The sequence below is a fragment of the Haemaphysalis longicornis genome, unplaced genomic scaffold, assembly GCF_048455015.1.
Source record: "Haemaphysalis longicornis isolate Haplotype H1 unplaced genomic scaffold, Haemaphysalis longicornis Haplotype H1 scaffold_13, whole genome shotgun sequence".
NCBI lineage: Eukaryota > Metazoa > Arthropoda > Arachnida > Ixodida > Ixodidae > Haemaphysalis > Haemaphysalis longicornis.
Window position 1 is genome coordinate 29,002,194 of NW_027526233.1, and position 72,089 is coordinate 29,074,282.

General features: G+C 46.6%; 1 pseudogene; it reads right to left on the minus strand.

Annotated features, from left to right (window-relative positions):
* Positions 1-19,557: 19,557 nt before the first annotated feature.
* Positions 19,558-20,340, minus strand: LOC144164027 (uncharacterized; annotated as a pseudogene).
* Positions 20,341-72,089: the final 51,749 nt, after the last annotated feature.

The window sequence follows — 72,089 nt, forward strand, 5'->3', positions numbered from 1 at the left end:
GCTACAGTTACAGTCACGTTTGCCGGGTAACCAGCCGACCTAAGGTGACGCACTCGCATATGAGAACTTGCATCCATAAGATGCACACTGGTTTACTTAAAACACTGGTGAGACAGCTGCTGGCAATGGCCCGTTTCAGCAGTTTTGTGTGAGCAGACCTGAACGGCAGCAGCGGCTTCCAGCTGCGCGGTCGTACATCTAACGGATATCTTTTCCTCAGAACTCAAGTCTCAAGTCCCAAAATTTGAGACTGCATTGCTTAGAGACCTCGTGCGTTACCTCCAGGGGCTTAAGACAATCTTCCATAATCGCCAACATACGTGCCACATCCATAGAAGGGCCCTTTCGCCACTGCCAACATATACCAAAAATTTGTCAACATATCCAAAGGCTTCTACAATAATATATTTTAGACTGTCAGCAATTAACCTGTGAAGGCATTCAATGACCAGGTTCCTGAAAGCATCCGCAATGCATGAGCCAACACAAACTCTTTACTTTGGGATGTACACCTAAGCATACCACTAGGCGCATGGTGCTTTTAACTAGAGCCAACGTAAATCCAAGAAATCCTGAACAGGAATGCCACATTCATTCTGAAACGGTACTAGACAAAACGCAAAAATGGCATCTTCAACACAGGTTTGCATCAGGTCATGCGGCATGGAATAGTACAAGTCTTTAACGTCGAAAGAAAGCTAATAAACCCCACTACAAAATTCAATCTCAGAAAGTCGACAACCTGCTCCGAATACCCCGAAAGGGTACTAATCTACACTGAACAGATTCTCCACAATAAGTACTTTGATTGCACTAGGGGAGTCACGTGTAAGCTGCTATTGTCGTATCATACGGTTTACAATGGGCAAACAGGACAGCGCCGTAATCAACGCCTCCGTGAACCTTCCGATCTTGCGGAATAAGGCACAGACAGGAACCTGGCTACTAATTGCCAGAATCGCAAGTGTACGCCTCAGTTTAACGAATCTACGGTTGTGTTTCGCCACCTTGATCCGTGAACACGGGAGATTGTGGAGGGGGCTACGATGCATCGTGGGGGCGAGATTCGGCTAGCATGATGTCCGTATCTTCGACAGCGACAGAGCTGGCTTTCCTGGGTGTGCGCACAACATAAGGTACGAATAACGCGTGCACACCTGTACACTGCGCACATACTCTGGTTTAGTACACTGCGCACATACTCCAGTTTTATTTTTGTGTTTTGGTTAGCACTGTTGCCGTTATATAGGTCCTTTTGCAACTTAAAAATCAGTAGGAAATTAGCGTTTGTCTCTGTCCCATTCGTCATCTGTATGAAGGTTTGGGCTTCAAATTCGTAGAATCTCTATTTTGTTTACGGTGTCTACTTTTGGCTCCAAGAGGCGCGGAATACACTGGTTGTGATGAGCGTTATGACATCGCTTTATTCCAAGCCCAAAGCATCTGCCAAACAAAGTGCTACCCCGATGTTGTCTGCAACGAAGAAAGTTGGCCACCTTAACGATAGATATGTAATGGCTTGCGCGAGCCTCAATTTTCTAATTCGGCCTCTTTATCAATATCGTCTGAACCTGCGTTGTGACTACGCCAACATCAGTAAAGATCGCGGCACTGATGGTATCTTTAATCTCGGGAAATTTATTGAAAAACGCCAATCGCTTCAGCGTTTTTACAAGAAATTTACTACTAAAATTGACATTAACGGGTTTCAGCTTCAGTGTATATAGAACCACTTTACATACTTTTTAATGTAAAGTTGGCGTTATGGGCACATTGAGTAAATTGCCCGATGTGTACAAATAAACGACGTTTCATTACTTAGAGTACACTTTAGCTTTTTTTAAGAGCAGAGCACTTTCATGGCCCGCCTGGCCATCGTAGCTCATTCGCTGTCACGGTATCCAGCCATCGCCGTCACGCGGAGTCAGGGAGCCATGCCGAGGCTTCGAAAAGATATACAATTCTTAACATTGAACAGCATACTTGAACAAGCGGTTTATAAAGTCATAACCATAAACTCCTGCTCCGCCTGCACTTGTCATATATGTTCTAATTATTTAGCGCGACGAAAACTGCTGGTACATCTGAGGCAAAATATATGTCATTAACCGGCAGTCCACGTGTTCATTTAATTACGAATGGTCGTTGGGTTGGGTTCTATGATAGTAAGCAAAAAAGGTTGCCGCAGAAGACAAGAAACGAGGCGCTCAATACTTCGCAGTGAGGCTACCGCCCGTGCGTGATGAAAGCAAGTACAATATGAAGAGAACTTCGGCTCGTGTTGGTACATGCAGAAATCCAACGAGCACTGCAGAGGCGGATATTGGAATGACATTGGACGAAACCTATGTTCAATCAGTTAAGAGAGGAGTAAGAAAGGGAGGGGAAGAGCGTGAAGCGTGGTAGAAATAATCGGCCCCACAGCACTTCTGCTGAATCACAGCTCTGCACTTCTGACAGCTTTCAGGTTGAGTGAAATCTCTTTAGTTTTTTTAATGTAAGCTTCCATGTAGAGGTTGACGTTACTCCGCGTGTATTGATTCATCTGTTCTTTGCTATTGGTCAGACTACCGTACTTGGGGCGCTGCGCGTGAACCGTTATACGCAACGGGAATGTCGTCTAATATTTCAATCTATCGTGTTTCTTTTCGACAATTTCAAGCCTAGCTATCTCTATCTGGTGAACAACAATGTTCGAACGTCCAAATTTTGGTACAACACACATTCCGTCGAATTTGACTAATATGCGGACTGCCCGCACTAATATCTTCCCTTTTCGTGCTTGACAGCTTGCATAGGCCGGAGTGCATAAAGCGTTGTTGGACGTGCTGGGAAACATGGTTACGGCATCCACACACAGTTGGGCGTCAGTGTGGCCTTCCGCATGAACAATGATAAATCTGAAAATCTCGAGTTATAGGCATTCATGGTGCCCACTTCAGGAGCACGTTATTGTGGGAACTGTTACGACGGAAGATTTCACATCCGGCTGGATAGAGTGTTTGTCTTGTACTTAAATAAGGGCCTTCACCATATCCTCTCGTTTATTTATAAAGATAGCTTTCTCTACTTATTTGCGGTCATTCTCTTCCCGCAACGACGTACGTGCACGCCCTGCATTTCTTCTTGAGATCGGGGAATGGAAACCAAATAGACAAATATACAACACATTCCCTTCCTTAAAAACAGCTATATGGATTATAATGTAGTAGGTAAGTATGTTAGTACATATGCAAAAATACTATTCAAAAATACAAAATGTACAACGAATATAGCTATATAGTACTACGAAATCACATCACTTAGAAAAGAAATCCACCACACTAGATATGTCCGCTCCATTCGCTTTAGCACAACTTCGCTTGCTACACGTTGTAGCCATAACACTCTGGTAGCAGTCTCTTTCTTGGTGGTTCCACCCTCCGTTGCTCTGTGACTGCTCCTGGAGACTTGGCCGACTGCGTCGCAGCAGGCGACCTGTGCGCCTGCGCAGCCGACGGAGACGTGGGTGCCTGCGCAGCCGAAGGAGCCGTGGGCGCATGCGCAGCCGAAGGAGACGTGAGCGCCTGCGCAGCCGAAGGAGCAGCAGCTGAAGTCGTCGTAGTTATCTCTGGGGTGGGGCCCTCACATGAAGGCAGAGATCCTCTTCCCCTAGCTGTACCATTTCCTCCCCACGTATAAAGGGTGGCAGAGGCTCATGGCACCTTTGAGAACTTCGATACATTCCACGTTTTGCCGTCAGCCAGGCGGAAAGAGGATGGTCCCTTCCTGCTTATCCCTTCTCTTGGGCGGCTGAATTCTAGGTCACCTTTGAATCTAGTAGTGGGTTTCTTCACTCTGACGAAGTCACCAATGTCAACTGTGGTTTCTCTTGCAGCCCTCTGAGCGTCCGTGTATCGTTTGCTGCTCTGTTGCTTTCTTCACCCGCTCACGTAAACGCTGGAGTTCCAAGTGAGGATCATCAAAGAAGGTGACCGACGGATGCCCGACGACATCCAACCGAGTTCTTGGCAGCCGCCCGTGTAGCGGAATAGCTGGAGCCCTTGCCGTTGTCGCATGCGGTGTGCATCGGTAAACACCCAGGTACTCTGTCACCGCCTGGCGCAAGGGTCGCTGCTCAAGAACCGCCACTTGAATTAAGCTTTTTAATACTCTGTTAAAGCGCTCCACTTGGCCGTTCGCTTGTGGATAGTATACTGACGAATGTTTGACCTGGATGCCACGATCTTGAAGAAATGCTTCAAACTCCTGAGATGCAAACTGTGGACCGTTATCGCAAAAAACCTCTTCTGGGTAGCCTTCGCGCGCGAACACGGATACTAATAAGCGTATTACTGTGCTGGTTGTTGTCTCGCTACAGAAATGCACTTCGGGCCATTTGGAATAGTAATCGACAAACCTGATTGCATACCTACAATCGTAGGGCGCCCTCTCAAATGGCCCTACAATATCCATGCCTAGTTTGAGCCACCGCTGCTCTGGAAAGGGGACCGGTTTCAAGGGTGTAGCTCGCACCTTGACGCAATTGTCTGCTTCCTGGCATATGCTACACCTCTGGATAGCTAGCTCGACTTGGCAGTCCATGACCGGCCGCCAATGCTTTTCTCGCAGGCGCGCTATTGTTCTCACCACTCCGGGATGCGACGTATGTGCTGCAGCGATTCCCTGCTGCGCGATTGATGTGGGAACCACAAGCCGTTCGCCACGCAAGATCAGATTGTCTACCACAGAAAGTTGGTCACGTACTTTGAATAACGGCTAAAGCTCGGCCGATAAGGATTTGTGTGCCGGCCACGACGATTGCACATAGATTTTGCTCTGTTGCAGTGTGCTATCTTGCAACTGGGACTGCTCAAACTGTTCTCTGGTAAAGCAGGAAGGAATTTCGAGAACTGATACAACCTCGCCAAACAGCGTTTCTTCTTACTCGAAAGACGACATGGGCAAGCTAGAGAGTGCGTCCGTCACTTGGTTTTGCGGCCCCTTGCGGTACTCGACGGTATAGTTGTACCGTAGTAGGCGTTCTGTCCATCGCGCTACCCGCAAGGGGCGCCTTCCTGTTCCTGGTGTTGAAAGCAATGCCACCAAGGCTTGATGATCAGTGAGCAACGGGAACTCGCGTCCCCACAAGTACACGTGCCACCGCTCGCACGCCCAAACACAGGCCAACGATTCCCGTTCTCCTACCAAATATTTCCTCTCAGCTGGCGAAAGAACTCGAGACGCGAAAGCGAGTGTGTGCAGTTTATCTCCTTCCACCTGCTGTAGGACCGATCCAAGTCCTCACTCTGATGCGTCCATCGACACCAAGACTGGAAGAGATGCATCGAACATTCTCAGTATAGTTCTAGATGCCAGCGCGTCTTTGGTCTTTCTGAAACTAGCGTCTATCTCGTCAGACCAAACGAATTGATGCCCCTTTAGTAGCAGGACACGCATTGGTTCAACCATGTCAGCGAAGTTGGGAATAAACCTAGAATAATATTCGACCAATCCCAGAAATAATCGAAGGCTGGCTGGATCAGTCGGCGCTGGAGTGTCTCGGATTGAAGCAACCTTTTCCTTCAACGGCACAATACCATTTGCAGTGATCGTGTGGCCCAAGAACGCAAGCTCCGGCGTATCGATGACGCATTTTGTGTTCAGTTTGAGTCCTGCCTCTGTTATGCGCCTCAGAACTGCGGTAAGATTCGCCATGTGCTCCTCTCTCCCCTTTCCAAACACAATGATGTCATCGATATAGAACAGGACGCCGCTGCAGCCCTGCAGAATTTTTGACATTATACTTTGAAAAGCAGATGGTGCTGACGCAAGCCCAAAAACACGCGCTTAAAACGAAAGAGCCCGTCGTGTGTTATAAAAGCCGTTAAATCGCGGCTCTCGGTGTGAAGCATGACCTGATGGTAAGCTAATGCAAGGTCAAGCTTGGAAAAGTGGGTTGCCCCCACTAGACTATGCAATAGCTCTTCTGTACGAGGGAGCGGAAAACTATCTGCTACGACGGCTTTGTTTACCTGTCGAAGATCTACACAAAAGGTGGATTCCTCAGCCTTTTTTTTCAACCACAACAATGGGGGATACCCCCTCGGATGCCTCTATTCGCTCTATCATGTCCATTTTTTCCAAGCGGCGGAGTTCTTCCGGGACTCCTGGCCGCAGTGAGAGCGGAATGTGCCTGAGTTTTGAAGCCACTGGCTGAACTGTCGACCGTGTTTTGACGCGGTGAACAAAACCCTTTGCAATGAGAAGTCCTGGATCAAAAATAGCCCCAAACTCTTCGACTAATTCTGATGAAACGTGAATGGACTCCTCCGCCTCTGCTTGACTGCGGTGTGCTCCGTTCGAGCGCTAGTACGCACCGCTGTCGTTTCGAGGCACTGTAGTGACGAGCCATCAATCTGCAGACCGAGCGCCCTGATTGCATCAATACCCAAAAGCGAGATGCCTTGTTCAACGACATCAAAAAGAAGAACTGTTGTGCAGTTATTGTACGTGACATCAGCAAAGAAGCAACCACACACTTGAATTGGTTTCTTCGAATAATTCAGTAGTCAAATTCGAGCAGCTGAAAGCTCCTGTCCTTCAAAATGCTGCCTAAATAGGTCATGCGTCAAAATCGAAACCGATGACCCTGCATCCACGAGGAACGTTAACTTCGTTTCAATTAATTCCTACAGCGGGACGAGTGGATGTCGTCATAACCAGAATGCTCAATACTTGTTCAGTTATCGAATTTTTGAAGTCTAGTTCACGAACCGGGGCGGCGTTTCTGTTGCAGACTGAGCGAAAATGACCCATAATACCGCAACCATGACACCGCTTGTTTTTGGCGGGGCAGCGGAATGAAGCAGCGTTGTGCCAGTGTGAACCGCAGCGATAACAATGGGCCTGTTGGCTGCGTGACCGCTTCGAGGGGTCGCCGGAAGAAGGTGCGGGCGGCGGGGTGTTTCCGCGAGCATTTATGCGCTGAACACCTGCAGTCGCAAATTAGTTGCAATCTTTGGTTGCTTGAAAAACTGCGTCGCTGTAAGTACAGCTCGAGCGAACGAAAGAGAAGACCCTTCAAGCAGGAACCGCTCGCGGAAGTTCCGAGATAATACGCCCGCAACGAACTGGTCACGCAAGGCATCTTCCTGAGACGGAAAAGAGCATGTAGCCGAAAGCTCACGTAACGCGGTAACGTACTCATTGATTGCTTCACCGACTTGCTGCACGCACCTACCGAAAGTGTGCCGTTCGACAACATTGGTTGTTATCGTGAAGTGTGCATGCAGCGCTGCGACAGCGGTGTCGTACGATGGCGCTTCGTGCTTTGTCTGAGAAGTGCCCTTGACAGCTCCAGAATCTGTATCAGTAGTTGGCTCACCGGGCTTAGCGTTGGCCGAAGATTGAAGCGGTAGTGTGTAAAATATGCGCTGTCTTTCTACGCCGAGGCTGTGGAGTAGGAGAGCCTTGCGACGGTCCGGCGCACAGTCCGAAGCACCAGATGCGAGCAGAAAATGATGATGATGATGATGATGGTTGGTGTTTCATGGCGCACAGCCAACGAGGGCAAAGAGCGCCAGAAAAGAAGTTATATGATAAAGCGAGGTGATTACCACAAAAAGGTAGGTATAAAATCATGTAAATCGGACATAGTAAAATCAATTAAAAGTAATGGTGATGGCTGGTGTATAGGCCCAGATTTGATTATGCGTGATATGAGATAAGGTTTAAAAACTTAACAGCTGACAAATAATCAAAAACACGTTTCATAGAAACACTGGCATCGTCCCCTAGAAACAGCGATGGATGTAGTGGGATATGTTGTCTGTAGAGTTCTCTGAAGTGTTTGTGTCGTGTTGTGTGAAGTGCCTTGCATGTTATTAGTATGTGGACTACGGATAGGCCCTCCCCGCACCTGCTACACAGAGGTCTAGGAGATCCCGTGAGCAGGTGGGAATGTGTTGCATGCGTGTGGCCTATCCGTAATCGAGCCAGGGTAACTTCGTTGTGCCTGTTGTGAGTATCAGTGGTGTATGCTCCCAAGAGTGGCTTTATAATGTGTAGTTTGTTGTTAGTCTGTTGATTCCAGTGTGCTTGCCATGTTGTGCGAAGGTGTTGTCTGATGTGTGATTTGAGGTCGGTGTAGGGTACTGTTGTTACGTCAACGGTAGTTGTAAGGGCAGCAGCGGCCGCCATTCGGTCTGCGGTCTCATTACCTGGAATTCCAGAGTGCCCTGGCACCCAGCACACGGTCACCTCAAGGTTTAACGCATGCACAGACATAAGAGTACTAATGAGAGCACTGACCACATGGTTTTTAGACTTCTGTGAGGATAATGTACGCACAACACTTAAAGAATCAGTATAAATTACAGATTTCGGAATTCGACTTAGAACAATATGTTGAACTACAAGAAGTATGCCATAGGCCTCTGCCGTAAAGATACTTGTATTTCTATTCATAGTTCTACAGACATTAAAGGTGCCACCATGCGCAGCACAGGAAACAGTTGTGCCAGTTTTTGAAGCATCCGTGTAAAATTCAGCACACTTATATTTGTGCTGCAGGGACAAGAAATGTTGCACGATCGCGCTTCTAGGCACTCTGTTTTTCTCGACACTTATAAAAGATACATCGCAAGATATCGGGCGAAGCTGCCACGGTACTAGAAGTTCAGTAGCGGAGGTTTTGATGGTGTCTGAGAACATGACATCAAGTTGCGACGCTTCTTCTCTTACTCTGAAAGCGAAGGGAGCAGAGACTGATGGACGATTAGTAAGAAGTTGAGATAAGGATGTGTCATAAAAAAACTGATGTAAAAGGATGGTGAGGCATTGATGAGATTTTAAAAGCATAAAGCAAGTCTGTGTAGGTTCGCTGACGTTCTAGGCTCCATTTGTTGCCCTCTACATACAGACTTTCGACTGGACTAGTCCGAAAGGCACCATATGACAAGCGGAGCCCTAGATGAAGCACAGGGTCCAGCATTCTGAGGGATGTTTTAGTGGCTGACCCATAAACAACGCTACCATAGTCCAGTCGTGAGCCTATCAAGCTGGTAAAAACACGTAAAAGAAGTTGTTTGTCAGCACCAAAAGAGATGTGCGACAGAACCTTCAGGATATTCATTGTTTTTAAGCATTTATGTTTTAGTTGTTTTATGTGGGGGTTGAATGTGAGCTTTTCGTCAAAGATTATACCTAAAAACTTGTGTTCCTTTTTGACAGGAATAGAGGCCCCGTGGAGTCGAATGTCTGGATCCGGCCGAATGCCACGCCTCTTAGAAAACAGAACACAAGCGCACTTTCCTGGATTAAATTTAAAACCATTGCTATCTGCCCAGCCGGCTAGCTTGTTCACACCAAGCTGCACTTGGCGCTCGCAGACAGACAAGTTACAAGACTTAAAAGATAATTGTACGTCGTCTACATAAATTTAACATGAAATCGACGGTGGCAATGCCTTCCGAAGAGAATTCATTTTCACAATAAACAAAGTGCAACTTAAAACTCCACCTTGCGGTACACCGTTTTCCTGCACATGAACCCTAGAAAGTGCAGTTCCAACTCGCACACGAAACGTTCTTTCAGACAGGTAACTAACAAGCGTATTCACCATGTTACCCGACATTCCAAAGGACTTCAAATCGCTGAGGATGCCGTACCGCCAAGCAGTATCGTACGCCTTTTCAAGATCAAAGAAGACCGTCATGCAGTACTGCTTGTGGAGGAAAGCATCTTTTATATACGCCTCTAATGCAACGAGTTGATCGTTGGTAGATCGCCCCGCCCTGAAGCCTGCCTGGCAACTCTCGAGAAGACCATTGTACTCTAAGAAGTACACAAGTCTCCTGTTTATCATCTTCTCGAAGAGCTTACACAGGCAGCTTGTCAGGGCAATGGGGCGATAACTGGCAGGAGAGGAAGGGTCCTTCCCTTCCTTTAGGACAGCCACTACAATGGCCTCCCTCCAAGAGCGAGGAATGTGCCCCGAAAGCCATATTTTATTGTATAGGTGTAAGAGTGTTTCGAGAGTGTCTGGGTGTAGGTGTTGTATCATGGTGTATGTGATTTTGTCTGCACCTGGAGCTGACGTCTTACATGTGCTCAGAGCAACCTTCAGCTCATGAATTGAAAAACAAGAATTGTAAGAAGTGTGCGACTTGTTATCACGCAGGGACTTTTTTGCACAGATGTTTTGTGTTTCTTGAAATTGTTTGTGTAGTGTGCTGGACTGGACACGTGTTCGAAGTGTTGTGCAAGTGTGTTAGCCTGGTCTTCCAGTGTGTCCCCTGTTGTACTAACCAGGGGCAGGCTGTGTGTCTGTTGTCCTTTTAGTTTTCGTATTCGTGTCCAGACTTTGTGTGTATCAGTGTATGAATTGATGGAAGTGAGGAAGGTGCGCCAACTCTCCCTTTTCGCCTCACGACGCACTCGCTTCCCAAAAGCCTTTGCCCGTTTAAAAGAAATGAGGTTGTCTGACGTGGGGTACCGGCGAAGGACACCCCACGCCTTGTTCTGGGCCTCTCGCGCCCGCCTGCAGTCCTCGTTCCACCAGGGCCTCCTTGGGCAGCGGGACCCACTGGAGGCCTGGGGAATGGACTTTTCGGCGGCGTCGAGGATGTGCGCCGTGACGAGTTGGGCGGCTTCCTCCACGTGTAGGTGTTTTATGGATGTGTGGTGTAGTTGAGATGTTTGTGTGAATGTGCTCCAGTTTGCTTGTGATTCATTAAACCTTTTATGGGAATATGGACTGCTCGGGCCTATACCTATATACGTTAATGAAGTGGGGAAATGGTCACTACCATATGGGTCTGTGCCCACACCCCAATCAAGACATGGAAAGAGAACTGCGGAACCAATAGCCAAGTCAAGATGCGAGTATGTATTGTGTCCTAAGTTATGGTATGTAGGCTGTTTTTTGTTGAAAAGGCATGCTCCGGAGGATGTAAGGAACTTCTCTATCAGGCGACCTCGGGCATCCGTTCTGGTGGAGCCCCAAAGAGAGTTGTGCGCATTAAGGTCGCCTGTTAGTAAGTATGGTTCGGGCAGCTGGTCAACCAGTGCCTCGAAATCAGAGCTCAGAAGTGCAAAATCAGGAGAGATGTAAATAGAGCATACCGTTATCAACCTATTAAATATTATGGTACGGATCGCTACAGCCTCGAGGACAGTATTTAAAGTGACAGGGTGGCATGCTAATGATTTCCGGGCGGTAATGGCCACACCTCCTGAAGAGTGGGTGCAGCCAACCCTGTCCTTTCTGAATACCATGTACCTATTTAAGAAATTTGTTTGTTTAGAGTTGAGGTGGGTTTCCTGGAGACACATAATACTTGGCTGACTGGCATGCAGAATCTCATACACATCGTCAAGATTTTTAAGGAGGCCTCTGCAGTTCCATTGGATGATATTTTCTGTTCCCATTATTTAAATTTAAGAATGACTGGAATGTGTGTGTTCATGTGTCGTCTTTCGGGGCTGTTACTCTTGGATTGGGCTTTTTGGGCCTTTCTGCAGGCTTGGAAGTCGGTGGCCGCTCCTTGCGCTGCGTTGCAGGCAGGAACGGCCCAACATCCATCTCGTCGTCGGATGTCCGAGGGGTGCCCGACGGACCGGGCCCCCCGGACTTGGCCCCCCTTCGGGAGCCCTTCGTTTGAGCCGCCACCGTCGGGGGCGCCAGAGGTGGCACAGGCGGTGCGGTGGCGGTGGGAGCCGGTGCGGGGCCCGTGGTGTCCATCACCTCGGTACCCTCCAACGCACTGGAGGACGGGGAGACAGAGGCGGGAGCGGCACCGGTCCCGACAGGAGTGGTTTGCGCCACAACCGCTGCTGCCTCAGCAAGCGGCGTGGTGCCGGATTGGGCTGCGTGAGTCAACCCAGCGGGGGGCGGGGGCGGGACCAGGTCAGACTCGCTGAACTGGGTCCCTGTGGACACCAGACGCCGCTCCGCCCCCCGGCGAGCCGCGTCAGCGTACCTCCCCAGAGGGAAAGAGGCGAACCTCTTTCTCGCCTCCGGGAAGGTGATGTTCTCGGTTACCTTGATGTTGATTATCTTTTTTTCGAGTTGGAACTTTTCGCACTTGCGGGAGTACGCTGCATGTGGTCCCCCGCAGTTTACACAAGTGAGGGTATCGGATTGGCAGTTGTCACTAGGATGATCGTGCGCCGCGCATTTCGCACACGTCGTTCGGCCACGGCAAGAGTTCGTACCGTGCCCGAACCGCTGGCACTTAAAACAGCGCCGCGGGTTCGGGATGTACGGACGTATTGAGCACCGGATAAAACCTGCATATATATGTTGTGGGAGAACTGCGCGGTCAAAGGTCAAGATGATGTGCTTGGTGGGAATCTCCTTGTCGTCTCTACGGATAGTGATGCGTCTCACGGCAGTGACGCCCTGATCCTTCAAGCCGGCAAGGAGATCCGCATCGGTTTCGTTCAGGAGGTCTGTCTCGGATATCACACCCTGCGAGCTGTTGAGGCTCCGATGGGGTGTGACCCGGATGTCAAGATCAGCCAGTCTAGTCTGAGCTAGAAGCTTTGCAGACTGCTGCTTGTCATTTATTTCAATGAGGAGTTCACCAGACCTTTGTTTTTTGCATTTATACGATTTTCCTACTATGGCTTCAAGATACTTGGCGATCAAGAAGACTGACTGAGATGCAAGAGGGTGGGTTGTATTGAGGGATTCCATCACAAGAAATCGAGAAAAATGGTTCGGTTAAGGAAAGGTTAACGACGGCAACGGAGGAAAGGAAACTTCGGTGCGGCCCCTTTTCGGGGGCCGATCACGTTTGGGGGGGGTTTGGAAAATGCCATATGACACATTGGAAAGCAGGGAGACGGGGGTACTTTCTCCTTTGACCTTACCCTGGTAGTCAAAGAGGTCCCGGAGCTCCCTGCCTGGTGAACAGACAGGGAGCCCATCGGCCGGAGCTTGACCAAGGCTCCGACGGCCACCGTTCACGGCTTCTAACCCTCCACCTATAAACACATTGCCACGGTTGGATCCAGCGTATGTTTGGGGGCTCGGGGTCCGCGGTATCGCCAGTACCGTCACCAAGATTCCTCAAGGTGCCCCGTGCGGGGTGCGAGCAGAAAATTCTCGAAGACGCGGATCCATTGCGGCCAGTCAACAGCAGGGCGGCCAGGCGTGGGCAGGAACGGGGGCGGTGGTGCCAGTCCGGAAACACTCATGGCGCGGGAAACAGCCGGCGAAAATGACGAAAATCACGCCCCCTCCTAAACGAGCATCCTTGATAGCGTGTTCCGCCAATGAATGAACGACTAGACCACTTGAGTGCCCATCCGAAAAAAGACCCTTTATTCCATCTTGCGCATGCTTATACACCTAAACAACACTAGCGCCGCCTGCGGCAGTGATCGAGGAACCGAAACCAAATAGACAAATATACAACACAAAGCAGTATTCCATAAAAGCTGGATTCCGTATGCCGCACTTCACGTTTGATCTCTGTAATCAAAAACTTCATTTTCGACGGTTGCAAGTCGCCACACGACGAGAAATTCGCACATGATAAATTCTGTGAGTGTGTGCAGCTGTGTAACATCATTTTTCGGTCGGCTCCGCGTCATATGCCGTCCAACCTGCTCAATGATCTTCATTTTAACCGAAAAGTACACTGTTAGCTCTTTATGAGAAAGGTCATACAGTTGCCACCGCACTGTAACCAAATATTTACAGCGCCAAAAATGAAACGATGGCGACGATGGACGAGTCCATACGACCATATTGTTTCATACGATAATAACTAGAGAGGAAACTGGCGCTAGTGTTAACGGGAACATGGCAGCGGCGCTTACGGTTCAATGGGAATGATGGGTAGTTCTGGAACCGGATTGCGTAGGAACGAAACGGGCCTCTGGCTACGAAAATTATGTTTTTTGACGAAAAAACGTCTATTGCCCGGTTCTCCGTTTTTAAATTACAATGCAAACAAGAAAGTTAGTGACGAAAAATTGGTTTTGTACGAAATAAAACGGCGCGTTTCGAGAAAAAGCAGACGGGGAGTCGAGGAGGTTTGTGGAGCCAGTTTGCCATTTTCCGCCAACTACAGCACGACGTGGACTTCTTTAAAACTACTTGTACAAGCTTCGGCGCTGGTGGTTTGTAATAGGAAGAGGAAAGTTTTGTGCTCATAAAAAAAAGAAACCGATTACATTTGGAGAAGTTATTCCTGCCTGAATTAGTGACATTCATCGAACTGCATTTCTATCTGCCACCGGTACTGCTGGTCTACGCCGTAGGAGACGGCGTTCGCACGGAATATGTGGCTGTTCCAAGCAATTCTCAACCATCGTCAGCTTCGACAATACATTGCTCTACTGAATGAGCAGTGCCGCAAATCCTAATTTGCGGACAACTTCTCAGCACAGAGCACAGTCATTTGTGTTTTCGTGCTCGCTGTGCCGGCAATGAATTGATAACCCGCCCAATTCGCAACTCTGGTTATAAAAGATTCCACTCAGAGCAGCGTCAGTGCGCGCGCAGCATGCACTTTAAGGAGAAACAAACATATTTTTGATAGCTTCTTCCAACACCCCGCGTAGGCAAATGCGTGTATGTAAATCCAAAAACAAAAACAAAACTGCTTGCAATCCATGGTGACTTCCACAAGCCATCGAGCGCCAATCCGAATCAAGAACTACCCATCACGTCCTTTGAGGAGTACGATCGCAGCGCCAGATTCCACTGTAGTTGTTATTGTATGAAACTATACATACGACGTCCGCTCCTTCGGGCTTCATTTTTTTTCAAGCCCTGAAATTTGGTTTTCACTATGTGCTATCGCTGAGCGTACTTTCAAGACGAACGGACGAGATAAGTACAAAACTGCCCTGGAGCAAATGGTTCACCCTTGAGAGCAGCTCGAAGATACAGCATCCAGAAAAAAGCTCGTGGTAAAAGAGCACACGAAACCCAGTGAACACGACTAACACGTATGAGCTTAGTGAAACAACAGCACGACGGCTAAATGGCATTCTGCAATCGCCCAGAACAATGACAGCATAACGGGGACTGTTGTTTTGTCGTACATTCCGTTCATTAGAGTGTATTGTCAACGTCGCACTATCTTCAAGCTAGAGATTTTTTATACAAGGGGACATAGATATGCCCGACTTGGTTAACCTTCGTTATACTCATGTCAATCATCGAAGAACTCTATCAAATAGATTAGCTTCACTCCCACCTGCAGTCCGGGCCATTTTTTCCTCAATTGGCCAGCATAGTCGCAATAACATTTTTATTTTGTATAAAAGCACAGGTTTTCCTAGCGGAAACATCAATAATTTCGCATAACTTTCTACCCTTGAATAAAAAGTCTGGTTTTGGGAATTGTAGCTTCTCGGAAAAAGACTGCAGTCAGAAAGAAATGCTATTTCCTATAATAGAGTTTTAGCGGCTTGTTCTGCCGTCGTCGTTACTTCTTATACTGACGGTACTAAAACACCAGGACAATAGGTTTTCGATGCCTCTCACTTCAACGTAACGCGTACAAAAAAACAAACCGGGGAACTCCTCTGTACGCCTTGCGCTAGAATTCTCTGTGCTTGGAAGACACTAGACTTTTTGCAGGCTTCATACCTCTACCCCCCCCCCCTACTACCCTCCCCCCTCTTTGAACTCTGTGAGCAAAACAGCCGATGTGCGAAGAAAACACTTGTACACTGCAAGCATCGCTTCTTCTCAAGGGTCATGGCAACGGCCGTGTCCGAGGACTTTCTGTTGTTACGGGGAAAATTCGGAACGGAATTTTACTTCTGGAACGGTATCCGTAGTCCACATACTAATAACATGCAAGGCACTTCACACAACACGACACAAACACTTCAGAGAACTCTACAGACAACATATCCCACTACATCCATCGCTGTTTCTAGGGGACGATGCCAGTGTTTCTATGAAACGTGTGTTTGAATATTTGTCAGATGTTAAGTTCTTAAACCTTATCTCATATCACACATAATCAAATCTGGCCCTATACACCAGCCATCACCGTTACTTTTAATTGATTTTACTATGTCCGATTTACATGTTTTTATACCTACCTTTTTGTGGTAATCACCTCGCTTCATTATATAACTTCTTTTGTGGCGCTCTTTGCCCTCGTTGGCCTTGCGCCATGAAACACCAACCACCATCATCATCATCACTTCTGGAACGAAGCAGCTACTACAAAGGAAAATATCTCGATGTGGAACCCGGGTTACGAGAGCGGTTCAGAGAACGTGCATAGACCGTATATGCATAGACTGTATTGTGTTCGCATCTGGCCTAACTAGATGATGTGCTCATTCTGCTTGTAGAGACGTTCGCGGATCCCCTATCTGTAATAGTAATATCACGGGCTGGCGCAATCATGAGTACCGGCGGCACGCTTCAGTATTGCCTAATAATTTCCCTCCTCTGGCTAAGCGAACTTTTCGGACCACACCCACGCCCGCCAGACAGGGGGTGGCCCACCACCCTTTTTATTAAACGAGGTTTCTTCAGGTTCCCTTTCGCCCTCCAGCTCCTCGTTTTCATTCAGATGGAGCGGCTCCACTCTGCACCGCTTCCTCGGTCCTCCTATCCTCCGCTGGCGCCTATTTCACAAGTTTTACTCCGCCCGCCGGCACCGATTCCTCCATTAACAATATCCGAATTCATCTCATAACTTCGCAAGCACCGTTATCAGCTATGCCTTTTAACTATGAGCGGAGCTTTCGTTCCGTTGGAGAAACAACAGGGCTAATTGAAGGAGTGGCAGCCTATACAGAATGGCGTAATGGGCGCGAAAACAGCAAAAATGCGCCAATGCATTGCCCGCATCCTCTGCCGTCCGACCTCGTCGAGTAGCTGCGAATTTCTGCCTTATCAGGGCCAAGCTACTTGAAAGGACAATTAGATCGGCATGACGGGCCAGGGAACGCTGAACGCTAGGGGTCAGGCGGAGGGATGCAAACACAGCCGCATGAATTAGGAAACAGAGTCAGGTGCGCGTCATTGTAGTTTAAATTAGGCGGAGGAAGTGGGAAAAAACTAGTTACGTAACACGGAAGGAAAGCGGGTAAACTATCCGTTTGACAAGTGGCTCACTATAAACCGCATAACACAATAGGCGCCGATCAATGGAGCTATAAGCTCCGAAAATTTGAGGGAAAAATATGGGCTCAGCTATGACTGAATAGGCTTGGCTGGATAATGTTGGGAAAAGCTTTCGACCTGCAGTGGGCACAAAAAGTTTTATTACAATGTTGATGGGGTGATGCTGATGATGAGGACGACGAACGACCAACATACCCGCTTGAACCGCCGACGCGATACGATATTTTCCGTTCAGCTTGAAGGAGTTAGGGAGCGCCATTTAAGGCAGTGGCTTTCACTTACAACAACTGGCACAGAGCCGGTTGCCCGTTTATGCGTGCATGGGGGGGGGGGGGGTGCGCCGGGGTAGCTGGAGTTTGAGATGGTATGCGTACGCGCGACTATTTTATGCTCTCACTTAGGTAATGTCCATTGTGTTGGTGGAATACTTAAATTTAAACGTTGACTTCTCACTGCCCAGTGCTGTCATCATGGTCGAGCATTTCAGTTGGTTCATCACACACCCGGTAAGATAACTACGACGCGAGAGAGGAATGAACGGGCTTGTACGCAATAAAGCTTAATTCCTAAATTTTATTCTGCTGAGTATGCTTAATGGCAAATTGTAAACCAACTTGTGCTCCTGAATGCACTCATGGGACTCCGGAAAGCTTTGTCGGTCCTCATCTTTCGCAGAAGGAATGAACACCGATATGTTTTTCTTTTTTCGGTGACGAATCCCATTTTTTCATTGAACTCACCGCTCGGATCATGTAGCCAACGCCGAAACACACCTCCCCACTGCTGCTTTGTAATCTGCTACACGGGTGTAAACAACGCACGATTAGCAATTACTAGCAACGTACGACTAATGTACAATATCTGTGTGTAGTGAAATCTTTCTAACTGTGAATGACATGAAATTTTTTTTAGCAGAGTTTTCTAATACTACAAAAACACAAAATCCCTTTAGTAGCTACGCGCGAAACAATGTTTTATTCCAAACTACAATTTTCCTTGTGTTTCAGAGTTCTTAGTTTTATCAATCTCTAGCAATGCTGTATTACTAGGTGTATTTCATCCTGTGGGTAACCTTTGATCGTGAATCGAAGACTTTCACTGATAGTCCGTTATACTAAACAAAGAACTAAACCATCGTTCCTATATGTTCGCTGTAATCATGTTTTGTTTTCTTTAAATGTTTATCCATGGGCATGCGTCGGCTGCGCCCACAAATCTACATCATCATTAACGAACCTAAGACTATGGTATATTCACTGTCATTTCTATAACAATATTCTAAGTGTTATCCTATCTTCACTCAGTTACCTCCTTCGCTCACAGGAGTGTCTGCTCTGAATGTCGTTTTATAAACCCACCGCAGCTGACGGATTCCGGAAAGGCGGTCTGTAAATTAAAAAATCAGCTTTACGCTCCATATTGAAACGCGCATGCTGAGAAATGGTTGAGGAAAGCAAAAACGGGGGAGGAAGCGCGCACAGCCATCAAAAGACAGCATCCACCGCAGCCGCAAGCTTCTCGTTCCGCTGTTCCCGTTTGCTGTTGTAGCCCGTTGCATCCCCAAGGTTATACGACAAGCACGTGATTAGCAAGGGGTGCCTTCTACGCCCGGACTCCTGCGCCCGAGCGACGGCGCATGCATGCCACCGGCGCTCGCGTGGTATTTATTTGTTTGCAGATTGGCATGGCAGTGACGCATGTGTTGTGCTGTTCTAAAGACCCCCCACCTCCACGCACACGCTTCTATGAATTGTATGCCGAGGCGCTAGAGTGACGTAAGTGCAAACGAAGGCATTAGATAGTTTTTGTACATCGTTTGTTGCCTTTGCGTACGCTAAACGCTGAATGTTTGCGTCCCGCTAAGGAAACACCGCGAGGAGAGTTTTAGTAGAGCGTCTCATCAGTTTTCGTAGCGACACACTAATGCATACGGCGCCATTTATCAAATGTTTTGCTAAATTATTCGCCGGCTGATCTGCTAGCGGATTGCCGGAGTGCTTGGAAATTTTACGACTATTCAAACAAGTGCAAACAAACGCTTTCCCGTAAGTTTTGAATGCAACACGGCCACAGCACGACATGAATATCATCTTACCTGAGTACTTTCTGTAAAGAAAGCGCTGAAGTCCCGCGGGACGTCTTTCGTGCAATCTCAGAGAACGCTCTGAACCGAATGCCCGGGTTTGACGCATACATTTTATTGAACTTCTCAACTGTCGCGTGGCTGGTGCCGCGCGAGCGTGCGGGAGCACGAGCGGCCCCAGCCCGCAGTAAGAACCGATGCGCACGACAGCTGCTCCGCTGACAAAAGAAGTCCCACACTTTATTCGGGGCAGTATATATACAAAATAAGTGGCACCACACGCTAGTGCAGCCTAACAAAATGGCTGAAGGGTGGCGACCTCTACATCTCCCCCTTGAGGACCAGACGGAAGAGGGAGGACGCCAGACACTGCACATTACAAGTTCAGGCGGTCCGGAGGCACAACACAGCGGCCAGTACGTGTTCGTGTCACACCACCACTGCGGTCATGGTCTGCAGAGGGCAGTCCAAGGGAACCCGGTGGTTGCACTGCGGTAGCACGCCGGAGTTCTGGAAGGGGAAGTGGTCGCTGTGGCTCTTGCTCATCAGGCGGCGGTGGTTCCACCCTTGGCGCAGGAGGATCATAAGGCACTAGGTGATGCCAGTTTCGTTATAGGACGCCACCCTGCTCAGTTTTCACAACATAGCTTCGTGGTCGTCGTGCTGGGCTAAGCACTGTAGACTAGACCTGGTCGGGTCGCCCCCAGGCAAACTGGCCTGTTCGGAGCGATGGTAGATCTCGAGCTCCATGATGCCTGCGAAAGTCAGTGGTCTGTTTTCGCTTGTCGGCTGCGTCTTTGCTCCTCACGTCTTTCCTCTGGGAGTCATGTTTCGGAACTTTGGTTCGGAGTTGTCGTGCCATCAAGAGTCGGGCCGGGCTGAAGCCATCGACTCCAGGGGTGTCCCGCTTGCTGAGTAAGACCAGATGAGAATCTGTTGCTTTGTGGAACAACTCCTTGAATATCCTGACCGTTCGCTCTGCCTCTCCCTTCGATTGTGCATAGTGCAGGCTGCTGATGACGTGGTCAAAGCCGTAAGATGCCGCAAACGCTGCAAACTCGTGCGAAGAGAACGGTGGACCGTTGTCTTATCTGACCTCTCGCAGAATCCTATAGCGGGCAAAGGTGCTTTTGAGGACGTCAGTGACTGCCTGAGCCATTTTGCCCCTCAAGGTTACAACTTCAGGGTACCTGGAGTGGTATTCCACCACAAAGATGAATGTCTGGCTGCGGAGGTGGAACAGGTCCATGCCGACAAGTTCCCAGTGTCGTCCTGGTAAGACCGTTGAGATCAGGGGTTCTGCAAGGTTCACCCGAGTGGAAACACACTGCTCGCAGTTGGTTACCAGAGAGTTAATGTCTGCCGAAACGCCAGGCCACCAAATAGACTCTCGAGCAAGAGCTTTCGTCGTATTGATGCCTTGGTGTCCTTCGTGTAACAGCATCAAGACAGCCGGCCGAAGGGGATGCGGGATGACTATCCTGGCGCCTTTCAGTAGAACACCGTCACAGACAGAGAGCTCACCTGCTGCTGAGGCGTACTGGGAGAGGTGCAGTGGCAGCTTGGACTTCTGTGGCCAACCATTTTGGCAGAAGGAGGTGAGGGCTCTGCACTCGCCATCTGACTCTTGTGCCTGTCGCACTTCATCTGGGCTTAGTGGCAAGGCTTCAGGCATGCCGCTGACTACTTGAGCTGCAAACAATTCCACGGTGTCCAGGGGGAGGGACGCCTTTTGGGTGATGCGTGACAACGTATCTACCATACCTAGCAGCTTTCCTGGCACGTGCAGCATCTGGAACTGGTATCGTATCGTATTTAACCGGAGCCGCTGTATGCGAGGCGGCAGCATGTCCAGCTCCATCTTGCCGAAGAGGGAAACGAGTGGTAGGTGATCTGTGTCGACGTGAAAGGTGATGCCGCGGGCGAATTCGTCAAACTATTGGATAGCCCATGTCGTTGCCAACGCTTCGTCTTCTGTCTGGCTGTCACGCTGCTCTGTCTCGGTCATTGACCTCGAAGCAAACGCAACTGGGCGGCGCTCTCCAGAGGGCTGGGTCTGCGGCAATAACCCGCCGAGTCCAAACGAGATGCGTTAGCCGAAACTGTGGTGGCGTACGACGGATGGTACTAGGCCAAGTGACGGTATGACGTCAGGAGTTCCTTGATTTTCACGAAAGCAGCATTTTGTTCATGCTGCCACACCCAACTCACAGACTCTCTTAGAAGTGCTCTGATGGAACCTGTGACCTCCGAGATGCAAGGCAAAAACCTGGCAAGATGGTTGACCATTCCGAGCAGTCGTCGGACACCTGCGATGTCGGTTGGAGCCTTCATGGCTTTGACTGCTTCGACCTTGTCTGGACTTGGCCTGATGCCTTGTGCTGAAGCGATGACTCCTAGGAAGGAGACTTCGGAGACACCAAAACGACACTTGTCTTGGTTCAATGTGATGCCTGCTTTTGCAAGGCGAGACGTCACCTGGCTCAGTCTAGCGTCCTGCACCTCGCGGCTGCGCCCAAAGACCAGAATGACGTCTATCATGTTGGTGACTCCTTCCTGGCCCTCCAGGATCCTGGCCATTTGTTTTTGGAAGTACTCTGGCACGGAGGTGATGCCAAAGGGGAGCTGGCAGAAGCAGTATCGGCCAAATGGGGTGATGAGTGTTGTGAGCTCTTGGGAGTCTGCAAAGAGTTTAACCTGGGGGAAGGTGGCTGTTGCGTCCAGCTTTGAGAAAACTGTTGCATCGCCAAAGAGGCCAAGGACGGGCTCTACAGTAGGTAGAATGTGGCGTTCACGAAGGACAACCTTGTTCAGCTGAGTCAAGTCATCGCACAGCCGGTAGTAACCATCGGCTTTCCGGACTACAACGAGACCAGAGAACCACGGCATTGGATTGTCGACCTTACGAATCACGCCTCCTTCGCCCAGTTTGTCAAGCTCGTGCCGGATGGCCTCGAGCAGCGCGATTAGAATCCTGCGAGGCGTGCTTAGGGACAAGGGTACGGCATCAGGTCTAAGGAGGATAGGATACTCGTCCTGGAGGGTGCCCAATCCTTGGAAGAGGTCCGCGCGTAATGTTGCTTTTGGAGTCTGCAGTTCGTCAAGAAACTTTACAACTTCAAGGGCTTGAAGCGGCGGCAGTCCCAGAAGAGGTACAGTTAGAGACTGGATCACGTACAAGCGCTGAGAGCTCATTTTCTCGTGCCACCGAAGTCTAGCCATGTACGAACCTAGCACGCGCAGCGGCTGACCGCCGGGTCCGGTGAGCAGGGTGTTGACTTGGTCGAGCTTAGCCGGCAACGCAAAGAAGTCGTACAGAACGGCGGACACCTCGGCTCCGGAATCCACCTTGAACTGCGCTGTGTAGTTGTCAACGGTGACGCCGACCAACTATGCCGCGGCGGGCGCCCCCACAGCGTGTCGGTGAATAGAACCGATCTTGTGTTTTGCCTTCCTAGCATGGCACACTTTAGCAAAGTTGCAGGCGGAAATTCGTGCAGGGCAGTTGGAACGTGGATGTGGCCGCGGCCGCAGAATTCACGTGTTGACGGCTGGCGGGAGCGCTCTGCTTTCCGCGGGAGCGAAGGCGGGTTATTGTAGTTGCGGCGGCGAGACGCGAACTTGTCATCGCATACGGCGTCGGGGGGTAGCTCGCGGGAGGGCTCTGCGCAGATCGGAGGCAACATATTTGCTTTGTCGGCACCTTCTGATTGACGGGCCTGCATTCATGCTTCTTTGAGGGTCAGTTTCGCGTTCCGGCAAAGTTGGTCCGAAAAACGCGCATCGCGGAGGACAACGACGAATCTATCGCGCTCAAGTCTTTGCTCCACCTCAGCTTATGGATAGTTGCACTGCTTCTCCATTTTACCCAATTCGGCGTAGTAGGCGTCGATGCTTTCGTCGGGCAACTGAACGCTTCGGTGAAAACGCGACGACTCGTAGAGTTCGTTCGCCGGGTGCACAAAGTAGTCGGTGAAGCAAGCGGCAACCGCTTCAAATGAGGCGAGTGATGTGGCGTCGAACGAGAACGTCTCGAGCAGTACGTGGGCCTCCGGCCCCATTCAGAACAACAACGAGCGTACCTGCATGTCGCCGGACGCTTGAGTCAGGCCCGAAACGACGGCGTTGTCCTCGTAGCGGCTAAGCCATGCTGGCCAGGTTCCGGGGTTCGTGAAGTTTAACGGTTCGGGCGGCTGGAGGTTGAGGCTGAACATTGACGGCGGCGCTCCGTCCTTGAAGGCCATCGCCGTGCGGTCGGGGTGAGTCCGGGCTGAGGGGGCGTTACGCGGCCACTTCTGACACCATGTCACGTGGCTGGTCCCGCGCGAGCGTGCGGGAGCACGAGCGGCCCCGGCCCCCAGTAAGAGCCGATGCGCACGACAGCAGCGCCGCTGACGAAAGAAGTCGCACACTTTATTCGGGGCAGAATATATACAAAATAAGTGGCGCCACACGCTAGTGGCAGCCTAACTAAATGGCTGAAGGGTGGCGACCTCTACAAAAACAATCAAGAGTTGCGTTTCCAACAAACACAGCGTCACGACATGCGTTGCAACTCCGAACCACGATTGACTGGCGATCGGTTGCCTCCTCCTGCCTGTCGCAAATTCGGCACTCCCTTCGCGCGCCGTTTGCGGGGTCCAACAGCCAGTCACTTAGCTCTGGCGCGGAAGCCAAAAATTCTTTTAGCCACGCACACTGTACATACCCGATGCGAGGTTGAGTCATACGTCGCTCGAGAAAGATAATCCAGAGCATGGGAAGCACTGTCCACCACAGAAGCACAACTTCGCATCTCATCGCGAACGAGCCCGGAACACACACGTTCACACACCGCTTCGGTAGCTGGCCTAGCTAAAAAGCTTCGTTTGGACAGTCAGCGATGTCACGACGATACAGAGCTGCGCGATGGTGATGTGCTAAGCACTTGAAGTATTTAAAAACATAGGAGCAAGAAACTTTGCCCATCGGAAGCACATTACTGTTGATAGAAAAGCGGAAGAGTGGATGCTTGTCGCGCTGCTTGCCGCCATGTTGGAAACGCAAGCGGCGTTACGTACGCAGGCTATTTCGCTGAAATAGCGTCGGCTTGTCTTCCGTCCGCTAAGCGCAGAAGCGGCTTAACGTACGGCGCATACCCAGTGAGAACGACGCAAAGAAATAGCGCTCGCTAACTGTTTGCGTAAGGTTGTGCATGTTATTCTAAAGCTCTCTAATAATACGCCCCGGCGGCTGCAAGGGCAAAGCAACAGCTAATGCGCTGTACTTAACACAATGCTAAAACAATCCCAAATACTACTTATAACAAAAACAACAAGAATAATACAATTTTTTTATAAAAAAGAGGAATTGAGTTTACAACAACAATTTTCAATAAAAACCATAAATTACACCCGCTGAGGCTTAAACCCAAAGCGTCGGTGCAAAACCCCAGAGTTCTAGCTCCAGGCTACAGAGCCCGAACGGCGGGATCGTTTTCGGCAGCTCACGTGTGGAGCTGTGCAACGAAGCGTTTGGAAACACGTGTACTGGAGTTGAGGCACACCCATGTGAACACTTTTCAAGCACGCCTTATTTTTTCTTTGTGTTTGGAAATCAGGGTGAATGGACCGAATCTATGCCAAACGATATGATGTACCGCTGATTTGTGCCGGTCACTTACCGAGCAAGACCGAAAGCGGGGATATTTCTTAATTTGGTGTTAACCTGTTCTTTGACCGAGGAACCTTAACTTATCGACCATCTCACAGCAGCAGACGGACTTCAAGCTTGCTTGAAAAGGGCACCCTCCGACACGGCACGATTTGGCGATACCGTTACTCCACAGTGCACTTTAACAACGGCGTGTATATCAATCGCGGGAACCCACACTCTTCGTTTAAATCAACACCAACAAGAACATTGTCTCCTACATTCCGAAACCTTCTTCTTGAAATATCCTTGGGGATTTCATAAAGGGTAAATTATTCGGGACTACATACAGACTGGGCAAATACGACAGCCATTCGTTTCATTAGCTAAATATGTTTCGGTTTTAGAATAACGATGACGAGATTGCGCGGATATCATAGCCAGCTTTTGTTGGCTTGTGGAAGCTCTTATTTCACGTGTTGGTTTTTTCGACTGGAACTTTCATTTCTATAAGTAGGGTCTTTCTGTCCTTTTGCGTTAGGGTCACTAATTAAGGCTGTCAAAATGATTTGGTTTATCGTTTCCGTGCGTATCTACCAGTTGTGCAACACCTAAACCGCTCAAAAGATGGTAGGTCACCACCCTTATCATTGTTTTTTATGTCTGCCTTCGTAATACTGTCCGCATTGTTAGACATTACTGCGACGAACAACGCTATTGCCCACACCACAAGTAAATGCACCATTTCGGAAATTCGAAGCAAGAAAATGAACACCCACGACACTAAACTAAGGGGTGCTGAATGATGCGGAATAAAAGGTTAGAAATTACAAGCATACCCCTATTTCCTCAGTGAGCAGTCAATATATTATAACATTTGAGCCTAAACAGTAGTAAGTTTTCTTTTCTACATAAAAGTGCTTATAAAGCAGTTTGAATATAGTTTTGTTTTCAGGTTAAATGCGTTTATAGTTTCTTATTTCCCATAAAAGTTTTTTTTAACTTCGAATTAACAACTAAGCATTTATTATACAGACCTAATGCAATGCACGTAAAAGGTGAGTTTCTAGCGCAAAGTAGCCTACTCTTTGGATTACTTTCAAGTAACTGGCATTTTTTACGCAAACCATTCGATGGATTGGAACCATGTGGTAACCGGAGCAGCACCCATAGCACGTTCCTTTCCATTGTAGGGGCTCATTCGCTTTAGCGGAGGCGATAACACATAGAGGCACCCAAAACCAATTACCGATTTGGTTGTACAGACTGTACTTCGAGTAGAATGTAAGTAGTGATCATCGCTTCGTGGTCTGGCCTGCTCTGATGCATTCCTGAATAAAGTTTTAGCATGAATCCACGCCTGTCTACTAGATGGTGAAAATGAATCTTTGTAAACGTGTTCTCTCAACGCGCAATGTAGAATAGGCCTCCTGCGCTGTCCAGGGGGCGCTGCGCAAGCGGCTTCCGGGCAGTACTTCCGGGTAGTACAAAGCTGCGCGGACCCCATAGGATCGCGTGTTGACACCAGCAAAATGTGCTCAATGTTCCCGATTGCTTCGCGACATGGTCACCAGCCCATCCCCGACGAGTCCGGTCTCTTCTGGCGATAAAATTTGGCATTAGAGGAAAAAGCTTTGCTGTGCTAAATACATTTATAGCGCCGACGAAAGTGCCGGGACGGTACGGCTCTCTCCCACTCGCACGTTCACTGACCATTTGAAGTGAAGCATCTAGTTTAAATTAATACTGTAGGTGACAAAGACTTTTCATGAACAGCCGATCAAAAAATAAGAGTGACTCAATTCGCAATGTTCGCGCTTTAAAAAGCCAATGATTCTGGCGAGAGAGAGAGAGAGAGAGAGAGAGAGAGAGAGAGAGAGAGAGAGAGAGAGAGAGAGAGAAACTTTAATCACAGTTGAAGTGAGCATATTTGTGGTCGGGGTCTTCAGCCCAAGACTCCGTTGGTACGACCGGCTGTCTTCGCCCTTTCCGCTAGCAAAAGCTGCCTTTTAGGAAACGAGCTGGCCAGCGTACTCTCCCACTGCTCGCGTGAGGGGTTGGGGATGGGGGGAAGGTCTGGGTTCAGTTGACATTCCCAGACAATATGGTACAGCGTGCCTGGTGCTTGGCAGTGACTACATAGGGGTCGTAAAGAGTAGGGTGGATGGCGTGCAGTCGTGTTGGGTGGGGGTAGGTATTAGTCTGTAGTTGTCTCAGGATGACTTCTTGTTCTTTCGTGGCCTGATCGGTGACTGGTGGATAGAGTTGCCTCGCTAGTCGATAATGTTGGGTGATGTCGGCGTATGTGAGGAGCGGTTGCCAGGTTCGCTCCGACTCTTCTTGCGCTGCCCGGTGGGCGAGTTCTCGGGCCATGACGTGTGCCGTGTGGTTGCCGCGAAGAGCAGAGTGGGCCGGGGTCGAAATCGTTGTGACCTGCTTCTGCGGTGGCCGTTGAAGCAGAACCCGAAGCGCTTGTCTTGAAACCCTACCTGCTTGGTATGCTCGGCAGGCGGCTTGGCTATCCGTAATAATTACGCTGGCCTTTGTCTGGGAGAGGGCAAGGGCGATAGCCGTCTCTTCAGCCTGCTGGGTGTTCGTCGACCGAAGCGTCAGACTGGAAAGGAGGTCGGTTGTGGAGGTAACGGCAGCCGATCTTACCCCGTACCACGCGTATTCCGCCGCGTCTGTATATACGACGTACTCTTGTCCTCCGCACTGTTTTTCTAGCGCAGTTGCTCTTGCTAGGCGTCTTCCCTCATGATGTTGAGGGGCCATGTTCCGGGGTATTGCACGGACAAGAATTCTGGTCCTTAGTTCAGGCGGGATGTCCACTGCGTTTTCCGTGATGTGCGGCGCCGTGTAACCAATTGTACCTAGCGTTTCTCTACCCGTTGGGCTTGCTCCGAGTCTTTCTTTCTGCTCCGTTAGGTGGGCCTCGATGAGCTCTTCGATGGTGTTGTGCAGTCCCAAAGCCGTGAGTCGTACCGTAGAGGTGCTTAGAGGAAGTGCCAGGGCTTGTTTATATGCCTTTCTAAGGACGTCTAGTTTTTCGCGCTCCGATGTCCCCAAAACCGCATAAGGAGCCACGTAAACGATTCTGGAGACGACGAAGGCCTGCACAAGACGGACCATGTCGTTTTCTTTTAGTCCATGGCTCCTGTTCGCCACCATACGCAGCATCAGAACAATTTGAGCCGCGGTTTCTTTGAGCCTGTTGAGAAGCAGGGTGTTTTAGCAGTTTTCCTGGTATGTCATCCCTAATATCTTGATTGAGAGTTTCGGTTTGTTGAGTATGCCATCGAGCCAAATTTTATTTGTCTGAAACATCCCTGCGCCATTTTTGTACTATTATAAGTTCCGACTTCTGCGGGGCACAAGTTAAACCACATCGGCTGGCGTAGGTGCGGACTACGTCCGCTGCCATTTGTAGGCTGTCTTGCATAACGCCTGGAGAGCCTTTGGCAATCCAGATCGTTATATCGTCCGCATACAGGGCATGCTTAATGTTGGGTATTTTCTCTAGTTTTTGGGGAAGGCCTATCATGGCTATGTTGAAAAGTAGAGGCGATAGCACTGCCCCTTGTGGTGTACCACGACTGCCACACTTTATGGGAGACGACTGGATGTCGCCAATCTTAATGATCGCAGTCCTATCAGACAGAAAAATCTTGATAAATGATTACGTCTTTTCCCCGCAACCCAGGTTGCCAAGATTTGTGAGGATTGCTTCGTGCGTTACATTGTCGAACGCATCCTTCAAGTCTAAAGCCAGGATCGGTTTGGGTGTGGTGCGCCTGGCTGCCTCAAATATGTCCTTCTTCAGCTGCAGCAGTACGTCCTGAGCTGAGAGGTGCGGGCGGAACCCGAACATCGAGTGAGGCATTTTGTCCGTCGTTTCAAGAAACCTTTGTACACGGTTAAGAACGACGTGTTCCATAAGCTTTCCGATGCACGAAGTGAGGCGACCGCTGGCTCGCCTGCTGCGGTGGGCCCCTCTTTTGCGTACCTTCGCAGTATGCGTGCACTTTGATTAAACAGTGCTCGTTTGCGTCGCCTTTACGAATACATGATGATGCGTTAGCTTGCCGTTTTGTTGCGTGTCTCAGTGAAAAAATGCAGCGAGCGTCAGAAGCCTGAAATCGGTTTTGCGATTCCGAAATTAGTGACGGTAAAACAAGGGGGTCGGGCGAACTGAGAGGCCGCTCGCTTTCTTTGTTTGGTCTCACTTTACTTAATTACGCTCTTGCATTATATATTCCCACTTCGCACTTGATATGCTAGAATGAGGGTGAGCAACGTTTTGAACTGTAGGGCAGAGTTGCATGCAGCCGACACGGCGGAGTGCTGGACGGCAAATCGGGTGGGAGGAGCAGGAGGGCTTTGAACGCAAAGAAAAATAATGAATTGCTAATAATATTTGACAATAATCTGGCAAAGTAAGAAGATGGCGGACAAATAAACGGAAAGCGTCAGTTCTCTGTTCTTGTCTCGCTGCCTAACTACATTTGAGTACAAAACTGGCGTGTCGGCATTCAGATTGTTAGCGACGGCCCCTGCACTAGAAGATAACCAACAGACTCAGTGATGATCGTATGTAAATATTCGGGTCCGCGCGCCGTGTATGAGTCTGCTATGTAATGCAAATATAGAAGTACACATCTTTGCAGGCGGTGGGTGTGCGATTTGGTGCTTGTTTTGCGTCCTTTAATAACGCCTAATTCGTTTGTTTGACGCTATTGCCTAACCTAATCGCTGGTATACATGTACACTGCCGTTCGTAAAGCGCGCGGCGGAAAACGGTACGCAAAAATCTTTTAGTTTGAGTAAATACAAAACACAATTTCCGCACTTTTTCAAGGCGGTGCCAGGCCATCAGTGTCAGCTGAGTCGGCTGCGCAATTTTTTGCGTTCACTCGCATGCTCCCGCTGAAGCAAACCTTTTGCAGTTACCAGCAGTGTTGATCGTTTATGCTACTCGGGAACTTTCCTTTGTCGACCGAACGCAAGTAATAAAAACGGTAATGGTCGTCATAAAGTTAGACCACCCGACCTGGCGATACTGTCCCACACCGCGACGACCGCGACAGCTCGCTCAAAAAAAGTCGATAAATCGGCTTGTTTTAGCGGATATTATTTTGTTTCGAATCTGCAACTACTTTAAGGGTTATTTTATACAGTATGTAGTCACTTAAACACGCCACAAAACGATTAAACTATGTACAAACAACTTTCACTCTGGCTTGTAATTCAAAACACATGGAAGGCGGCGAGGGTCGCCTGCTTTTGTACTACCGAGAGGCGTTGGACACTAGGGGCGCTGCATGTCGTCAAAACTCCAGCGCAGGAGGCCTATACCTATCCTATAAAGTGGTGAACAATACACCTTCGAGCTTATCTGGGCAACCACGAATAGGTATGTTTTGTCAAAGGGCGCAACCCTGCGAAGGGGTTTTGTCGCCTTCGTTAAGTCGGCGGTAGCCGCAGAAGTCTCAACATAGTCCCTATTGTGAACAGTTGATAAGTTGTCAGTAAATCTTTTCAATTGTGACAGAGCTAGGCAGTGGCGGAAAGCGGCTTAGTTCACGGTAATGTCAAATTTGTTATTAGAAGGGAAAGATGGGGCCGTCATTCATCCACATATTTCGTACTATTGCTACGATAATTTATTCGCTTACACGCAAGAAAGATAAGACGTCGCCTTCGGTACGACGAACTGATAGTTCCACAAAAAGTTTCGGGGGTCAGGTAACTTACGCGGTTTTCCCCCATTGTACCGACGGAATCTGTACTCTGAGTCGACGTCAGCAGTACTGCTAAAGGCGTGTCTCTTGTGATCGTAGCTACACGCAGACACCAAAATATGCTTCCAAGATGGGATGTAATGAAATATTCTTGAATACAAGATACTAAGGTGATCACTGAAGCACTGCGCGTGACAGTTACAATTCGGTCTAATCGCTTCCAAGTTTCTTGTTTCCCGCAGAATAAACTAAATCAGACGATTGCGTTCTCACGATCACGGATTCATTGCCATAAAATTACAAATTTGTCCAGTCCTACCGAAACTTGTAGCGCGTTCTTGTCTTAAAGTTTTGTTCCAAGCCCGCGCGTCTTTAGGTACCGAAAACAGGCCGTGGAAAGAAATTCAGGGAGGCTTTCCGTCAAGCGCTGGACTTCAATGCTGAAGCTTTTAAAGACGATAGTCTTTCTCGGGCTACTTAAACCCAGAAATTTTGGTCTGTCTGTATGTCTGTCTGTCCGTCTGTCTGTCTGTGACTCGATTCAGCCACCCGGCCAAAGCAAAACAATGCCTGCGCAATAGGCTTATATAGTCACAGCTACATCTACCCGCCTATGTCCGGTGTAATGTTCCTACTTGTCAACATTGTTGAAGAAGAACAAGACATTACGCAAATATGAGACAACAAATCAATACAGAAGTGATATTTGCAGTGTTCCTTTATAAAAAAATCAAACATGCTTGATTTTGCGAAATTAAATACTTCATCAACTGCAGGAAAAGAATTCACTCCGCCGTCGCCTGCTGTCACCCACGCCACTATAGCTTCTGGTGCCATTTTAAGAAATCAACCGGCGACAATTACGCAAGGTTCCACTAGATAGGTTCCACGTCCTGCTTGCAACGCACGTGGAGTCGGGAAACGCGGTTCTACAAACGTTGAAGTAGGGCGCCTCGATTAACGCGCGTCTTCGCCGTACGGCAGCGTTCGCATCGAGACACCCGGTTTGGAGCAGTGGAACGCGGGAAATTTCAAATTATTTAAGCAAACCTTTGGCATATTTACCTTGGGAGGGGCGCGACGCAAGAGGAACAACATGAGCGGTGAGCGGGAAAGCGAAGGGAGGCATTTACTTCGCAAAAGCCGATAAAGACTGTCGTCTTTGGACGGCATTTGCAACGAAAGGAGCAGATACGCGGCCAATTTTTTTAAGTGAGCATTGCCGGACACATAGTTACATTTTAGCAACATTGTTTATTTGCATAGTTGTGGCGCCAGTAATCATCGTCCTATGCGTCGAAGGGTCGTCGGCTTCTTCGTGGTGAGAGGTGTATGCACAGTCATCCTCAGCATTCTACACTTCCACCAGCTCTTCGTCATCGACTTGAGGCTGCGGTTGCGGTATCTGCAAGTATATAGTCTAAGCTGGGTAACCCTTAATAAATGAGCACATTATCGTGCACTCTAGCTGTTCGTCGCAGAACAACGGGCCGTGTAGCTCTGCCAATCACAAACGGGCTCGCCGCAGCCTCCGCGACTCACACCGACAAATAAGTCTTGTAAAAGCAATCCTCACTTCACCACAGGGGAATCACAGCAGTTAAAGGGCTCCAGTGGCGCGAAAATGCGGCCATCGGGACTGCCGGCGCCGCCATTTCTCTATATGCCGTGATGAAGCGGGAGAAATCACCGGCCGCCTGGAGAGACGGCGCGACAAGCATGTTTTATAGGTGTACCAGACGTTTTAGAGGTTACAACGTAAAGGTTAGATGTAAGATTTTGTTGAAGTAACCTATGAATCGCTGACGTAACCCTTACACCGCTGTTAACTTGCCGCCTGTAGCCATTAGAATGGACTAGGATAAAGAAATGATAAAATTGTTCCATTGTAGCCTTTAGGTTACAGGTTACTTCCGCTTAGAAGTTATATAATATGTTACCAAGATTAGCGCATAGCCTCGGGAAGGATTTGTACACTCGTAGCAATATCTCCAATTACCTATAATGGCTTGTAGAGGATGCGGCGGCCGCTTTGACGTATTACAAGAAGGGTGCCTTTTCATGTCTAGCATTAGCACTGGAGTTTGGGTTCTTACATAGGCGGCAGCGCTTGGCGATAGCGCTGTAGTTTTCCTTTCTTTTTTTTTTTTGCTAAAGCAACGACACAAGCCGGATATTCGGCACTCACCGCGAGGCACGCCCTCGCAAACCACTAACATCTCTGCGACGTCCAAAAAAGATCCGAACGTCTATGTCCCAGCAGTAGCTCTATTAGACAACTGTACAACGTGCAATACATTAATGAAAATTTTTGGATGTTGGCGTAACGTTACTGGTACCTTAATGTCGGACGTTCTCTCAACTTTGCTAAAGACGTAATCTCGATGTTGCTGCTGCTTCATTTGGGGACGGTATTTAGACGTATTTTGCTGAGGTAGTTCAGGTGTTGCTGGTATCTCCGTTTTTTACTTGGAACATGTCTATCGCAGTTGCATTTTTTTAGCTATATCTGCTATACTTTTTCAAACTCTCCGCAGGCGTACTGTATTGAAGTTACCGAGGGGTTTTGTATGTGTTTTCTAAGGGTTTTGTACTGATACTGATACCTGATACTGAGGTTACCATCAAACGTCACTTGTAAATTAAACGGCAAGGTACTCTGCCTTTTTTTGCCTTGAAAAAATTTCGATGACACCCTCATTGCAAAAGAAAAATCTAAAAAAATCCGTGAGGTTTTGTCAAGATTCGAACCATAGACTTTCAATACATAAAACCCGCACCTAAGCTCCAATCCACTCGACCACGCCGGAAAACAATGCGTGGACCTGAGAATTTGTACCCTAACAGAGGCTGCCAGCGAATATTGTCAGGTGATTCGTTTTGGTCGTATTTGACAAATTTCGGCAGTGCTAACGCTTGTTTCTTCCGCACCAATCATGGAGGCAAGGTCAATTATACTAATACTGCAAGATATGTAACCAAAGCTCCCTTATTAAAGCAAAGGAAATTATCGTGCTTCATCGTTCCCCCTATGCAAGCTACTGTAGCCGCGAATGAAATTGAATGCACAGCTAGATTTCTGGCGTTCATAAACTTTGTTCGTTACGCAGAGATCTTGCAGACAAGCCAATCATGCTAACACTACAAGGGATGTAGCCGGTGCTCTCGTATTTAACGCGCAATACGCTCTCCCAAACCCCCGATCTCCACGATGAAAGCCAAGCTAGCCACGGAGGAATGCGCACTTTCGAACAGAAATAGCTTGTAATTTACCTCAAGGCACCAAATTACCGCACGTTAAAAAATGATTGTTTCATGCGAACGTAATGACCCCAAACCAGGAGATGGACGTGTAATCCGGACGATGTCGCCTGGTTTCGGATGCTTTCTGGCGCTGCATCGACGCTGATATCTGGCGAGCAGCATAGACATCGGCGTAGCTACATAGCAGTAGTGGGAGAGTGAACTTGCCAGCTCGGACCTAAGTAAGCAGCTTTGGCTCTCTGAAAGGGCGAAGACGGCAGGCCGCACCAACGGAGTCCTGGACTGAGGACCCCGCCCACTTCGAAGCTCGACCTACCTGTTCAATAAAGTTTTCTCCTCCTCCCGGTCCTCCCGCGTCAGCTCACGCCGCCGTGCATTTTGCCGACGCCGTCAACGCGGGGCGATGTCGACGCACGAAAGCGGGGAAAATACGCTGCAAGTGGTTGCGGCCTCAGAACAAACCGTAAAATTACGGCGCCCACAAACCCACGGCAGCCGCAATTCCACCGGAGACCCTGAAATGGAATTAAATACCGTAATCTAGATTGCCGGTGCAATTACTGTTTTCTTAAAAAATACCCACGCTCAAGCTCTTCTTGTATATAAATGACAACTAATATGTGTATTTACAAATAATTTGGGCATATATTTTGCAACGCGTTTTATTAAGGTGGGTGTCTTTCAGGAACTAGTTTTTCCCTCGGACGAACACGAGACAGGAAGTCGCTGTGCGGCGAGTCCGATCGTTCGACAGTTGTATTAACTGCACTCCGTATCGAAACGCGTGCTACAGGCCGGTGACGGCACGGGTGTGCACGCCTTGAACTTCTGTTATTTGGGTGATTTCACTACCATGGAGTTATCCACAGGACGAAGAAATACTGTAGTAGAGGTAAGTGAGTGAGAAGTAGTAGAGGTAAGTGAGTACTAGTGAACATTGTTTTCTTGCCATATGTATTTAACGTAGTAGAGTTGCTCTCGAACTTCGGTACGCGTAAGCGGTTAGTGCTAACAATTTGAGGGACTCGCTTCGTGCGTTGCGGAGATTTGTCGGTAGACCTTTGTACCTTGCTGCAGCGTTTGTAAATATAATCAATTCTCACGCAATTTCTAGCCCTGTGTTTGGGGAAGTGTTTGTGTTCTGTCCTGTTTTGCTAGGCGAATGTTTTGATATGAAATGAAATAAGGGAAGCTAGAGAGTGCGAATATAAGTGCGTGTGCGAATATAAGCACGTGTGCGAATATAAGCCCGGATAGGTAACAGGCACATTGTGCACTTTTAGCGTGATATTGGTTTTTGTTTCGTTTCTGCAGAGGCCATTTTTTTGTCATAGTAGTTTTCGGTTAAAAAGCGTGCACAAGAAATTCAATGATTGCCGTGCGTGTAGAATTAAAATAAAATAATAAATCGAATGAATTCCGAGAGTACAACATTAGATTAAAATGCATTTTGGGTTCTTTTTTCGCCTTTCGATTGAGTGTTCAATCTTTCCGAACGCTCAGTTTGGTCGTGAAATGCTGAAATGATCAACGTGTATGCAATCCTTATTTATTTGTAACGTTAAAACTGCACGCATGTCGTAACTGGTACAGTAGTATGAGCGGCGCTGGTTGTGCTTCGTACTCTTACTGCAGCATCGCAAACGTAAATTAACCTTTCAGAACGTAGTAAAAATATTGAAAAATGGCTGTTAACTTTCTGTCACTTATGGAATTTTCAGCCTAATGAATTTAGTGTGTAACACAGCTTGGTGATCAGAGTAACACAGCATTTGTGATTTCGCAGGTTTAAGGCAGAGTATGTGACTGGCCTGCCGTTTCCCAATAACTTACATGTTGCAGGCTGTTCACTAGTGCAATTTAGACTATGTGTGAATGTGATTGTGCTGTAAACATTTCTTGCACTACTTTGATGCTTCCTGCTGTACAACGTATACTTCAACAAAAATATAGGCCTAGCAGGACAAGCGAACAGGACAACATGACGAGTTTTTCAGTGATGTGCATTTTGAAGGTTTAGTTATGCATATATACCAACTAGCCCACCTCGCCATTCTGCTGCAGGAAGTATACGTCCTTGGCAGTGACGCTGTCCGTGTTTGTGCATGCTTCCCTCTGCCTTATTTTGTGGGCATGGCTTCATCCGTGTATATATTGTCACTTCAATCCATTAAGCGGTTAGGATAGACACAGAAAAATATTTTGCAAGTTCAGATGGGACCTGTAGCTGGGCTAAAATGTGCTCAGTGTCCCCATTCACGAAATATAGTTCTTCTATATAGTGGTACCTCACATTACCTGTCATAGTGTTAAGGTTGTCTTAGTAGGGCCAGTGCTGACATTACATTATATCCACTCCGCTCTCTTCCTGTCCTTTAATGTTACACCCATCTTCTAGCTTTCTATTGCCTGCTATGTCGTAATTAATTTAAGGTATACCCTTTTAGTTAGCCTGGAAGTTTCTACCCTGTAGGCGAGTACCGGTAGGATGCAGGTGTCATACACTGTCTTTTTCAGGGACAATGGCAGGCGGCCATTTTATATTAAACCAGTCTTAAAAAGCTGTATTAACAACACAGATTTTCCTGTACCCATTAGTAGATTAATGAACTGGCTTGCAAGGGAGGTGCTACTGCAATAGTCTGCACAAGGCGCCTGCTCAAGCTACTGTTGACGGTCAACTTGGCGCAGGACTTCTCCTTGTTTGGGAAACCGGGAACACGCTTTGTTCCACCTTCGAGTGGCATCCTGCATTGTGTGTAACTAGATATCTTCGTGTTGTTACAGACATCAAATTCTTTCACCAGACAATGTATAGGGCCCAGATTTTCATTGCCAGTCACATCAGCTCATCGACAACCGGCGGCTTCTTAGTTTTTATTGCTAGAAGCGGTATTAAATTTCTTTCAGCCTTTGGATCATGAAATGTTTTCTCACTTTCCAACCAATCCGGTCTCCAACTATTTTGGCAGTTTCTGGCACCACAACGAAGAACGCAAACTGTTCAAGAATCCCTACCATAACTGATGATGAAGGCATGCACCATTGAACCACCGTTGAATTATTTCCGTGCTTCCATGCGTTTTTGTTTTGTGTTATTGTTCTTTGAGCGTATCACTTGGTGTGAATCACGTAGTCATATAAATCTGTATTCTTGTAACTAATATTCAATCATTTCCGTGTTCCCCGTTTTTTCGTTTGTTCCCAAATCATATCACTTTCTGTGAAATATTGAAATAGTGTAACCTTTTGTTTTCCTAACCAGAATTCAATACGTTGTTTCTAAAGTTTTTATTGTTCTATTGTTGTCCTGCAATTTCACTGTGTGAATCATTTGATCACGTAAATGTCTACTGCTCTTGTAACCGCCGTACAGTCATTTCTTTAAACACACCTTTTCTATAGATCATAACCATTTCTCTAGATGTTGGTTTGTTTAAAGTAGCTTAAATTTGTATGGCACTCACAACCACCACTCAACACCACTTTTTTGTTTCCTACGTGCTTTTGTGTTATTGTTCCACAAATTTTTCACTACATGTGAACTATTTAGTTTCGTAAATTTGCTGTGTGTTTATAACCACCATTCAATCATTTCTTTGTTTTCACACTTTTCCTGCGTTGTTTTTCGACAATTTATTTTAATGTGTGATATTTCAAGTTGCATAACTATCTTGTCCTCGTAACCTGGGTTTACATGTCTGCTTTTTTTCCTATTTTTTTGTCAACCTTTCTGCTGTGTGTGACCAATTTATAATCATGAATGTTATTATTATTCTTGTAATTGTACAATGTGTACCCTGTGGGCCAGGGCAGATAGGAATGAAAATTAAAGTGGTTGTGTTGCGAAAGCATATTACTTAATTTGGAAGTCAATATAAACTGTTTTACCTGAACTCTTCTGTGTTTTATGTGTACTTTGAAGCGTTCTTACTACCCAGCTGCAGGCACTTACAGATAGGATGGGAGACTGTCATTTTAATTAGTTTAATTCTTGAATTGTTTCTGTGATGGTTTATTTTCAGAAGGCCTGTACAGCCGTGCTGTATGGTGCAATTCGATGACGCTACTGTGGTTTCCTTAGTGTCCAGGGCGCTTGTGGTGATCAGGACTGGTTTGCTGTTACTTACTGCCTCTTGTTTTCGATGCGACATTTCTTGTTGAGAGCTGTGCTGCGTGTGCTTCTGCGAGGGTGCTTGGCACTTCACATATGAGACTTCATGCTGTATGCAGCACTTCAAAAGTGGAAACACAATAATCCAGAAACCAGGTGACAAGTAACAGCAAACAGTGCTGAATAGCTAGTAAGACATGTATTTGAAGTATAAATGCCCACAACACGTAGGCAACCTCGGAAAGAGGGCTGGTCAAACTTCCAAATAATGTATAAAGAGTGTAAATTTGAGGCATACAGGTTCATCTCGACAATATCATATTAACGTACACAAGTCATGAATATAACAAAATAATGCTTGTGGCAAAGACAAAAAAACGAATGTAGAACAGACATCTATATACGTCTTGCATGCGTACCACTACAGTATCCATAAGACGTACCACTAAAGTAACGTCCCGTAAGCAGCATATAAAAGTACCATGAGACGTCTATTGTACGTTATTGTTTATGTGATATGGGTGGGTCTTTCGCAGATGTATCACGTTGAATATAAGTAACTCCGACCCCTACGGTACGTCTCCTCGACATCTGCAATGTCGATTGCTGACGTCTCCGGGATATCTGCACGATGTAATGTGGTTTGCTTGGTAAAGTGCGCTCTCTATTTTCTTGCCCCTCCGTGTTTACGCCAGTTTTTTTGTTTTGCCGAAGCCACTGCGCATGCCGAGGAGGCTCGGGTTTCGCCGAGATGCAGACGCCCGCAAGCGCGTGGCATTTTTTTTCCATACAAGGCCAAACATGCCCCTTGTCGAATACCTCCGTTGTTAGAAATTGCAATGACGCGGTCTGGGATTTCGGGGCAGGCAAGGGGCAGGGCGGTATACCATAAGTCCGGCATGGCCACCAGGAAAGGGGATGTACGGTGTGCTAAGAGTGCCGTATGAGGGCTCTGACAAAGAGCAACGCAACGCTAGCTGCGAAAAGAGAACAGCTGCGCCAACGAGAGTGGCCCGCCAAAGCACATGCGATGGAACTCGCCTTTACCGGTGAAGGCCGACTTAGCGAATTGGATGATATGGGGGAAAGCTCACAAGCGGAGTGTGTTTCCAAGGGTGCTGTGCTGACGTTGGTTGATTACTGACAGACGCCGCGGGAAAGTTCCACGGAAAGTGCTACAGACGATCCGAAGGATCATGCTCCTGGCGATGGCAGTGCTACCAATGGCTGTGGGCAGTGGTGCCTTTCGTGGCCGAAATATTTCAATGCAAGATTAGATGTGCGGAAAATGCTACTAGGAACTTGCTTTCACACTCCTCTGAAACTCTGAGTGTGCCTCGTAATATTGCTGTTGATATCATCCAGCACTTCTCTAATAGTGCCAGAGTTTTTGTTAAAATCGACATTTTTAGCATCGCAAGCCAAACATCAACCCCAATGTTATTTCGCTTATTAAGAAACTTTCTGTAGGGTGTGAAAGCCTCATCGATGCCCGGTACTATAAGACGAGATAGCTGATTGGTAGTTGCAGCCCTAGCGGAATCCATGCGGTAGAATCTTGACGGATCTCCGATCATCTAATTCTGAGCCTATTTTAACAGGAAATTTGTTTTCAAAACTCTTAGTGTGTGGTGTCTGCAGTTTAAAATACCAAGAAAATGCCGAGCGCACGTGAGCGCGCGCACGTGAGCCCGTGCAACGAAGAAACCGCCGGACACTTAAAAAAAGCAAGGCAATGTGAAGCAACACGGAACAACAATCGCCAAGAGTCCCTAGCGCACGTTTATCAAGAGAAGCATACCGACTTAGAAAGATTTGTCTAGATTACGTAAAAAACCTTCAGCTTTCGCCGCGGTCATGGCAACAGTTGCACGCAACGAGAAAGACTCCAGCGTTCACAGTAATCGTGGCAACACTTCGCGGAACGTGAAAGACACGTCATATTGTACGCCCCTTCAAGGTGGTGTCCAAAAATCATTACATAAAAAAATGAGTTAAGCCCCCACTTATAGGAACAATTAAAGAGTAAATCTCGTTGCTGTAGTGAATGAGAAGCAAATTGGCTGCAATTGTGGAATTAAATCGTCGTGATGGATGGTCGTGAAGGTTGCGTACAATTTCGCTACCTTCAAGTCTTAAGCGTTAGTGTCAACTTCTCTCAATTTTTTACTGGGGAGAAGCGCAACTGCTGGTCAAAGTTGCTAATTTTTTTAAGTGTGAAGTATACCATGCAGGCTTGTTATTGTATTTTTTATGTTCATCAGTTTTTAGGGTCTTCTGGATACTGAGTTGCATGTGAGTGTACTCAGTCAGTATGAGCACTTGTCAGTGTGTATACAGTAAACCTGAGTACAAATGACCAATGAAGATTACACGAGAGAGTTCGAGTGTCTTAGAGTAAAAATAAATGGTTTGAGTATTCGTTTGAGTGATTAGAAAACTTTCAAAAATATCGATTGTATTTGAGAGAGATCTTTCTAATCTTGCTACCTTTATTGTTACGTGCCATCACAGCCGCAGATATATATCTTGGCACAGTATTAGCCAAGGGTTTGGTATAACTTTGGCATTTGTTCTACTCGCGGAACTCACGCTATTAGACTAGCATGGCTCTAAGCACTAACAGTCGCCGAAGCTGGAGCCAGAGTTCCATTCCACTATGCGTGCCATCTATGAGGCGAAAGCACGTGGCCAGGTGGCCTAGCGTCGCATCCTACGCCACGCATAAAATATTCAAAGGCAGCATAGAAAGTTTTATGCATGAGCACTTCGCATTGCAAGCACAAGGAGAAACACCAGGGGGTTGGCCTGTTTCGGCATTTATGATATTTCAGAACACGAACACCAGGTTTTTTGACGACGCTGTGTTGTCTAGATTCGGAATCAGCCACAACGACCGTAAACAGTCAATTGTATGTTATAGATCGGGCTGGGCTTTTATTAGGCTAACTCTGCCTTCCTTTCAAACTACCTGAAAACGACGGATTATTTCGCTCATAATTCTCATTTGTTTAAATTTGGGTGGAAGAAGCTAACGCTTGTAAAGGTAGTAGGACTTCCGTATTAAATGTTGTTCCTCTCAAATTCGCAACATCGACCCTCCGCAGTTGCTCAGTGGCTAGGTCGTTCGACTACTCAGCCTGAAGGCGTGGTTCGATTCTCTAGATGGAAACTAAATCTAAACCCGCCGTGTGTCGAGATCTCTGATCGCGTAAGACCCCCAGGTGGCCAAATTAATCCAGTTTTCTCGAATACGTCTTGCTTAATTAGACCTCAAAATGCGTGCGTAGTCCTCCTTCCCCGCTCCAGTCATTTAAATATTCGTAGCAGCCTACTTTCGGGCTTTTTGGTTATTAGAAAAGTATAACTCCGCTAAAAAATTCCGGAAGCCAAATCCTTATTGGCGCACACTAACGCCATCTACGCCGAAGTTTGAAATGTGGTTTGTGCATTTGTTTTCTTGCTTTCTTTCTCTCTGTGTTCAATAAAGTACAGTTTGGTAGGACGGAGCTATGTCTAATGACATTGCTGTTTTTTGATCCAGGAAAATAGAGACCTGCTTGCGTGGATCCTGCTTGAAATATGTTATGTATAGGAATGAGTTGACAGCAGGGAGTTACAACACCTACCAGTATTCTGTACACTGTACAAATCATGGTTCATTGCGTAAAATATCTTAGAATAACCCGTTTTCTGCACGTTTAGTATTGCATTGCTAATACACACAAAATATGATCTCAATGTTATTCAGTTGTCACATTACGTACCCAGCAAACCACTAACATCTCTGCGACGTCCCAAAAAGGTCCGAACGTCTATGTCCCAGCAGTATCTCTATTATACATCCGTACAACGTGCGATATTTTTCTGAAATTTTTGGATGTTGAGATAACGTTGCTGGTACCTTAATGTGGGACGTTATTTCAACTATGCTGAAGACGTACTCTAGATGTTGCTGCTGCTTCATTTGTGGACGGTATTTAGACATATTTTTCTGACGTTGTTCAGATGTTGCTGGTATGTCTGCTTGTTACTTCGTACATGTCTATCACAGTTACATATTTTTAGCTATATCTGCTATACCTTATTTTCAAACTCTCCGCAGCCGTAACCTTTTCATGTTTCCGAGGGTTTTGTATGTGTTTTGTATGGGTTTTGTACCGAGGGGTTTTGTGCAAGTTTTGTTATCCACCAATATTGCTTTTACAGAAATATAAATGCGGAGTACATAATAAATAAATTATCTTCAACATATGCCTGAACAAAATTTGATGCCTAAAGGAGTTTTCATTCACTGAAACCACCATTTTACTTGGTCCTTGTGCTCGCTCTCTCCGATGTTTCTTTGCGCGCGGTTGAGATTTTGTGCTTGTCAGCAGCAGATCTCGCGTATGCGCAACTTTTTTCGTAACAAAGGACTTAAAATAGCGTAACCTAGCTCAAGGCGTGATTTTAAGTATGGTTTGTGATACTGCGCCTGAAAAAAACATTGCCGGCGTCGCCCATGCATTGCTGTGTAGCTGGCCCCGTGAGGAGCGCGAAGAGTCTGAGGTAGGCGTCAGCCTCTGTATGCAGCAGTCTTTCGAACAAACGTAAAAGCCGGAGGCTGACAACCGACAACAGCGAAAATGGAGGACCAAAACAAATTCCAATCCTTCAGGGCTGTCGGCTTTGGCAGAAGGCATTACGATTCCAGCTAATCGTATATGTAAGGTAAAACATATTTGGCAACCTTGCCTAACGCTCGAAACTATTGTATAAAGTCACTTTACGTTGTCACGGCATGAGAGTGTGGCGACATGCACTATGGAGAACAAATAATGTAGGTTGGTTTCCAAACAACCTTCTGTGTGTATAGGCGCGTGCTGGTTTTATACCAGGAAGTATGCAGGCTTATTGAGTATGCAGTATGCATGCTTATTGAGCAAGACGAGTAACCGGTATTACAAACATACAGTAAGGCATTTTTGTTCAAATTTGGAGGGATATTTTGGTACATTTGCCACAGCCATATTTATCCCAATATTCAGATAGTCGTTATAGTAGAACTGCACTCAAGAGGAGGAGGACCAGCCGGAGGAGAAAACTTTAACAGTAAAATCGAGCTGGTTAGTGGGCAGGCTCCTCAGTCTCAGACGAGAGAGAAATATTCATTCTTCAATTCACCGAACGTCACCCCGAGTTGCCCAGGATTTGTTCTTTGCGCCTGAAGTGGTTGGAAAACAATAAAAAGCTGCCTGGACATATTCATTGGTTTCGAATTGTGTTATACTGAAAATTGGCATGTACACTATTTATTGCGTTCGTTGGCGAGTATATCAAGTTTTCAACACCGTAATCATGGCATAACTGTTCGGGTTGAGATTGAGTCCGTTACGATAAAGATGGTTCCATAGAAATTAGGTGCGCAAAAGCTTTCTTCGAGTACTGTGGACAACATTATCTGCGGCGTAGCACAAATCTCATTGCATTGCATATCCACACGAACTTTGTGAGCCTTGAAAACATCTCCAAACCTCCTGGGACATTTGGGACGGTGCAGAAAACTGAATGCGTTGGGCACAGAAAAAAAAACTTTCATCTAACAGAAGTCAACAAAAACGAAAGAAATGGAAAACACCCGTTTTATTTCCTGCCGTGCGCCCCGCTGCTTCATACGTAGCATTACACTGTTGAGTCTTCATAAGAGCATCTCAGAAATATTTCGGGGAAGCTTACGCATTTTCAATACTTACCAAGGAGCTCTGAGCACTGAAACTCGCAGATACGCTAGGTAGGACGCGTTACGCACGATCGTCTAAGCGGTGCTCTCTGAAAGACGTTATCGCTCTCCTCGTGTGTTGTAAACTTGTGCGGGATAAACCTTGAAATTATTCAAAGCTGTCGGATTCTGAATAAAAACACGCTTTTTAAGGCCCCAGAGCATCAAAGCGGGCGATTTCTAGCAAAGGCACTGCTGCCAGTCACAACCGGACGATCGCGGCGCGAATGTAGCAGACGACAGAGGAGCGGGTCCCTCAGACGTCACATCCAGGGGGCGCCACTCAAATATCTCACCTAAGGTCCCTAAAATAGCTAAGGTAGCGCCAACTGCTCCCCCCTTCTCCGCTGCCCTCCTCTTTTTTCTCTCCCCTCACCCGCGGCGCCGTGGTCCTTGAACTCCGCGGCGGGGCCGCCATGTTTGTTGGCTTCCTCAGAGCAGACGCTCTCGCAACGCTTCGGGCCACTCGCTGCAGTTTTTCGTGCAGTTTGCTCTTGTTTTCGCGCCGCAATCGCTCTTTGGTAGCATTAATAGTATTTCTGTAGCCCCGTTTTACCAACACGCATTAAGTGAGACTGTTTTGTTGTATATTTTTATCTAGAAGGGGATATTTGCGCGGTGCATGGATGCCGCGGGCGCATACGGACAGCGCTGTGTTTGTTTACGTGTGCGGCATGCTCAGGATAGTTCGTGAACGCGAAAGGATCGAGCGTGGTCGTTTCAAATTGCTCTGTTACAGTAATTCCGTTCTTGCATTTGCGTGATTAAATTGTGGTCGTGCAAGCGCTGCACAGAGGGCTTGCGCATGGTTCGCGGTGACCTTGGTTCGCGGCAGTTCGAGCGCTGCGCTGGCTTTTTTGCGTTCGCGTTTTTTGCGTTAGTTGTAGATCATTAGGCACCGCTCAGTATTCGCCCCGCATTAGCTACTGACATTCATACCACCTTTATTTCGTGCACTTTACGGTGCTTTGACGCTGTTGCAAAATACACCTTCACGTCGTTATAAGCCGCTGTCAAGGTCAAAGTTCTCGTTGGCCTCGCCCAAGACGGCTGTACTTTTGGCAGTGCGTCCGTAGCATAGCAATGTTCGTGCGATTGGCGTTCACAATTACTTCGAGTATGGTCCTGTCGGGCATATCTGGAACAGGCTCGCACAAAGAACGCGCAGTTAAAGAATGCGCTCAGCTTACAATTACCTGTAGCGCCCAATTCTATAATAACTACCGTATTCCAAGGCCAGATGCACGCTAACAAGCGCAATTGTGAATCCTTTTCATGCTGTACAGCTAACATTGTTTCATGTGTGGGCTTTGATAAATTACAGCTTGCTACAGCCGAGCTGGCCGTGACTGCGCTGACCTTATTCAAGCAGCCGAAGGCACAACAACTCGGCATCGCGAAGCTACATAAAGTGACGCGGACGCAACACTTTTTGAAACGAGCAGCTGACTCTTCGGTTGTTATCGGTTGTTACACGCTGGCGGCTTCGATAAGAGCTCCATTCGATTCAGACGCGATTCCCTGCAACACCTGCACCGTTGCACGGTGCGCTGCACCAAAGCGCTCGATTCGCCGCTGCAGGAATGGTGCCGTGCACCGCGTCGCTCGATTGCTTATGGTGCTGCAGCGGTGCCGCCGCGTTGCAGAGAACCGCTGCACCTGCTACGGAGGAGGTGCAGCGAATCGCTGCCGTGAGCGTTCGGGCGTTGCGGGTTGGCAGGCGGCTACCGGCAGTTGCGGCGACCGCGTGAAAATGTCCGTCGAGCTCGAAGATGCGTGGGACAAACTTTGCGTCGCCGCTGATGCGTACGACGCAACCCAGATGGCCGTAAACATCCAGTTGTAGAGGACCACAGGCGAGGATGATTAGCAGACGACTATGCCTGCACCTCGCTCGATTGTAAACACGCCGGGGCGCTACTGAAGGTGCAACCGTGATGCACGGCACCGCGGAACCACGCTGCTGCATTGCACCGGCACCACAGAACTTCCTCTGCAACGTTGCCGTGCACCCCTTCTGAATTGAATGGAGCTAAGGCCTGCTCCGAGGCAGCTGAGCCTAAAATGGCGAATTTAAATGGACAGTGGAGGCGAAGAGAAGAAAAAACAAACCACGCGGGAACGAGGTATTACGTCACTGGCCGTTGGCCAATGGCGCGCGGCGTTCTCCGGCGAAAAAGAAAATGGCAAAAAACGAAGGTGGAAAGAAGCGCTGGCGAGGGCGAAAGGCGGCGAAATCTAAAGATGGCGCTACCTTAGTAATTTCAGGGACCTTAATCTCACCGTCATTTCCCGCAGTGCCCAAAGTTGAGTATAAACTCCTCCCGCTAAGATAAAAACTACATAAAATACACTAAATGTGTACTAACGCTACAGTTCGAACTATTGAAAAGTTTATGGTTGTATATGCTGTTTTGAGACAGCAAAATAACGACGGTGCTGTAAAGCCAGATCATATGAGCCAATCCAATCCACTAGTCATGACCTTCGGCGTTCAACGAGTGCAACGGCCAGACGCGTGCTGCGCCGTTCAGTTTAAACGTGTTACAGGATGAGAGCCTTGAATGTTACTCAAATGTCTACTGTTACTACTGTGAATGAAAGAAGACTGTGTGCAGCCGTGTGAATTGTGTTGTGAACTCAATTCATCTGGAAGAGCTCAGCGAGCCGAAAGCGCGACGACAGTTGTCACCGATGCAACGCTATTTAGACCGTTGCAGTTGTGACCTTGTTCATCGCCTTTCCCTCGTGAGTATTGTGCATTTCAACGTCATTACTAATGAAATATCACGGTTTATTAGTTTTGCCAGCATATCTCTGAAAAGGCATATGGGTTGTACGTTGTTGCTGCGTTGTGGGAAACGTGCCTTCGAAATAAAGCGGTGGCGTTACAGACGGGACGAAGCGATAAGCAGATAAACACTTGCGCTTTGTTCACCGCAGAAGCACAACGTCGCATCTCATCGCGAATGCGGCCACAACACACACACACCCACACCATTTCGTTCGCTGGCCTGGCGACAAAGCTTTGTTTGGACAGTCAGCGATGTCACGACGATACAGAGCTGTGCGAGGGAGATGTGCTAAGCACTCGTAAAGCAAGGAACTTTCTCCATCGGAGGCAAATTACTGTCGACAGAAAGGCGGAACCGTGGATGCTTGTCGCGCTACTTGCCGCCTGTTGGAAACGCAAGTGGCCTTACGTAGGCACGCTATTTCGCTTCCGTTCGCCAAATGCAGAAGCGGCTTAACGTACGGCGCATGCGCAGTGAGAACGACGCAACGAATAAGCGTTCGCTACCTTTTTGCATACGGTTGTGTACGTTATTCTAAAACTCTCTAGTTTCCGCCACGTCCGCTCCATTGGCCTACGCCTTCCCTCGAACCTACCAGTCGAAGTTCAAACTCCTGTGAAGCGTACCTCAACAAAAGCAGTTGTTGGCGAAGCGATGTTTAATGGATTTACAGCGCACGTAGACGAGAACATAAGAAGAGAAAAAGGACAAAGCGGTGAACTCTGAGTTTTATTCAGACACGAAAGACTTAAACCGGGACACATCCGATAGGAATGGCAACACCACCTGACGTAAACATCATCTTGCTCCCTGCCAGCCACACCCGTTGCTCCTACTGGCTCCGCAATGCTGATTTGCCAAAGTGGACTAGCTGTGTGGAGGTTTGGTCTATACTCTTTAGAACAGCCACGTTTCCCACTCGTGCGTGAAGGCACAACGCCTCAGAAGTGTCATCGGGATTTTTTTTGCGTTCGCAGCGTAGAAGGCGCCTTTTGTACAGTCAGTAAAAAACAGAACGAGAGATTGTGCACCTGAACGGGAAAACTCTGATGTGCAGCAGTGATGTAATGAACACGAGTGGCAGGAATTTTTATTGTTATATCCTGTGCGTATATATTTCTGCGATTTGTGCAGAGAAACTGTAGAATGACAAAATTTGTGCGATGATACTCAGCACGCCATGGAACGGAAGCGCCCAACCACTAAGTGCGCAATTGAACGGAAGATGATAGGTATAACATTAAGCGACAAGAAGAGAACGGAGTGGATCAGGGAACGAACGCGTGTTAATGACATATTAGTAGAAATTAAGAAATGGAGGTGGGCAAGGCATGTAATGCGAAAGAAAGATAACCGTTGGTTATTAAGCGTAACAGAGTGGATCCCTAGAAAAGGCAAGCGTGGCAGGGGGCGGCAGAAATTAAGTTAGATGGGCAGATGAGGTGAAGCTTGCGGGGGTAAATTGATCGCAGTTAGCGGAGGACTGGGATAATTGACGATCTATGGGAAAGACCTTTGCCCTGCAGTGAGCGTAGATTGGTGGGTGAAGATGATGACTCATTCCTAAAAGAACGCAAAAAAACTCAGCTCAGCCTCAAAGAATGCAATTGTAACTTTTGTATTTTTAACACGCCGTTCTGCTGAATATAGCAACCTTGTTTTCGCGCAAGTTGGTGTCTCTTTTATGTCTAGCACTGAACTGTAAATGCAACACCAAACTCGTAACAAGCATGACTGCCAACTTTCACTTGGAGAAGTCCTACCCCAATAGCATTGCTATACAGTCATTCATCCCACCTATGCAACGAACAAAGCCTGCTGTATGCCGTAAAATTGAGCCAGTATCAATTGCAGATTGCGTGTATGATGTTTTACTTCACGTGCGTCTTGTTTGCGTCCTGATTATCCCGTCTACCAGTCATGTTTGTTGGTCGCCTAAATGCCACCTAAGTCATTATATTTTGCATGTGCTTCATTGCTGAGACGAATATTTTTAAACTTGTTTATCTCCTGGTGCAAGCCAATGCCATCCATGCCCCACCCTTCACTGCATTGTAGGATTGTGCGGTGTGGCCTCATTAACTGTATATTGATGCAAAGTTGAGTTGTAAAAATATTCGGCTGGCTTGTGTTCAGGGCATAGTAGGTGCAGTAATAACCAAAGTGAGTGGGGGAATCTATTATTTTGGTTTCATTCCTACCTGTTTTTAATAAGCAATGCCGCAGCCACCACTGTCACATGTCTGTTGTTTAAACGCTAACGCCACTGAAAGAACATAAGCAAAATGCACTTCATTTAATGAAAGCCTGCCAAAACAACTCACTACAATAGAATTCTAACTTCAGAAATTCGAATACAGTGGCCACTGGAAATTTTACATATAACTTAAATTAAGGGAAGTCTATGTGTAAATTTGAGTGTGCAGTAAATATTTCTTGCACTACCTTGATGTTTCCTGCTGTACAAGGTATATTTCAAATAAAAATGTAGGCCTAACAAGACAAGCGAACAGGACAACAGGACGAGTTTTTCAGTGATGTGGTTTTTGAAGGTTTAGTTATGCATATATACCAACTAGCCCACCTCGCCATTATGCTGTAGGATGTACGTCCATGGCAGAGACGCTGTCCGGGTTTGTGCATGTTTCCTTTTTCCACATTTTGTGGACATGGCTTCATCGGTGTATATATTGTCACTTCACTCAAAAAAGTGGTTAACATAGACCCAGAAAAATATTTTACAAGTTCAGGTCGGACCCGTAGCTGGGCTAAAATGTCCTCAGAGTCCCGATTCACGAAATATGGTGCGTATAAATAGTGGTACCTCACATTAGCAGTCATAATTTTAAGGTTGCCTTAGTAGTGCCAATGCTGGCATTAAATTACATCGACTCCGCTCTCTTCCTTACCCCTAATTTTACACCCATCATCTAACGTTCTACGGCCTGCTAAGTAGTCCCTAATTTCAGTTAGACCCTTTTATTGACCCTGGAAGTATCTGCCCCGTAGGTGAGTACCGGTAAGCTGCAGCTGTCATACACTGTAGTTTTCAAGGAGAATGGTAGGCCACTCTGTATTATACCAGCCTTAAAAGCTGTATTAACAACATGGATTTTCCTGTACCCATGCCTAGATTGAAGAACTGGATTGCAAGGGAGGTGCTACTGCAACAGTGCACAAGGCGCCTGCTCGAGGTACTTTTGACGGTCAACTTGGCGCAATAGTTCTCCTGGTTTTGGAAAAAGAGAAGCACCCTTTTTTCCACCTGCGAACGACATCCTGAATTGTGTGTAACTAGATATCTTCGTGTTGTTACATACATCAAATTCTTTCATTAGACAATGTATAGGGCCCAGATTTTTATTGTCAGTCACATCCTGCGCAAATATCAACATTGTCGACAACCGGCGGCTTCTTAGTTTTTATTGCTAGAAGAGGCATTTAATTTCCTTCAGCCTTTGGATCATGAAATTTCTACTCACTTTCCAACCAATCCGGTCCGCAACTATGTTGACAGTTTCTGGCACCACAACGAAGAACGAAAACTGTTCAAGAATCCCTACCATAACTGATGATGTAGGCATGCACCATAGAACCACCATTGAATTATTTCCTTGCTTCGATGCATTTTTATTTTGTGTTATTGTTCCTTGAGCGTATCACTTGGTGTGAATCATGTAGCTGTGTATATCTGTCTTGTAAATATTATTCAATCATTTCCGTGTTCCCCGTTTTTTCGTTTGTTGCCAAATCATATCACTTTGTGTGAAATATTGAAATAGTGTAACATTGCATTGTTTTCCTATCCAGACTTGAATAAGTTGTTGCTAAAGTTTTTTGTTGTTTTATTGTTGTCCTGCCATTTCGCTAAGTGTGAATTATTTCATCACGTAAATTACTACTGTTCTTGTAACCGCCGTACACTCATTTCTGTATACTCACCTTTTCTAGTGTCTATAACCATTTCCCTATATGTTGGTTTGTTTAAAGTATCTCAAATTTGTATGGCACTCACACCCACCACTGAACACCACGTTTGTGTTTCCAAGGTGCTTTTGGTGTATTGTTCCACAAATTGTTCACTAGATTTGAACTATTTAGTTCTGTAAATTTGCTTTGTTTTTGTAAATACCATTCAATCATTTTTTTTGTTTCCACACTGTTTTTTTCCACACTGCTGTTTTTCACCCATTTCATTTAATGTGAGATACTTCAAGTTGCATAACTATCTTGTGCTTGTACGCTGGGTTTACATGTTTGCTTTTTTTCTATTTTTGTCAACCTTTTTGCTGTGTTTGACTTATTTAATTTGTCACGAATATTTTTACTATTCTTGCAAATATACAATGTGTACCCTGTGGGCCAGGGCAAATAAGAATCAAAATAAAGTGGTTGTGTTGCGAAAGCATATTACATAATTTTGTGAAGTCAATATAAACTGTGTTACTGAACTCTTGTGTTTTATGTGTGCATTGAAAGCTTTCTAACTACCCAGCTGCTCTTACTGACATCTAGGTTGGCAAGACTGTCATTTTATAGTTTAAGTTTTGAATTGTTTCCCTGATAGTTTATTTGAAGGCCTGTACAGCCATGCTGGTGGTACAATTCGATGACGCTGTTGTTGTTGCCTTAGTTTCAAGGTCACTTGTGCTGATCAGGACTGGTTTGCTGTTACTTACTGCCACTTGTTTTCGATGCGACATTTCTTGTTTAGAGCAGTGCTTCGTGTGCTTCTGCAAGAGTGTGTGGTCAGCTTGTTACTTCACATATAAGACTTCATGCAGTATGCAGCACTTCAAAAGTGGAAACATCATTCTAGAAACCAGGTGACAAGTAACAGCAAACAGTGCTGAATAGCTAGTAAGACATGTATTTGAAATATTATTGCCTACAACACGTAGGCAGCCTTGAAACGGTGGCTGGCCAAACATCCAGATAATGTATAAAGAATGTAAATTTCCATTATACAGGTTCATCTCTACAATATCATACTAACGTACACTAGTCATGAATATAACAAACTAATGTTTGTGCCGAAGACAGAAAAAGAATGTATAACAGACGTCTATAAACGTCTTGCATGCGTACCACTACAATATCCATACGACGTACCACTAAGGTAACGTCCCGCAAACAGCGTATAAAAGTACCATGAGACGTCTACAGTACGTGATCCTTCGTGTTATTTGGATGGGTTTTTTGCAGTTGTGGGGACGTTGATTATATGTAACTCTGACCCCAACAGTACGCCTCCTGGACATCTGCAATGTCTATTGCTGACGTCTCCGGGATATCTGCACGACGTAACGTGGTTTGCTGGGTAGGTATAATTACAAAATATGTGTATCCCGACTAAGCGCAAACATTACGAAGTATAGGTGCCGCACAAAGCACCGCAAGTCGATACAAATGCAGAGTAGTTTTCTGGCGATTTTGATGACTACTTTGCAAAGATAATATTCATTAGAGGCAAGGTTTCGTTCGGCATGCTCTAATATCGACAAAACATGTACGACGCAGTTATCGTTCTGCGCTTTCTTGATGTAAATCAGCGGAACTTTCAATTGGTTGAAAAGAGTGAGTGTGAAGTGAACGCCCTTTTAAACCTATTTCTTTGAATTCTGCTACCAAGCTCTGGCCAATATTGCCGGTATCGTCCAAGGCGGATAAAGCACGTGCATGCGTCGAATATTTCTTACGTTCTCCCTAGAAGAACGTTCGTACTCATGTTCACAGATACCTAACACCTCGCTGAAATAACATTTGATGAGTATTCATGACTGTTGCTTAACAAGGTAATAAAAGTGAAAAAAAGCAGTGGCTTAGCAGGGCTATGCCAGGATATACGTAGCGTGAGCTAAGGTCCAGCTGCTTATTCTTGGGTTTTCGGGTTGTCTAGGATTAGCTGATTATCATGCTAATCTAATCCAATCCAATGCATTCCAATCAAGTCCAGTCTAGTCTAATGCAGACCGGTCCAGTGCAGCCCGGTCATTCCTCCTCTCGCATGCACAGCACGGCTCTCCAGGAGCCACGCGAAACGGCTATCAAACGACTCCGGTGCAGCGTAAAACTTGGCTACTGCGCAACGGAGTCAATGACGTCACTACTGTAGAATGCGAACACCAAATGTACAGACCCAGTTATCTACACACCCGTACTGCAATTGGTTTGATTCCAATCCAAACCAACACAAACCAATTTAATCCGATCCGATCCAATTGAGTCCAATCAAAATACAATCCAATCTAATCCAATCCAATCCAACGTTCCTCCCGCTTGCGCAGCGCGGGCCTTTACGTTCCACGCGAAACTTCTCAACCTCGGCCAGTGTAGCTACCTCTACAAAAATATTGGCACGTAACCCATCGAACTGGCGTAAAACAAGCAAAGTGTACCAAAACATTTCATGTAAAAAATACTACCTTTTTTCTGAAAAGCTTGTTTCTGAATAGACGCGGTTTTAATGTTATTTTACATATAAACGTTATATGATCTAACAACTATTTTTTATTCTCTTTTCTCAATATTGATGAGGATTAGAGAATATTGTTTAATGCAGTAATAAAAAGACCACAGTACTTTAACGAACCCCGTTAGATGGGCGCCAATCAAGCGAAGTGTATGAAGATGTTCGATGTAAAATAGCGCGATTTTGTTTTCTGAAATGCCCCTTTTTAAATAGGCGCACTTTAAATATTTCATGCACCAAATAGTTATGTCCTCTAATAGTTATTTGTTTATCATTCCTTTCGTTATTTACACCGCCGAGAGGGATATGCATCACCGATGAAAAAGGATTGATATGCAGATATCTATAAGAACATTGGTCTATTTAATCTGACGAACGAGTCTCTTAGTATCTCGCTTTGACACGCACCGTAACACACATTTGGAGCAGAGCGTTCCAGAATATTGCTGCTACGACTGAATTCGCGCTACTTTAATAGCTTGTTTACCCGTCATAAGTTAAAGCGAAAACAAATTAGTGGCAAAAACTGAGTAGCAACTACAAAGTACCTCTTATGTCTGCCCCGTAAATGTTAACCTTCGGAATCATCGTGCTCACTACACGTTATGTTAATCTTTTCACTTTCTTCGTGCCACCTCATTCACTAAATCCATTGTACATATTTGAGACATGTTCTGCGAAATCTTAGATCAACGATGTAGGAACATAATTCTGCGTCAATGGCGAACGATCGGCCCCATAAGAAGCACGAAGAGAGCCACAGAAAATTTCCCGGAGCTGATGCAATTATAACACTTCGATGAAGTCTTAACAACGGTATAAATTTGTATCTGCGTTATGTTCGAGCCAAAGGCCTCTGCAAAGCAATACAGCCACACTACCCCAGCACCACCACAGCTCGGTGACTCCAGCTCACTAAAAGTGAACCTATTAAACGTTATGTAGTTTGGATTTATCATGTGTATTAGTAAGTGTTCTGAGGGCTACACGAGTCATTTAATAGTGGCGTAGCTACAATAAATACCAAAGAGTAGCAAAGTACATTAGTACATTGCCCTAAACCGCATGTCTGCCTGGAGGCGCGAACGACGTCAGTAAGTCTTAGGAACAAAAATAATAAGAAAAGATATCTCAATTACACCGGATATTGCCATTTACAAAGGACACGTTTGGCATTTGGTCTGTAATGCTCCCTCAGTGACCACATACCAGAAGCCAACCTATGAAACCTTGGCAAATGGTCCGGGCGGACCTTAAATGGGACGGCCGATCGTCGCTTCAGCGAACAGCGCCACGTGTTGCGAACCGGTCGTCCGTGGATATCCGGTGGCGGTCAGCGCGGGGTACTTCTGCGTGGCTTTCTGTCGTTGGGTAGAGGTGTGCTTGCAAAGCCTACATAACCACAGCGACGTTTTGAGATAGGTGAATCTTGAGAGTGGAGGCGCCCGTTTAAGAGTTATGCCACGTTTATGATTTACGGCCATACTAAGTACTTGGAATTCCCAGACGACGCTCAATGCGCCAATCTAAAGTCGAGCTGGCAGTGCAAGTCCTTTCATTCATGCAAATGTTTTATGCAGTTGCCCGCGCGCAGTTTGGCTCATCTAAAGATATATTGCAGCAAAATGCTTCTTTACAGCCGGCGTTTGCAGCACATCCAAGTTCACTGCGGCGCTGGCCGTTTGAAGTTGATAAAGAAACGGCGTCATAGACGAGAGAAAAAAAATGGGATGGGGTTCCTTATACGATTTACCCTAGCACAAAATGGCTTAGGAACGACGCTACTTAACTTCAATACTGCCGGTATCAAAATAGTGAATATTGCAGAAATACGTATACAACCGCCATCGCGATTCATTTCGAGAACACGTAATGCATGTTAGCAGAATGCTTTTCATTAATGCAGAAAAGCATTGCTTTATGCCAGCAATAAGACTTGGTTGCTGGTTAGTTGGTTAATAGTTTATAGAACTACTGCGTTATTGAAGGACGAAATACAGGAGGGTGCAAAAATGCTGTCTTGAGTTTCGCAACCGAATGCTGCGGTCGCATTTTAATATAGTCTGCGACCAACACTTGAATCAACAGAAACTGCGAGCTCACACTTCAATGATTATTTCAGAGTGAGAACTGAAATTTGCGCCGGCTGCGTGATTTGCACCGGCTGCTTTCCCAAAAGCTTGGTCACTACACGGCATTCCAAAGATGCAAGGCCACTTACCCCCATGTTCAAAAACTTAACTTTATCATTTTTGCCTTTCGACAATTTTCCTTGCCTTAAAGCGTATGAAGTCCCCAAACTGATTCTCATAGTGTGCCTCTTCAAGAATTCGATGAACTGGATGCTCTTTTCTGCATTCAAAATTGTTGAGAGGTTTCCAGCCGGAATACTGTAGCAGTGAGCAACGTTCTTTTTCACGCCGGTGGAGACGGCATTCAAAATTGCGCCCTTGTCTTCAAATGACGAAACTTTTTTTGTTTCTGCCAGCAGAACTCTTCAACACCGAACTGAAATTAGAGATAGTAGTGGAGACGCGCGACTACACGCCGACACGCAGGCCCAGCAGCTAACCGACAGCGCACCCACATGAGAAACGCACGCCAGATTGCGGTGCGGGTGAAATTGGCTAAATTAGAGCTTTTTCCTAGCCGATGTTTCAGTGAAAGTGCAAAGTCAATGACGCATGAGCGTAGCGAATGCATCACATTCACGCCTATCATCGCCCCGCCTTCATTACATATATAGGTCGCAAACGCACGGGCTTCCTTGGGGCTTGGATTAGAGAACTGAAAAAAATTTGTTAAGTACAGGTATTCGTTACAAAGAATTTCGTTACGACCAGGTTTAACTTTACCGAAAATAAGCAGGAACAGTCGACGCGCCTTTCGACACCGGCGCAGTAACGAAAAAGTTGCCACGTAATAAAATACAACCAATTCTACTGCAATGTGAAGGTACGCCTTTGAATTAGGCTCAGGGACCGTCGGCACAGCAGCGCTATTATTGGCTCGGTGCGCAAAAAGAAACGTCATAGTGGTAAAGCTAGCTGCCTGGTGAACAGCCCGAGCTTTACTTTGGGGAAAACCAGGTGGGGAAAAATCTGGCGCTTACTTTTTCACCGGCCAAGGTGTTTATGAAATCGTAGTTTTTCCTGTCCGCAGTTAAAAATACTAACCAATTTTTCAAGGATCATTAAGTTCAGGCACCTAACCTAACCCTGGAAGAAATTGCCGAGAACCCGCACATAAGCGCGGGACGCGCTGCGACCATCCCGCCAGTAAACGAAACCAAGAAAATGCCTTGCGCTCGTGTGTATGTGTCTCGCGATGACCGCCGAGCGTCCCCTAAGCACGTTTTTCAAGCCAAGCATTTTTTTAATTCGCATTTTTGCCGTGCGACATATCAAGAAAAGATAAGACATTAGGTAGAATAAAAATACCCGGTACAAAAGCGCAGGTAGTCAGGAAATTGATGACCCTGTACAAGTCTAAAGGTAGGCATGGAGTCCGGTCTGGTGTAAAAAGTTCAGCAGCGACCTGCAGTAGCGGTCTTCGTGCACCCACCGGTCGAAGTCCCCCGGTTTATCCCACCGAAGACCAACCACTCTTATCGCACTCCCGAGCTGCTCTGGTTCCTGTGCACGTCCACAAAAGATGATTGACATCAGCTTCAGCCGCTGAAGTTGGACACTTGGGAATGTTCCTGGGTCTTCTGGCGCGGGTCTCCAAGTCCAGGTGACTGAAGGTGTGACAGCCACCACAGCCCGAAGCCTCCTAAGAGAAACTTCCTCCACCCGGGAAAGATTAGGGGGGAGGTAGCAGACAGACGGGGGAATTAGGGCACGCAAGTCCCTTCTCAGAAGAGATTTCATGGCTAAAAGGCGGGAGCGTGGTTCACTATGAAGAGGGCTAGGGGCGGATTCAGATTCAGGTGGGGCCGGAGAGTGCGAAAGATTGTCTGCTAATTGGTTGAAAAAATTGTTACCGTGCCCCTGTACCCAATGTACGCGTACCATTAGCTGTGCTGTCATGTGAAGGCTGTGAATGTGCTGGCAAATCAGTGGAGTCTTTTTCACTTGCTTTAGGTGCTTCACAGCACTGAGTGAGTCTGTGTATATATGCGCCTCTTTGATGTGGTGCTTCACAGCACTGAGCGAGTCTGTGTGTATATGCGCCTCTTTGATGTTAGGGAGCGCACTTGCAGTTTTGATTGAGTTCCAGTAGTAGCGGGTCTGGCGTGTCGGTGGAATAACAGCGCGAGCCTCTCAGTGCTGAGTGTGTGGAACTGACAAAAGCAGTCCGTCCTCCGTGCGGGAGAAGGGCTGCGTCTGTGTACAATACACAGTAACCTTCAGGAACTGTGGTATCTGAGGGTGGCGCTGGCTGTTCACGGCGACAAAGCTTCGTTGTTTTGTTGGTTGTTATTGCTGTATAGAGCCATGGTGGAAGGTCGTCTATATTTGAAATCTCGGGAGGCTCTTTACAGAAATACGAATGGAGAGCTCCGACCATAGGTATGTAAAAACGCTTGAGCTTTCTTGTTTCTTCAGGCTGATTTACAAGCTCCGTGACAGTATTGAGCTGAGCGTGCTCCTGTAAGACAGGAATCGGAGTGAGACGAGGAAGTGCCGTGATGGTTCGCATGGCCTCTCTGTTGATAGCCTCAAGCCTCGCCCATTGTTGTGCTGTCAGTCTGTGAAACTTCGCCTGGTAGAGTAAGCGCGGCTGCAGAACAGCGCGTACAGGTCGCCGAGCCACCTCCGTGCTGGCTCCTCCACTGCGCGTGGCAATCCTGCGGATCAAGTGCATAGTCGTCGAGGAGTCTTTCCGTGCCTTTCGGAGCCAATGGATACCTGAACCCGACGTGTGGATCTGAAGTCCCAGCACCCGCAACTCTTCCTTGGCTGTTATTGCGGCTGAACAAATCTTAATTTTACCGTTAGCCTTGGAGGCTAACTTCCTCCCAGCCTTATTAGCCACTTGTACATAGCCAGACTTCTCAGCGGAAATTTCGAGGCCGGCTGATTGCGCAAAGGCATGGAAAACATGCAGGGCTTGCTGCAGATGACGACACGGCAAGCCGAGGTCTTGGTTTGTAGACCACAGTGTGACATCGTCAGCGTAGCTGAGAAATTTCACACAAGGGATGTCTTGTAGCTTCCATGTCAATGGTGCAAACGCGATGTGGAACAGTAGAGGCGCTAGCACGGAACCTTGCGGTACCCCACGGTTAGATTCGAACAGGGCAACAGGCTTTCCGTCCACTCGTACTGAAGACGTCCTTGAGCACAAGAAGGAGTGTACCACTTTGGTGACATGAAGTGGAACCCCCAAAAAACCACTTAGGAAGGCCGCCCAAGACTGAGGTGACTTCCTGGCAGTAAAAAGAAGAAAATGTTGAACCCTCGTGTATGGGCGCATCGGGGCGACCACCAAGCGGCAGCAGCGCACATTTTTCAAGCCAAGCATACTCACCTAGGTAGATTCGGCAAGACTGGCCAAAAAAAAAAAAACAGGAGCGTTTGACACAATTGTGGCAACACTTGCTATGAACGAGGAAGACACGTCATGTAGTACGCTCCTCTAAGGTGATATTCACTGATAATTATTTGCAAACAAGTTCACACTTATAACAACAATGATCAGTAAAGGGGTTGCGGCAGTGGAAAAAAAAGGAAATCGGCTGCAATAGCGGAATTCAACCTTCATGATGGTCGTAAAGATTGCGTACAACTTCTCTTGTTTCATGTTGCTTTAATTCTGAGATCGCGTGTTTAATGCTGAAAGCCTGTCAAACGAGATAGAGTAATTTGTGTGGATAATATACCTTAAATCAAGCCAGTAAACTCCCAAGGTATCCGACTCCTTTCACAAAACTGCCGATATTTGAAGCTGCAGACGTATTCGCAGAATGGTCATGTGCACTCCTCGCCAACAATCCATATCAGCACAGCAGCGCCAGCAAGTGAAGTAACGCTACTGCGGTGGTGATTTGAACAACTGAAGTGATTTTGAATTTCGACGCAAATTTCGAAGGCACCGCATTGCTTCAACAAGGGAAATTTGCTTTCCCACCGCACTATATCAACCACTTTGACTGCGAAGTGCTGGTAAACCTTGAACTAAGTCGATGCCCCGACGCCATCTAAGTATGATTTGAACATGGTAACAGCAGCGTTGAGATTATAGGGCCAGGGTTGCCGTTAAGATAACTTCTCCGTGGCAATTTGTAAAGGCAAGGTGTCCGCTGTAATTTGTCGTTTGTTAAGCATCTAAGAAGGAATAAATATTGTATTTCAAGTTTGCCTATGAATAAACAATGTGTTTATTGTGAATAATTCAGTCCTGTATACGGGGCCGACTCATAATGAAAATAAATACACAAAACATTTCTTAGTTGAACGGCAGGTCGAGCAGCCTCATTCATTTTAGGTTCTTAAAATAAATATGGTGGTGGCTGTCTTTTATACCGCCTTCTGAAAAGTGAATCCTATTGTATTTCAAAATACATGCCACATAACGCGGAGTATAATTTTTATAGAAGGTGTGGGCATTTTTGGTGTGTAATTAGACGCATCGAAGAAGGGACGGTATCTATGGGGCATGGTTTCTCATCTAAGGTGCGTTGGTGACATTACCCTAAGCATTTGTTACCGAAATATGCTGTCTTCTTTATAGAAGCTGAAGATCAAACATTGTCTATCTATTAACATTTTTTTCGCGCAGCACTTCAAATCAGATAATATTGCGGCGTTATTCAGATAGCATGACACTAGATTCAACATATTTTTAAAACTAACGCACTTGAAGATTGTGGTGTGGGAAAACCTCACCACAATTTCACGTACTTCTCACAATATCGCAAACACAGCGTGCCACATCGCGCAGCCCGCTGTGGTGGCTCAGTGGCTAACGCGTTGCGCTGCTCAGCACGAGGACGCGGCTTGATTACAGGCTGCGGCGGCCGCTTTTCTAATGGAGGCGAAAAGCAGAAATGCCCTTCTGTACGAGATTTAAGTGCGCGCTAAACATCCACAGGTGGTGAAAATTAATGCGGGCCATCCACTACGGCGCGCCTCATCGCCTTCGTTTCGTCGGCGCGTTGAACGCTACTATCAATCAAATGAGAGACGCTTGCTTTTTGTTACCGCCAGGCGTCGCCTTTGAATTGCTCGCCCACTTGGCGGAGGACGGCTCACGATAACCAATTTGTGAGGCTCCTTTTGGCTAAGAAGGTTGTGGCACATAGAAAAACAACTGATATGGCTTTCTGAACGCTTATGTTGTTTTAGTTTACAGGCGTGCTTTCCGCACAGGTTTTGTCTGTGGTAAGTTTGACCTGATACAAACCTGTAATGAAAAACAGAACCAAAATATTAAACGCAACAAATATTTTCTCTTTACTTTTGTTTCGGGCGCACGGTATTTCCAGACATTAATTTGCCAATCAACGCAGCCACTTAGCCGAAATGCAAGCTGCTACTGTGAAGGTCGCTTATAATAGGTGGCTATATTGTAGGAGTGGGTTTTGCGCCAGAAGTTCATAGAAGATTAAGATAGTGACAGGGAAAAACGAATGCTACTCAACACAACTCTAACTTGGACTAGTCAAGCCGCACCACAGGTCGGCATACTCATGAGTACACTCACACACCCCCACTCTTCACTCATGAGCTAGTGGTGAGTGAGCGTCACCATCGTTTCGGGCTGTCGAGCTCGAGTACAAGTGAGTGGAGCACCACTCACCGTGACCCTCGCTCACCACTTGCGAGTGCGAGGGCTACTCGCGTTGAGCACCGCTCACTACTCGCGACTGCAAGGACCACTCGCGGCAAGCTCTGCTCACCACTCGCCGGTGGTAGTGCACTCACCACTCGCGTGTGCTGAGCCCCGCTTTCGACTCACGAGGGGCGAGTGCAGCGCGCTACTTGGCGATGTTCAGTACTTGCCGCGTTGAGCACCATTCTTGCACTGGTAGCAAGGAGGTTTGCTTCTTCCGCTTGTACTCGCTATGGGAAACTCGCCGCAGAAGCCACATGCTCTGGTGCTTGCTGCGGGCGCTATCTACACGTACAGGCAGGCACTAATCAATGGCGCAATTTTATTTAGGTTCGGGAATATTTTGTCACTGCACTCCTGTTATGGGCCGCCACGGAGTTAACTCCAGGTGGAGTGTTGATTTAGGAATACCATTTTGATGTTCGTCTGACACCGTCATGCAGTGATACTTTTCCGTATCATGACTCGTAGAGGAAGTGCAGCGCACACTCACATGGATTGATGTCTCGGGTTCGAAGGCTTTTGTGTGCTGATAGGGGTCGGTAACATCGTCGCAAGAAAGGACATGCACTTAACTACAGCGTCACGCTGGGAGGAAAGCATTTGGAGGCACGGCGGTATGGTGTCGTATTTCCTTGTGTGCATAATTGGCTTGCGTGCTACAGCTCTTCATTTATAGGCTGTCCTAAAGCGCAAATTACTAGTGCACGTATTCGTTGGAAAAGGCATCGCCCATTTTTACAAATTCGCGTGTCATAATAGCGAAATGGTTCGTAACGGCAAATAGCGCTTTGTGGAAAAAGTAGCCCAATTGTGAGGGTCAGTGAAATATACGTAATGGAAATTTTCATCACTCGTTACGGCAGCGATCTTTTATGACACTTCGCTTGAACGCGGACTTGGAAGTACACATCCTTCTCCGACAGTTACGGTGCTTGCGCGTTCAGGTTTGTGATTTGATGCTGTCCTTTTTTGACAGACCTTAAACCTTCATAATGGTGTTTCCTAAATGCACCAAACTATTTGCGTTGCGTTATGTTGCAAATACGTTGAATTGATTACTCCACCAATAAGCGTGCATTTAGAAATGTGCAGCAATAGAAGTAGCTCTCCTTCACAAGAACCTGACATAGTATTCGTAATTGTCATGCGCACCTGGTCACTTCGTTTTGTTTCGTGGCTTCCGCTAAATTTGGACTATCCGTTGGTACAGATTGACAAGAGTAATACATTATTTGAGACTCTTCATTCTCCTTATCAAAACGGACCGTACAAGTGGGTGCGGTTGCGTGCAAATTCGTAATTATATATGTCATACGTCGAGATGGAAAAAGGTAAAATACGTGCTGCTCGCGCTGATATGTTTCAGCAGCGGTCACTTACCGTTGAGGTAGTGAAATTGCATCAAAATTTGTAAATAAGGCCACGGTCCAACATTTGGTTATTTACTCTTTCCATGCCGCGTTTTTAACCAGCTAGTAATGAAGGTGAAATTGCTTGCGCTGTTTCATTTTTGTACCTCGCGTTGTGGTTAGCCGGAAACTGAAGTCCCCGCTGTGCTTGCTACGCTAGCTCGCTGAAAAGCGCTTCCCTGTCTAGTGTTCCTGACACTGTGTGCCCAGCATCTGGACCGACATGGCCATGTCGATGGAATTCAATCCACCGGAGAGGTACAGACCGCAGCTGGTATAAATCCATGTGCCCAGGACTTTGTGGCTTGGCGACTTGTTGGCCTTCGCGGAAATGGGATAACGTAACTTTTGAGTGAGTGAGTCAGTCAGCCAATGAGTGAGTGCGTCAGCCACTTAGTGCGTAAGTGCGTCAGAGAGTGAGCGAGCGAGCGAGCGAGTGAGTGATTGATTGAGTGAGTGAGTGAGTGAGTGAGTGAGTGAGTGAGTGAGTGAGTGAGTGAGTGAGTGAGTGAGTGAGTGAGTGAGTGAGTGAGTGAGTGAGTGCAACACGCTTTTTTGTTTCATACGGCAAACGTGCGCACGCGTTGGTGCTACTTGTGTGACTGTGGGGTGCATTGCTATCACCGTCTCCAAAGCAACAGAAAGTTCGCTTTTTCCTCTTGTGCTTGTTTGTAGTCAGCGCTTTGCAATCAGAGCTGGTCAGGGCGTGATGCTAGGGAAATAACCCATGCTCCCGCTTTGGAATAGAAAGTAATTTTAAATTTCAATGACGGTATTTATAGTCATGCTCTTTTAACCGCTTATTTAGGCATCAGACTGCCTGGCTTACATATGCCTATATATACGGTGTGTTGTAAGGGATCCCTATTGCCTGCTGTAAGGAATATATAGGCTAAACAAATGATGATTAAATGAACGTTTAAAAGAGCACGACTACAATGTCGGCCGGCTATCAAAAGCCAACTTAGGGTAGCACGCACGTTACTACATGCTCTGTGCTTATCGTATTCCGGAGTTTCATAAAACGACAGTAATCTTTCGTAGAAAACACCAAACCATGACGGAACATGCTGAAGCTTCAAGGATTGCAAGAGCTGGTGACAACTGCGTCAGCGTGGCTTCGAATGCGATCACGCAAAAGTGAGTCGCACTCATGGAGGCCTGGGAAAAGCGTATGTGGCGATGAATTTGGTGATGTTAGAAAGGTTTGGCAGATTATGCCATCTTCTCCTCTCTTCTTTACGCTCTTGTTCCTTCGATGAGGTGCGCGATTTATTTTCCGCAACTTGTAATAACATGATCACTTCTCAGTCAGCGCTTGTGCTGTGCGTTTGCGTTCGTCCATAACCAAAATGTGCGCTGTTCTTTACCACGAAAGTCCCCCCCTCCCCCCCCCCCTCCGCTTTACTTCATTTTTCTTTGCTTCAGTAGCCATCGTCTACTCCGCAAAACATTCGAAAAATCCACCGTCGCCCCCTCTAGCAATCCGGCCCCTCCTCTCAATATAAAAGGACGGCAGTGCCCGACACTCTGTCGCCGAAGGTCTGCAGGTCAGCGCGGTGAGCAGTCTTACATGATGAGCTGTGCTCCTTCTCCCTCCCTACATACAGAGAGAGAATACACGTTAGAAAGTATTGGTGCATTGGTTCAAGAAGGTAGCCGAAGCAGGAGAGCCTCCACGTGAACTTAAGTGTGGCCACGGCATGTCTTCCGCGTCCCCCACGCGAGGATTTGCTCCTCAGAAATCCCGCGTTTGCTCTATTTAAGGGGCTGTGTGAAATCCCCGAACAATCACTGGTACCAACACACCTCGGCGCAGCTAGAACAAGCTCTCCATCGCATCTGTAGTCCCTACTAAAAGATAAAAAAAATATAATAAATGATTTTTGAACATAGACATGGAGCTTTGCCGACACTTGTTCACCTGTGCTGTCTGAGACCCTTAGTATCTGCGCCTGACACTTATCGCCTCTGGTGGGGAAGGTTTCCGTTTGGCAACATGGCCACCAGGGCGCCTGCTGGCGATTAGACAAGACTAAAACCAGGGGCCGGAAACTTCGGCTAGTTTCGGTATCGCAAAATAAAGTGCCGCCATGACGCTGGTAGCGAAGCGAAAATTCAGCAACTTTGCATATGTGGCTTTATCTTTTCAACATACCAAGCAATAAAGTAAAGTGATTCCATTATGTGTAGAAATAAAATGTGTTCTTGGCTGTTTCCTTTTTTGGCACCCTATTTATTTATTTAGTCGCTTCATTCGTTGGGCCGACGGGCGGCGCTTTCGCTCTTATCTCTTCTGCTGCCACCCTGTCCATCTGCTCCTGCCGCTTTCACTGTGTGCACGTGTAGAAGTTTTGTAGTATGCCTTGAAGGTGAAAATTTTGGTGTCTGCGAGTGCTAACGGGCTCAAAATGTCAGAGAAACTGAGAAAAGGACACAACGCGTGCTTCGATGCTGTGCGGTGCGACAACTCGGGAAGGAATAGCACAGCTAAAATTTTCCGCTTCCCAGAGGACGGCATGCAGGTCAGCACACTTTTGATTCAGTGAAAGTTATGAAGAAGCAAGTGCTATCATTATCAAAAAAGCTGCAGGGCGGACCGAAACATCTTCCGCTGTTGCTTTACAGTGAATTTCTTTTTGTTTGGTACAACGCATTTGTCCGTAATGTTGTAAGCATGTTAAGCTACTTGTCGACAGTTTCTCATGAGCCGATTGATGCCAGCGGACACGCAGACGGAAATATCGCTTCGGTATCGGTTTGGTGAGTGGTTGCTCTTCATTTCCTTTCCACCAGAGAAAAGCTTGGAAATTGTGTTCGCCTAATGTGCCTAAATGCTTCTTCGACGAACTGATTTGGCTTTAGAGCGTTCCGACGATCAGTTTCTCTGAATGCTTATTAGCACAAAAGAAGCCCCAAAAATTATTTACGTGGCAGCTGACCGCTGGTATTCCGTGCTACCTGCGCGACGGCCGAGCGGCGCTTCGCTTTTCAACCTGTGCTAGGACACATTTTTGTACCTTGTTTGCACTCTCAATATTTGTTTTGCTTTTACGTGTTTATTGATATCCATGGTCGTATTTGTTCCATTTACCAAGTGTGATGTATGGCGAAATTACGCAGAAAATTTGCGAGCTATAAAGGGTTTTTTGGGCTAGCAAGTTTGCGAGAATAAGAATATGGAGTGGTTGTTAATAGTGGCGGAAGGAGCTGGTCATCTCACGTAATAATCATTTTATTATTCACAAATGCGCGTTTTTATGAAACATCGTTTCTGTAGAATTGTATTGTGTACAGAAAATGAACGCGGTGAGCTCTGCAGCAATTTTCTGTATACGACGAATTGTACGAATATTTCTGTTATGTTTGTGTAACCGACACAGAATGCGGACATTTGTACTTACTATACGAAATACACAGCTATGTGCTTTTGTGGCATGTATTGAACATCGCTTGCCATACGTTGCTAATAAAATCAGTGAATAAACCACATTTCCCGCCTACTACTTTTTCTGCCCCAAACAAAATTGCCACGCTTCAGGGCGTGCTGCCTCATGCGTATTCAACTAAGAAATATATCCAAACAAATGTTTTCTGCACGTGCTGAGAGTCCAAGCAAATTAGCAACTGAAAGCTGTCGAAAACAAGATGTGCAGCAGCAACCCTATCTGAAAAGCAAAATGCAAGCGGTGTTTGTTCACGCTTGCGGCACACAAAGACAGGCGCGCTCGTTCAGACCATAGCAGACGATAAGCGGCACGGCGTTTCCTCATCGCGCATCAACGAAAGCGTTGCCATAGCAGCATCAGTGATTTTTTTGTTGTTTTTTAGTTGGACAGTTAGGCCTACCAAGCACCAGGGGACAACTTGGCGCTAGTGGCGCAATTATCGGTTACCTGGGGGGTATACCAGCTGACCTAGCCGTGCTAAAACTTCACTTATTAACTCTCGCACACTCCTAAATGATAAACCAAGCTTCCCTCTCGGCTTTCTGCGCGTTCTCCCCTTCCCTCTTTTCTAGCCTTTCATTGTAAACAAAAGTGCTTTTTTTTTTCAAGGCCGCCGAAATTGTTTATTGGCCCTCCATTACGGCTTCATCAGAGCCAAATGGTACCTACGCTCGTAAAATACCGAAATTATCGCTCCACGTTTTGTTGTAGTAGCATCCGTCTCAATGTGGTCCCAATGAAGATTTCCACAAAATATAAAGATTTTTGTGATTTACAAACATAAAGCGAAGTTAAAATTCTAATTTCATGAAAAAGAAGCAAAATTAGTGGGAACCCCAAGAAGTATTAGTGGAGATTGTGAATAGCGAGCATAAGCGAAGCATGTGAGTAGTAAACGCCAATGCGAGCGTGTGGGAGTGGAGGGTGTGAGTTGCGAGTGCGAGTGGAAGTGAATGTGAGTCGGCAATAGTATTGACAAGGGTGAGTGAGTGTGAGAAGCGGGTGCGAGTGGTGAGGTCAAGGTGTGAGCGTGAGCGCGTGTAAGTGCGTGAGGTGAGGGAGAGTGATGAGAGCGAGCGCGAGAAAAGCAATGGTTACGGCGAGTGGTTTTTGCTAGAGCGATTAGAGCGAGTCGTAACAATGAGTGCTGAGCGCGAGAGCGAGTAAAAGAACATTGTGACCGCAAGTGGTGAGCGAGAGCATGAATCAGGGCTAGTGGTGGTGGTGACTGGTGAGCGATGAGTGCCAGTAAATGCGTAATAAAATAGTTTGTTCATTGCGCGTGAGGAAGTGGCGGTAGTTTTGCTGATGTACTAGTCGCAATTAAATGACATAATGTGTACGAAGTCGCTCCACAAAAAAGTTTTAATGAGGAGCCATACTCGTTGCAAACATTATCAATTGCGAACATAAAATCTCCGGAAAACTACGCGCAGGCGTAACTAACTCCAGAACGAGTAGTCCTCCAACAGATAAGACGGGTAAAGAATTTTGGAAGCAGGATTGTCTGTAGTCTAATTGGCAAATATAGCAGCATGTTTACTATCTCCACCACTTTAAAACCACCAAATAAATCAGAAAACGGTGTGCAGCTTGAGGCTAGCCCTCAAGGGCAACTTTCAAATTAATTGCACACAGAATTTCTCCACTGAGCTTCGAGATGACTCTTACGGCTGCCTTGTTTGCGGTGGCTTTAGGTGCACGTAACGTCGATATGTTTTCTGGCCTATTGTTTTTTTGGTGCGTCGAGAACAGTTATTTCGTGATTGAATGACTATTGTTTCGTTTACAAGAAAGTGAGGTCATCTATTTCAAATATTTCGGTATCATGCGCATTTCTTTGCCTACACTCTAAACTTTTTTTCCACCCATATACTCCCTAGAGGTTCTTTTTCGCCTGTCCTCTAGTGATCCTCCTTGTAGGAGTTTTTTTACTACATGGAACAGGGAGGTTTTGTTTACCTCCTCAAAACAGGGTGTTTTTAGGTGATAGAAAGGAGGTAGTTAGGGAGTGTTAAGAAATGTTAGGGAGAATTTAAGGAGATCAAAATGGAGTATTCTTTACTTCCTCAAGACGTTTTAAGGTGATGTTTATGGACTTTTTAGACGGTTAAATAGGAGCCTATTATGGCTCCCTTGGGAAGTACTTATGTTATTTTAGGGGCGTTTTGAGGAGGTTCAAGGGACGCATTTACTTCTTTTGCATGGAGTTTTACGTTTTGTAGGCCTCGCGAGGGGAGTTTTTAGGAGGTTCAAGGGAAGCATATATTTCTTTTGAATGGAGTTTTGCAAAGTTGGGGTGGTTTTGTAGGCCTTCCGAAAGGAGTTTTTTCAAGGCCACAAGGGAGAGTTTCTAGTTCCCTGCGGGAGTACTGATTTCACACGGTTTTTCTCGGTTTCAGGTTTATTTCAAACAAACTTTCGCATACAAGTTTACATGGTACATAGTGTACACAAGGAGGCTCCGAAATAAAAACTTAGGGCGACCTCCTATAAGAAAGTAAAAATGGTAAATTGCTAAAAACACGCCAGTTAGGAATGGAAGACAGCAATAGAATGCTAGTTGAACAAACCGTAGAATTAATATTACTACAAGAACTGGAAATACGCGAAAAACAAAGATAGGCGCAAACACAACCACACGGTAAGTGAAATCATTATATAATAATAGCGGATCGAGAACGCGTCAGTACTTATCAGAACTTATCAGAACGCATCAGCACTCAGTACACAAAGTGAAAAAAATGGTTGCGGTGGTTTACAACAACAAAAAATTTTCAGTTGGTGGTGAAATGAGCGATCTGTGTGCTAGTTGAACAAACTGTAGAAACAATATTACTACAAGAACTGGAAATACGCGAAAAACATACAGGCACAAACACAACGGCATGGTAAGTGACATCATTATATAATACTAGAGGATTGAGAACGCGTGAGTACTTATCAGTACGCATCAGTACTCAGTACACGAAGTGAAAAAAAAATGGTTGCTGTGGTTTAAAACAACAAAAAATTTTTTCAATTGGTGGTGAAATGAGCGAGAGCTGTGTAACGATTTGATATTGAAAGGTAACGAGCATTTTGTAGATGGTAAAGGCACAAGAGATAAAGGATGTAGGAGACAGACAGCAATGAGATGGCTATGGATAAATGAGTAATATAAAGAACGAGAAATATGTTGCGGAAAATACAAGTGCGTTTTGATAAAGACACAAATGCGCCAAGAAAAGTGACTCAGTCTGAGGGGTTAATTGCAAGGATATAGAACAGAATGGGTGGTATCGCGACAGCTTCTTCAGAGTGAGAAGAAAAAGCCATGTAATTCGTGTTTTTCGGATAATTTTTAGTTGATTCATTTGGCATCAGTTGCCAACATTATTTAGATAATTGTTTCAAGTTATATTAGTTGGTTAATATTATTGCTTCACTAAAAGATAGCTGTATTATCAGCATACAGAAGGGCCCATCAAATATCCCCTGTTCAGTAAAAAAAAAAATAAAACGTCAGAAACATAATACGAAATTCTTCAAACTACTATCCAATGATTACAGGATTGAAAACAAATAAAATATTGGTGAGGGATATTGATGCGACAAAAGTTAATTAGTTCTATATCCTTCACACGTGGTTTGGTGCTGGCAAGATCCAAAAAGGCATGTTCCACAAACGTTAGAGCTATGTGTGCCTTCTTGGGATATTGAATGTTCAAAACCCAGAACGATGCAAACAGATTACACAGTCCTCCCAGTAAAGATGATGCAGTCAAGACACTCTGGCCATCGATGCGGAGGCTAATGTCCCCGTTCGCGGAATGCAGGCAGGGAGTCAAAGGAACATCTACCTGAAAAAGCAAAAAAGAAAAAAAAAATGCCCCACATGTAAAATTCAGAACAGACACTATGGTTAAATGAACTTACTAATTCTGTACAGTAATAAAATTGTTATGCCAGGTTCCATGCGAAGATTCAGTACTTAAATTAGGAATGCAAAGGCTTCATAAAACCAAGTGCCAGTACATTAACGATCGTGGCTTTTGCAGCAATAAAAAAGATATTACTTCCGCACAATATACTCGAGCACAACTTTAAATGACAGTGAAGTTAAAATGCAAGTCTCTCAAGGTTGATAGATTAGCTCACGGAGAACACTATTATACCCCTCTTACACCTGGTATTTTTTTTAAATAAGGTTGAAACTAGCAAAAACACGTTTTCACCGGAAGGGCTTAAGTGGCCTGACGCGCACAACTTCTTTCTTGGCTGCCGCTGGATGGTGCTACTCGTCCATACTTGGGGTGGCAGTACCGCTTTCCAAGGGAGCATGCGAGCTACGCATGAGAAAATCGTTCGGCGCCAAAACTTGCGGGGCCTCAAAAGGCCAATGTTTTTCTTCAGTGAAGCGTAAATACTGATCACAGGTCCAATGGAGAAACATTTTGCTTAGTGGTCTCGAACGGCAAATGACACGGGAGTTTGGGGAAGCATGAGCGATTTTACCGGAACTGACCAAACTGCTTGGTACAATGTTGTATTCAGTTGCTTGTATACTGCTATTAATCACCGCTTCACTTGCTTCCGGTTTATCCTGATGCAAACAGCGACTGCAGTCATGTTTGCGTCACGTTTGATGAGCAGTTGAACAGCGATTTCTCAGCACTTAAGGCATCTTGGCACTAAATCAATGCTGAAATGGCTATGCGGAGGTCCGACTTCCGTTTGAAATCAACTTGCTGGTTGTCTTCAATGACCCTTTAACAAAAAGTTACCCTTATGCCTCATCACTGCAACCGATTGTTCCTCCGTGTGGTGCAAAGTGTGTTACTGTGATTATTTTCAACGTGAAACGAACCGTTTCTGTGATTTGTAGGACTGATTCTGTTATTAATTACTGCAGTGACAACAAGCTATGAAAGAAAATCCCGCCATCTCCATGAAGTGAATGATGATGAGAGGGGCGAATCTAAAATGCTTATCAGCAGACAATGTGACGCATTAAGTGCAAGCTGCTTTCATAGTGTGTGCATTGAGATTAGGATATGGCCCCCTGGCAGAATGATGCGCTGCGCGAGAACTCATTTTTACGGAGTATAGGATCTGTAAAAGGGTTGCGAGTTTGGCGAGTTGGTAATTATGCATTGCGAAAAATAAACTGCGCGCAAATTAACGAGGACAAGAACACATGAAGACGGCACCAGCGCACACTCGCAACTAGTTTATTATTGCACAATTCAAAGCTTTATATGCCCAAGCGCCCAATTGCCGCGCCCCCAATGCGTCACAGTTCTCGGCGCACTCAGCCGAAAATACTAAAAAACCGTAACAACAAAACCACAAAACGAACTTTGAGGCGCACGAAAGGCGAAAAATCAGCAAAGATAACCGCATCATACATGGATTAAGACCCCGCTCTTACCCCCAACACGCATTCCCAGAAGAAGCACCGAAATAGCGCTCAATGTGCGTCTAAATATGCCACTTCTCAATTAAGCATGGCGATAGAGGAAGGACTGATACATTCGGAACCAGCTTTTCTGATGTGGCTGGCTTCTACAATTTCTCGCGTTTGCTGGTTCTTATGTCGCAAAAGGATGGCTGTGCGCTCAAACACAGGGACACAATCAGGTCTGCATGCGCGGTAATGAGAAGATAAGTGGCTCAGGTCGCGTTGAAAAATGAAAAAAAATATACGGTACTTTTAGACGTCGTACGCTCGAGTTTGTGACAACGTATACCAGTCTGCGGCTCTGTCCAGAAGTTCAGGAGGGATGTGTTATGTGCAGGAGGGTTGTGTTATATTTCCCGTCTTGCATTACGCTTTCTTTTATATATTAGCGCCCTCTTTCCCGCTCTCTCTACCTTCCTTCCCGCTTCCGTCTGACTGCGCTGATTTTCGCCAGCACGAAGTAACCGTCACGTTGCTTTGAAACGACGCCGCGCGCGACAAACGATTTTATCTCGAATGCCTTGTTACAAACCGGCCTACAAAAGAATGCGAACGCATACCCCAAAACCCACAAACAAGTAAAATAATACGAGTGTGCGCTTTTTTCTTTGCCCGTGCGTGTACGAGCTGTGAGCGGCACGGGTACCCGGGTACTTCGCTGTTAACCCTATCCAAACGTTTGACAAACGCATCGACTGATGAAAGACCACTTACCAGCGAGCTGTCCACACCTGTCGCCGTATCCAAATGCTGTTTGCGGCCGTTCCTCGTGTGACAGGGGCACATGAAAATCTTTCCACCAAATGGCACTACTAGTCCTTCACAAATAAGAAAAAACGACGGCCCAAAGCGAGGCTTGAAGCTCCGGCCGCGCCGAGTCACCGGCCGCGCTGCGTTGATAGCACATAGGTTGTTTACATCCGGGCAGCCAGTCGTGCCGCCAGGGCAAGTTGAGTCGCTGCAGTCGGGTGCGTTGGCGCGCTGGCACGAGAATTTAAATCGTATACGTATGTGCAAGCAAGCGAAGCAGATGAACATTGCAATTGT